The sequence below is a fragment of the Polypterus senegalus genome, chromosome 1 (assembly GCF_016835505.1).
Source record: "Polypterus senegalus isolate Bchr_013 chromosome 1, ASM1683550v1, whole genome shotgun sequence".
Classification (NCBI taxonomy): domain Eukaryota; kingdom Metazoa; phylum Chordata; class Cladistia; order Polypteriformes; family Polypteridae; genus Polypterus; species Polypterus senegalus.
Genome location: NC_053154.1, coordinates 22,083,186 through 22,155,274, shown reverse-complemented (window position 1 = coordinate 22,155,274; position 72,089 = coordinate 22,083,186). Strand labels below are relative to the sequence as shown.

Here is a 72,089-nt window from a genome sequence, read left to right as displayed (position 1 = left end):
AACCAGTGCTTATTTCTCCTCCATAAACTCAAACAATTTAGTAGACAAGGACCTCATGCTGTCCTTTATTCGCAGTCTGATCCAGTCTGTGATCACTTTCATTTTCATTGCCTGGTTTAACACTAGGGTTTACCAGAGCCTACGAAAAAACACGTAGATCCGTCCCACCTTAAATTGCTTCTCACCTCTCCATCAGTGTCTATTGTCCTGTAAATGTGTCGATAAGCTGCAAACAGCAAGCAGCCTGCTATCACATCCTCCACTGGCGCACAGTCTTCTCAACTCAAGTCTGTTTACCTGCGTATCAATTGCTTAGAGTTGTATAGAGTGAGAAGTCAAGCAAAATGACACCTTTTATAAATACTATATCGTTATTTGGAACACATGCAATTTATGTGTGTTCCGTGTCTACAGCGATCTATGTAAACACATCATTAAAACAGAAATGTTTTCATGTTTTAGTAATAATTGACAAAATGTAAACATGAAGTGTATAATGTGTGAAGCCTGAAGTCCAAATATCAAAGAAACACTTTCACAAAAGGTACACATATAACGGAACAAGTGTGCTTTTATTCAAAAATATAACTGCAGAAAAAGAACTCGCGTTAGGGTGTGACATTAGTAGGCATTTGCTACGACCGCTTCGGTGGCGCAACGGTATCAACTGTTGACTGGTAATCAACAACAACAACAACATTTATTTATATAGCACATTTTCATACAAATAATGTAGCTCAAAGTGCTTTACACAATGAACAACCGAGAAATAAAATACAAAGTAAGAATTAAAATAAGACAATAATAATTAACATAGTGTTTAGATCTGGACGGTGTATGTGCCCCAAAAAGAAGTCTAACTGCATTCTTTTACCATTGCTTGCGTACTAAAGTGTCAGCAGGCACTTTTCGTGGTATTACACGTATTTTTTGAGCATGCCCTCTGCACTCTACTTGTGACTTTACGCTGTAAGAAGTAAGTAAATAACTCAAGGTAAATAACATTCGATTTGGCTCTTATGTAAGTAACATATAAATGTTAATGTTTTGGGCAAATGCACCGTCCTTACGTACATTGTCCTTTGTATGTAAGAGCCAGATCGAATGTTATTTACCTGTTTACCTTTAGTTATTTACTCACTTCCTACAGTGTAAAGTCACAAGTAGAGTGCAGAGCTTCCCATGTACTGTACATATACAAAGTACAGCGATGACAAAAGTGTATGCTGCGATGTAGAACCGTCGTCATGATCTGAGTTTACCTCTGTTATAGTGCGTCTATGTGCAAACAGCAGTGTCAAATAGGGGGGGGTTGGTTGTAGGATCATGAACGCGACTGACAGAATAAAACTGAATTAAAAACTAAAACAAAGTACAGTATCATAATTTACATCAGCTGTTACAGACTGGAATCAAATGTATGTTTTTATTGTAAAATAGTAAGAATACAAGCAGCTCACTTCTCAAAACGGACTCATCAGGGTTCGAACCCGTGAAGCTTTGATTACCAGTCAACAGTTGATACCGTTGTGCCACCGAAGCAGTTGTAGCAAATGCGTGTCAATGTCACACCCTAACGCGGGGGTGTTTTTCTGCAGTTATATTTTTGAATAAAAGCGCACTTGTTCTGTTATATGTGTACCTTTTGTGAAAGTGTTTCTTTGATATTTGGACTTCAGGCTTCACACATTATACACTTCATGTCTACATTTTGTCAATTATTACTAAAACATGAAAAACGTTTCTGTTTTAACGATGTGTTTACATAGATCGCTGTAGACATGGAACACACATGAAATGCAAGTGTTCCAAATAACGATATAGTATTTATAAAAGGTGTCATTTTGCTTGACTTCTCACTCTATACAACTCTAAGCAACTGATACGCAGGTAAACAGACTTGAGCTGAGAAAACTGCAGAGGTGGGGGGATGTGATAGTAGGCTGCTTGCTGCTTATCGACATCTTTACAGGACAAAAGACGCTGACGGAGAGGTGAGAAGCAATTTAAGGTGGGTTGGATCTATGTGTTTTTTTGTAGGCTCTGGTAATTCTAGTGTTAATAGTCTGACAAACCAAAGCTCAAAAAAGCTCCAGCAGATTACGAAGTATGCAGCTAAAGTTATTGGGGCTGATGTAGAAGATTTGACTAGTGTGTGTGTGTGTCAGAGGGCAATGTTAAAGGAACTGGAAATCATCTCAACTGATGACAGTCATCCATTATATGTAGAACTAACGTTCAGTAAATCAGGAAGGATAGTCGCTTTGAAAACCCACACAAATCGCTCCAGAAACTTCTTTCTTCCTAGTGCTATACGACTTTTCAATAAGAAATATCAGAAATGATGATTAAGGTTTTGATACATATCCTGTAACCTTTTTTTTGTGTAAATATGTAATATCTAACTGCCTTACCTTAACCTTTCTTGTTTCTATTTGTCTGTTTTATTTAATTCTGTCTGTTATTAGATGCAACTGAAAAGGCAAATTTCATGTTTTCTTGTGTAATCATGACTAAATAAAGAAACCTCAAACCTTAAACCTTAAGTCAGGTGTTGAAACCCAAAAAATCAATCATAAAATCAGACCCCAACTTATATGTCCGTTCAAAAATACGACAGTTAATTTTTTTTTTCAACAGCTTCTTGCCTCCTCCAATCTCACATCAGTTTCTCAAACGCATTGAATTTTCTTGCAGCAGCGCAGTTACCAATTTATTTCGTCATTTCAACGACTTTTAATTTAAAACCAGCTTCATATCTTCTTCTGAATGAACGCTCCATTGTAGATAAGGGATGTTCTTACAATAAAGGTGTATGAGGGTGTGAGATACAAAAAACACAAAACAGTGCAAACGACGCTTCGGAATATTACTGTGTGGTAACGTAGACACATTACATAGAAAAAAAAAGATAGTGTGCTCCGTGGTAACTCACTCAGGTGGGCGTTAGCATATTGAAGCGGGACCACATAATAATCTGTATTTTTTTTGTGTCTGTGCTGAGTTGTGTTTTGTTTTCGTCATCCCGTTTACTATCATGTATGTGTGTGTAAGTAAATGTTGTCCCCTTAAGTCAAACGGGGAAAGACGATGATGGGAGACTGCAACCCCAAGACGGGAATTTCCTGTTTATTCAACCAATTACATCCGGGACATTCAGTTTTTAAACGAGAGGAGTAGAAAAAAAGAGGGAGGTGAGGAGAGAAAAAAGGAGATCGAGAGAAGAAAGGAGCCATTTTTACGCCATCATTTTCCCATTTCCATTCATTGTGCAATTCTACTGCTTGCTTTTTCAGTATCTGGATCATCATCACGACAACCAGTGCAGAGAAACCCCGGTTTTTGGATTCCTATCCGCCCATTGCCGAGGACTTACATGGTGAGGTCATTTTGTATTTTTGGGAAGAAGCAAAATGTCACTTCAGCCAATATTCAATTATCGCCTGACTTTATTAGCTTTGGACTCATTTATCACATACATTTCAAGTGCCATTTATCATTAGTCTGTGTTTGTGTTCCGTGTTTATTCATTTATTGTTTAGGGGCAAGGGAGGGTTTTTGTAAATATTATTATTGTATATTTGTGTGTTCATATAAATAATATATATATATGTATAATTATTCACTGGTGTCTTTGGGATAGCGGTGAATTGTGTGCACATATATTGTATTGAGTATTTGTCAGCCCTCATGTCTGTATATATAGATTTATCCACTGTCAATATATCTGCACTTGATTTTACATTTCTGACTTGGAGTCCCTGTTATTTTGTCGTTTGGGGGAAAAAGGACTGTTTGTAAGGAGTACGGCTTGATATTAGCTTGAAAATCCTCAGGTTAGCCGAGGCAATAGAATAGTCTTGGTAGTGTAGTTCTGGGTAAAGGGGTCGGCCAATACAATATCATAATCTCATGAACCAATAGCATGAGTTTTCCGCATTCAACTTATACAATCAACATTAGAAAATACTGGAAATTAAACAGTAAAATCAAGTCCTGACTTATGTGCAGGAGAACTTAAATGCGAGTATATATTGTAATTGGGCATTAAAAAGTTGATACGACGCTAGGAAAATTGCATCGCATACAAAGGTGACTATGTAGAAAATTGATGTAATTTGTTTTTGAAATTCTTAATAAATCTTCTTCTTCTTTCAGCTGCTCCCATTAGGGCTTGCCACAGCAGATCATCTTCTTCCATATCTTTCTGTCCTCTGCATCTTGTTCTGTCACACCCATAACCCGCATGTCCTCTCTCACCACATCCATAAACCTTCTAATAGGCATTCCTCTTTTCCTTTTCCCTGGCAGCTCTATACTTAGCATCCTTCTCCCAATATACCCAGCATCTCTCCTCTTCACATGTCCAAACCAACGCAATCTCACCATTCTGACTTTGCCTCCCAACAGTCCAACTTCAGCCGACCCTCTAATGTCCTCATTTGCTGTTTTGTCCATCCTCGTCATGCCCAGTGTAAATCTTAGTATCTTTAACTCTACCACCTCCAGCTCTGCCAGTACTGCCGTCTCCAACCCATACAACACAGCTGGTCTCACTACCATCCTGTAGACCTTTCCTTTCACTCTTGCTGATAACCGTTTGTCACAAATCACTCCTGACACTCTTCTCCACCCACTCCACCCTGCCTGCACTCTCTTCTTCACCTCTCTTCCACAATCCCCATTACTCTGTACTGTTGATCCCAAGTATATAAACTCATCCACCTTCACCAACTCTACTCCATGCATCATCTTCACCATTCCACTGACTTCCCTCTCATTTACACACCTGTATTCTGTCTTGTTCCTACTGACTATCATTCCTCTCCTCTCTAGGGCATATCTCCACCTCTCCAGGATCTCCTCAACCTGCGCCCTACTATCGCTACAGATCACAATGTCATCAGCAAACATCATAGTCCATTGGGACTCCTATCTAATCTCGTCTCGTCTCGTCAACCTGTCTATTCCTAAATTCTTAATAAATAGAGTTAAAAAAAGTGTGGAAACCTTTTGAATGCCCTTTTGTAATATGGCCATTGGCTAGACAATGAAGTCGCATTCATATAAGTGTATAGTGTTCCTTCCTCAACCACTGATTCTCCAACCACAGTTTCAATTAACTGTACTTTGAAAATAGTAAGTTAAAAAAAAATCCAAAAAATAAAAATTCATTATATTGAGTTAAACCACATGCCTGAACATTTTCAAACCGGATCTGGCATGAACGATTGTGTTGTTCGCTCCTTTATCCGTCATCCACTCCAGCCATCCAGCCAGCCTCCCTCTCACCATTAGTCACGCTATAGCAGCCACGGTGTAAACATTATCCATGCTTGTTGTACCACTAAAAATATAACTTTGTGTTAGCTTAACATGGCCCCAAAATTCAAAAGTAGTCTGTCAAGCATAAGAGAAAGTGTGAAGTCCAACAAGTGAGACAATCAAAATTCTTGATTTAGTTTTAACAAAATAGTCTATCCGGTTCCATGCTTGATCTCCTGGGCTCTTCCATATCCACAATCAACAAGGATGATGCATGAACCATGTATTCATTACCACCTGTTCATTTGCTTCACATCACTCTACTCATTGATCACCTCTTTCATTCCTCATGGTCCTACTATTTCTCCTTTTCTACCTTTTTGCAATTTTCCCATTCAAGTCTATCATGACTATGCATATTTATGAGATTTACATTGGTCTAAATCTGCGTAAAATGTCCTCTCGTTACAATCTGTAGTCGGTGCATACAACTTGGGTTGTTGCCACATTAATCGATCTACCTAATTTCATAGTGAGACACTGCCCAATATTGTTCTGATCATTTTGGCAATCTGTTATCCAATGAGATTCCCACTCCCTTTTCATACTTGTTGTCATCTAAATATATCAAAGTCATGTTGACTATGATTATATTTCCTGCTCTAGGCCATCTTGTTTCTCTTATACCCAGTATGTCAATGTTTAATCTTGCTACTCATTTCTTTACCTTTTTTAGTTTACCAGCTTTATGTAAGGTTTAAACATCCCATGTTGTTATTTGAATGGTATCAGTGTTGAGAACAATAACTTCATTCAAGTCATTCATGGCAATCCATACCAGGGGCCTCATGTATAAACGGTGCGTACGCACAGAAATGTTGCGTAAGAACTTTTCCACGTTCAAATCGCGATGTATAAAACCTACACTTGGCGTAAATCCACGCACTTTTCCACGGTACCTCATACCTTGTCGTACGCAAGTTCTCCTCTCGGTTTTGCAGACTGGCGGCACCCAGCGTCAAAGCAATGATACTGTTCTTGTGTGGTTACACCTTATTTTCCTGACGTGGCTTTATAAATACACCGAAACTAACCGCATATTGTTTATTAGTGTAATGCATCTGATTGTAATTAACTTGTAACAATATAATGGTAGAGGGAACAGCCATAGTATTCCAAATACCATAACTGCTTTAGCGTTGTTACTCTCACTTCTTCTTCTTCTTTCAGCTCCTCTTGTTAGGAGTTGCCACAGCGGATCATCTTTTTCAATATTTCTCTCACTGCACCACTCAGAATATTTATATCACTGTATCTGAGTGTGAGTCACAGCAGCAGCTGATCAGAAAGAGAATTATCGGTATACAGCTTCAAGCACACGCTGTCTCAGCCACTGCAAAATGTTTTAAAGCCTTTCCTGTACGGACCTCGCGGTTCAGAAACAGAAACGATATCATTTATAAGGTGAAATTCAGCAAAAAATGTTTATTAAATTATACAGATAAAACTTTAACTTCATTTAAATAATCTATATTCATCACTGGGAGTGTCGTTAAGGATAGAATAATTAAACATGTACTACGAAGATATTTCAATGTTCTTTAAACGTTTTGAAGAATCGGCGCTAAGCTTACAGATGGCTTAACGTCTGTTACAGAGCTGATTGTATGGCGATCGGTTACTTGGGTAAAGAAAAGCACTGACTGCAGTGACGGCTACGCCAATATATATTGAATATAAAACAGAAAGAGAAAATAACAACACAGCTAAAAACACAGCGACAAACTTCGGCAAAAGTTAAATGCTTGTGTCACGAGCACGAGGCGGCTATGCAGCCATCCACTGTGCATAAGCTACCTTACTGACGGGCGGGCGAAGGAGCCACCGATTGCCACCACAAGCCTAGAGCCCCCTGATTGTACTGCTGCAATAAATTATTTCATCGAAGTGAAACACATGTTTAATAACGTGCTTTAACTCCTATCATCATGAAAATGATATCACGTATACAACTCAGTATTTTAATTATTCAGAGAACTGTAATATTACGAATGTAATGGATTCTGTGTCCAGTTGGAGGAAGAGAGTGGGTTTAAAAAGCAAGTAGTGATTCATACACATAGAGCACATAGAAGATCAAATACAAAACAAAGCATTTAACGTGCTACTTTAATTACAATGTGATTTGAGAAACTGGTTAATTAAACGATTTTAAGATGAAGTTTATGATGTTCTACTTTAATGACAAAATACGTGATTAAAGTGGAAATGTCGAGATTGAAGTTGACATTTCATGCTTTTTCCTCACTGTGTGCCTTTTTTCTCTGTACCCTAATAAGCTTTCATATGACAGTGACATCAGACAGTGGGCTTACAACTTGGCTTTTCACGGCGACTTTGATATGTGACTTCTTTTTTATTTCCGGCACTGTGCGATTTGTGAATGTGAGCTTTCAAGTTTCTCCAACACGCTATGTCACTCGATCAACTTCCTTTTGTTGATTATACCACGGTTTATTTGAACAAATAGTATGTTTTTCCTTTGCCTCCACTTGGTATTCGCTGAAATTCTTATATTTTCCCCGTGCTTTTCCCATTGTCTTTTCACAGAAGGCTGCGCTTAAGGGCGATTTATATTGATTTGCATATTCAAATAGGCGTAATTCTGGGAGGATTTGGGGCGTTACATAATGCGCGTGCACGAGCGTTAGTTTTCACGCTGGTCGGGATTTATGTAGCGGAAGAACGTGGAAGTTGGAGTACGCACAGATTCCTGCATCTGGATTTTTCTGTGCGTAAGCACATTTCAGCTTTTGTGCTTACGCCATGTTATAGTGCGAGTTCTACGCACGGCGTTATACATGAGGCCCCAGGTGAGAGACCCATTGTGTATTGGTCCCCTTTATGCTGGTACTCTTAGATCTTTTGTACCTTCGATTCATGATTTTCTTGGCATAATTACATTGCTTTCTTCTGGTACTGCCTGTGTTTGCCACTCATTTTTCAGGATTCCTACTCAGCCTGCCAATCTTGAGTTGAGTCTTAGGTGAGTCTTTGGCCAAAGCCTTCACCACTAATTGTATATCCTCAGTAGAAGATCCCCTACTTAAGTGTTCACCCTCTCAACAGTATGATGTACCGGTCAGAATTTGAAACGGTTCTGCTTTTACCCTCCTTTTTATTCAGCATAGACTTTTTTGGGGGTATTGTTAATCACTTGGAAATCATTTTTCTTTTGTTTTGCATTAATTTTCAGAGGTGTCAATCAATGGGTGTAATACCGATGACTGGCAATGTCCTATGCATTTGGTTGGAAACTAGTTTGCCCCTTTTTTTAGTTTGCCTTTTTCACTGAGTCTTTGTGACACTCTCCCTGATCTTCACAGATATCAGTGACTTTTGATCCACTGGGGACCTTTTTACCAGGGTGTTTTGGGTGGAATGAGGGATGGAAGGTCATTTTACTAGTTATCTCAATTGTTAATTTTTAACTTATATCAATTTTCATGTTTGCTTTTTTCTTCCTTAACTTCAGTAAACATTTGATCACAAAAAAGACAAACACAAAATGTCACTGTGATGGTGATACTAAAGTAACAATGCACATAGCTGCATCTTTTCCAGGTTCCCAAAATCGAGCAGTTACTGAGTTGACAAGGTAGGATCCAGCATGAGTCTAACACGTAACAAAAAAAAGACCCTCAGTCCAATAAAGTTAATTTCAAACGTTTACTGAAAATTTTAAAAAGGAACAAATTACAAAAAAATCAGAAAGTTATTACACACATAGAGGAAAAGGCAAAAAAGAGGAAAAAGGTTTCTTCTACAATCCTAGCTTTTTCTTATCAAAGTTCAGTTACCTTCAAGAATGGGGGTGGAATGGTGGCTCTGGGGCTAAGGATCTGCACTGGTATCCCGAAGGTTGCCGGTTTGAATCCCGGTCACTGCCAAAAGAGATCTTACTCTGCTGGGCTCTTGAGCAAGGCCCTTAACCTTTCACTTAATACCTTCAGTACATTTGAAACTGTTTGCCCTCCATGCCTTACCAATTGCAAGGCACAGCACAAACTGGGTCTCATCTGTAGTTAGAGCGACAAGAAATAATTAGAATATTCAATTTATAGTTTAGCTTGTGGAGGTTATAACAGAACCTCCCATTGTCTTTGCTCTAATATATTTAGGCACTTTAACATAACTAAGAAAATCCCATCAATTTTATCATAACCTTACTAACTAACAAATGGCTCTTACAATGCAATTGTAAATAATTTCAATAATGAAAGAAATTAACCAGAATAAATGAGCAAGGGTGCAAATACTATATATTATACAAATGGGAAGAAAGGCTTATTACCAGAGAGGTAGATAACTTTAAAGCTAAAGAAAGATGGCAAGAAAGAGAAAGTAAAATGTGAGATGAGAAAAGGTCACCTGGAATGGTCATAATAGTTTAAATCCTCTTGTGGTGTCCATGTACGTTTTCCAGGTGCTCCAGTTAACTCACATGTTGCAAATTAAAGCAACTTACTACTGTACTCTGAAATTGTCTGTTGTCAGTTAAATTAAGAACATAAGTAGGTCTTATGACAGACTGAAATCCTGATCAGTGTTGATTTGAGGCTTACAACTGTAATGGATAAAGCTGATTCAGAAAATAAGAAGATGAATGGATGTTTTTTCCTGGTTACTTGAATTTAATAAAATGTTTTTTTTTGTTGTTGTTGTACAGGTGGCTGAGGGGTGGATGGTTGTGATGTGCATCAGTTTGGGATGAAGGCTCAGAGATATCTGGTTTGGCCTAACTTGCACTACTAATTCACACAAGTGGTTGACGAGCCAAGCTCAGTAAAGAAAGCAATTCTTGAAAAGCCAGAGCTAGTTTAGCTGATGTGGTGTGTCACCACAGAGCCTATAGAGTGTTACCTCCTAAAAGAAGGATAATGAAGGAGTGATTGACCAGGGGCCTCATATATAAATGGTGCGTACACACAAAAATGTAGTGTATGAATGTTTCCACGCTCAAATCATGATGTATAAAGCCTAAGTTTGGCGTAAAGCCACAAGTAGCTCCAACCCTGGTATACGCAAGTTCTCCGCTCGGTTTTGCAAACTGGCGGCACTCAGCGTCAAAGAAGTGCTTTTGTTCCAGTGTGGTTTCCCCTTCTTTTTTAGATCCACTTCCCTGATGCGGCTTTATCAAATACACCGAAATTAACCACATATTGTTTATTAGTTTAAGGCATCTGATTGTAATTAACCTGCAACAATATAATGGTCCACGGATTGGCCAAACTATTCTAAATACCATAACTGCTTTAGCGTTCTTACACTCACTGCACCTTCTTCTTCTTCTTTCAGCTGCTCCCGTTAGGGGTTGCCACAGCGGATCATCTTTTTCCATATTACTCTTACTACACCGCCTGGAGTATTTATATCACTGTATCTGAGTGTGAATCACAGCTCTACAGCAGCTGATTGAAAAGAGAATTATCGGTATACAGCATCAAGCACATGCTGTCTCAGCCATGCTGTCTATTGAACTGCTCTCATACGGCCAACGCTTCGGAGCCTTTCCTGTACTGACCTTGCAGTACAGAAACAGTTTCATCCCAAGAACTATAAACGCACTTAGTCAGTCCGTGAAGTGCTCCTTGTAGAACTGTTTGTACTTATTAGTACAATTACCTCACTGTAAACTTATGATACAGTTATAATATTGCACAACCTGAGCCACCACGTATTTACATATGATGATGATGTCATTCTTAAGATGAAATGCAGTAAAATATGTTTATTATATTATACAGATATAACTTTAACTTCATTTAAATAATCATATTGTTAATTATTTAACATGTGAGGACATTGTGTCACAGCACTAGCAAGGATATGGCGCTCCGTTCACGGATTGTTCCTGCCTCGTGCTGTATTCTTGCTGGAGCTGGCTTGACCCTGGATGGATAGATCTATAGAATAATTAAACATGTACCTGTACTATGAAGATATTTCAATGTTTAGAATCGGTGTTCTAAGCTTACAGATGTCTATTACAGAGCTGATTGTGTGGCGATTAGATATTTGGAGAAAAAAAAGGAAGGACGCAAATTGGAGGTTAGTAAGTTTGAAAGAGACAGTACTACTGCAATAAATTATTTCATCAAAGGCCGCGCACGGCACAGTAAGCATCTTGCGTAAGGCAGGGACAATCTCTGGACAGGGCGCCAGCTCATCACTATTACTGCGCCACCGTGTTCACAGGTTTAATACATGCTTTAACTCCTATCATCATGAAAATGATATTAAGTATACATCTCAGTATTTTAATTATTCAGAGAGCTGTAATATCATGAATGTAATGGATTCTGTGTCCTATTGGAGGAAGAGAAAGCCCATTTAAGAAGCACATAATGATTCACACACATAGAGCACATAAAAGATCAAATACAAAACAAAGCATTTAACGTGCTACTTTAGTTACGATGGGGGTTGAGAAACTAGTAAATTAAACAATTTTAAGATGAAGTTCGTGATGTTCTACTTTAATGATAAACTATGTGATTAAAGTGGAAATCTCAAGATTAAAGTTGACATTTCAATCTTTTTTCCGACTGTGACCCTATTTGTTTTTTCTTTTCTCTGCTCCCTAAGAAACTTTCATATGACACTCAGACGGTGTGCTTTGATATATGACAACTTCTTTTTTATTTCAGGTACTGTGCGACTTTGTGAACTTGAGCTTTCAAGTTTCTTCGACACTCGGTGTCACTCAATCAACTTCATTTTCTTGTTTATACCACTTTTAAAAGCAACAAATAGTATGTTTTTCCTTGCCTCCACTTGGTATTCGCTAAAATTATTCTATTTCCCCCCGTGCTTTTGCCATTGGCTTTTCACAGAACGCTGAGCTTAAGGGCTATTTATATTGATTTGCATATTCAAAGAGGCGTAATTCTGGGAGGAGTTTGGGGAGCGGCAGCAGGCACGGGCACATGCGTTACTTTTCATGCTGATCGGGATTTATGGAACGGAAGAACGTGGAAGTTGGCGTACGCACAGATTTATGCATCTGGATTTTTTTGTGTGTAAGAATATTTCTGCTTTTGTCTGTACGCCGTGTTTTAGTGTGAATTCTATGCACAGTGTTATGCATGAGGCCCCAGGTGTTGATGGAAGGGGTGATTGAGCATTTCTACTTTGCCATGGGCTAGTCCCATGGTGCTTGTATAAAAGTCTGATAGGTTCTACTGATTTTGCATCAATTATGGAGAGCTGAACAAATGGACTTATTACAACACCCACCCCATGCTACTCGTTCATGACATCCTAGAGTCTCTGCATGAAGCATTGTTGTTCAGTTGCCTGGATCTAAAGCCTGGGTATTGGAAGGTTGGAGGGACAATAGAAAGAAGTCGGCCATTATCATCCCAGAAGGACTTTTCAAATGTAAACGATGCCTTTTCACCTAAAAAAATGTCAGGGCATCATTTCAAAAGCTGATGGAGCAGATTTTCCAGGACCTACTTTCTGTACATAGATGAAATCCTTATGTTCTCACCATCTGTGTAACAACATCTGAAGAACCCAGGCAGTGTTTTCCAATGAATTTACAAAGTTCATCTCACTTTCAGTTTAATGATGTGTAGATTGTTCCAAGACAATCTGATGTGGCTTGTCAACAGATGGGGTCCACATGAACCCAAAGAAAATCAAAGCCATTTTGCCCTTTTGTTCTCCCAGAGGTAAAAACTCTCTAACACATCATGGGGCTGGAAGGGTAGGTCCACAAGTTCATTCAGAGGTTTGCTGACATCACAGCTTTGTTACTTCTGCTGCTGAGGTTCCCTTGAAAGTGGATGCAGGTGGCCTAAGACTTTTTTGACACTCTGAAGAAGACTTTATCATTGGCTCCAGTCAACCCACCCTATTCTATTCACACTGTATTTTAAGTATTGATGTTGTCAAGTTGTTCAATTCAACATTCTTAAGAAAGCAGTTTAGTGAAGTTCTGAACGCTGTTCATGACACCACTTCTTTCACGTTAAGCCTTGGCGAAGATATGCCTGTAATTATGCCTTTTAAATAATTATTTTGTAAATGTTTGTTAAGATGTTTATCTGCTATAGTTAATTTGTTTTTTTATAATGCATTTCTTTATTGATTGATTATTTGGCGTGAACTGTACTGAAAGTACCCTTTGTATTGTGTTTTGTAGTTATACAGTCAAGAATGAAAGATTTATCAGTAAAAGCCTTACTCTGAACAAGAAACAAGAATTGTTTGCTATTTGTCTAGCTTTGCACGAATACGCAATTGCAAGGGCAGAGTACACCCTTTACATAAGCAGCTGAAAACCACCCATAATATCATACAACAGGAGAATGAGAGGATGATGGCAGCCCATTCCAGAAAATCTCAGTCATGCGATCGGAGAAACAAGCCAGTTCAATTTATGAGAAAGTCAGGATCAGAATGCAACCCCTCACCAAAGTCTCAGGTAAATTTACTAATAAACTGGCTACTAACTGCTTTGGCCTAGCCACCATTTTGCAGAAGAAAAGTCTGGTGACCTATTTCTTTAAGTTGGGATTGCCAGGAATCACAAAAGTAGACATTGTCACCATGAAGCCTTGGTTTGGCTGTGTACAAAGGTCTGGGAACATGGAATGTAGCAGCATTACTTATATGGACTGCAAATCCCAGCAGTCCCAGGAGTACTACTACATTGGGTAGCTCCAGGTGTTGCTGCATGGTTTACTGGGAAAAAAAGGTATGGTGTAGAATTTAAAAGGGACCCATAAGAAGATGGTAGGATTGCAATTGTTGGAATTGTCTTTTTAATGCAATGCTTCACCCAACAAATGGATTACAAATACTATCATCCATTGTATTTTAGTTTTTCCTCTAGATTTATGTTCTTGTTCTTGTCTTCTTGTTCATGTGATTTCATTTTGGCTGGAAAATGTCTTCCTCTGGAGAGTGTTCCCAACTTCTACAAATCTCCATTTACATTGATATCATGGTAAGACAAAATTTACATAATATCAGGGAAGCTTTTCACTTCTCTTTCATTATTCACCGTCATCTACACTGTGAACATCTGCCATGAGAGTTCATTGTTGATTGTTTGGTGTTTAATGTACTGTAGAGTTTCTTTTCTGTCTTTGTTCTTACCGTTATATTGGAGTTATTAGGCTGGGATTTTGTGTATGCATTATTTTTGATTATTTTCATTATTTATTCAATACATTCTTAATCATTGATTTAATTGAGCTGCTTTTCACACACGCATGAATGAGAGGCAGTCTAAGGGCTTAAGTGGGGATAAGATGCAGAGTCAAGGGTTAATGAACTTTCTCTCTCTTCCACAGACCACCAGAAGGGAAGCCCAACTAGAGCTCCACCCACTTCCATTTCCCAACAACACTTCTGGCTAGAACCCACCTCTGCCTGCACAGCTCCTGTAAGACCGATCATTCCACCCTCCAGTTCAGTCACTGTTTGACTCAGACCATTGTGATTACTCAATATTACGTTCTGAATTTTGCTGCTTTGTCTACAACACATAAGGTGGAGCCCACAAACCTTTCTATTTTGTTTTGTCTCCTTAACTTGCTGTATTATGTATCTTTGTGTGAATGTGAGAGCTGAGTCGAGGTTGTGCGTGTGAATGGAACCCCCTAAATAAAAAAAATTTTAAAAAATCATCATTTTAAGATAGTAAGAATCTGAGTACCTCATGGCTACTACAAACATTTTAGAATGCGATTTTTGAGAAAAGCCAAAAGGCTGAGAAGGTAGAGCTTCAACTCCAATAAGAGAAACCTCAGCATCTACTTCAAAACAGAGATCTGATTTATGATGTATAAACATTTTGAAATCCTTTAGTCACTTTATGACCAAGCTTGAGAGAAAGGTGTTAATTAACTTTCAGTATTTATTGCTACCAAGCATTTAATATTTTGGGGTATAGTACTGGCAACAAGGATATTTTTTTTCTGTTAAACACGTGTTCTTTGTCAGTTGTAAATCTATAAATCTTTGAAGCTGTACTACAGAAGCAGGATGTACTTTAGCTTGTTCTTGTCATGTCTAAGCCAGGGTTCCTCCTTGAATTTGTTCCAAATGCACGTTTTATGTCTCTTTAGTTCGGTTTTTGATTCATCCATGTTGGTAACGTTGATTTTATATTTATTTTATGCATCTTTCTATAATCGGTGTTGTTTATAAATGTTTTTGTGCTTTCCTGAGAAGTTTCCAGGACTTTTTGGCGGCTGTTCTGGAGGTTTTGAAGTCGAGGGATGTATTCTAACAGTTATTTCATCCTATCTTGGCTCCCAATTAAGTTATTATTTTGTAGCATCATTTTGAATATTTAAAGGCGGCAGCATTGCTGTGATTTTCACATTGTCTGTTTCCAGAAGTCCCAGGAAATGTGCTTATGTGACGTTACTTGAAGAACACAATAAAAAGGTCATTTATGTGTCGTTTGGGTATCTGTGTTTGAGTAAATATAAAAAGACTTCACGTACACTGCTTGGTATTCTCATTGTAAATTTTCTGACTTTTTTTCTAGTTTATGAATCTGAATCTTGGTGAAAGATTTGTTAGTCTCTTTGGTTGTTATCCCGGTGCTTTGTCTGTTTTGTTTTTGCTTCCTCTTCTGATCCAGAAATAAAATTCATTCTGCTTCGGCAGAACACATTTTTTATTTTCAGTTTTGTGTATGTATATGAGGTGCCTTTGTTATGTTCCACGTGTTTTGTAGCGGGTTCACCAAAGATGCGGGGCTACCTGTCAGTCATCGCCAGGAACACAATATATATCGGGGGGTGTTCCATAGTTCCTGGCAGTTCACTGTGAATACTCTAGGGAGTTGATGATTGTACTTGTGTTCATTATGATTTCTGTGAGTTATTGGATCTGTAATTTCTTTGATTTTCTTCTTTGTATTTTGACCTTGAAATCTGTATCAGGACTTATTTGATTTGGATTACATTCGTGCCTTTCTGCTCCACAGAGATTCATTGTGATTGAAATACTTTTTTTTTGTGAAGAATAAGGCCCTGTCCACATGGAGGTCTGAATTGAGCATTTTCCTGCTGTTTGTAGTGTCAGGTGAGCGTGGATCAAGCATTTTTCTTCTCATTACAGCGAAACCAACCATCCACATGGGCTTTCACCACTTGTTTTCAGTTGGATGTGCATTCAGAAAACGTTGCATGCAGCTTTTTCTTGGCGTCATTTTCTGCCAAAATTCTGAAGAGCACAAAGAAAACGTCTGTAATGTGACTACATGTTGTTCATTTAACATTCTGGAGGACCAGATTTGTCCAATGATTACATGTATATATATATATATATATATATTGTGGCAGTAGGGGGCGCTAGTGCTCCCTTGAACCCTCAGGTACAACTCCAGACACCAGGTAAAAGTCCAAGACTCTTTATTTTCATCTAACAACAATGTGCACAAAGCACCCTCCACACTACTCCTACTAATCACTAAATAAACACAATCTCTCTAACAATACTCTCCTCCTTGCCCCAGACACTTTGCTCCTCTCCCACCCAGCACAGCACAGTGTCTGGACTGAGGCATTGTCCTTTTATAGCCCCTGACCCGGAGGTGTTCCTGTCCCAGCAGTCCACAGTTCCCTATTCCTTCTGGGTCAGGGCAATCAGTTCTTTACTTTAACCTGAGAGCACGACATTTCTTCCCGTCACGTGATCGTGACGTACTCCCGGGTCATACGGCATCACAGAGCCCATAAGCCCCCCCACAGCGACTCCTGGTGGTCCCCAAGGTATCTAGCAGGGCTGTGTATAAACACTACAAAGTCCATATGGCCCTGCTGGACCTCGGGGCACGATCCTGCTGTCGGGAGAGCTCCTCCTGGCGGCCTGGGGGTGAGGACCGGCTTCCCATGCCGGTCCTCCACAATATATATACGCACACACCCACACACACACATTATCAACAAAATAATGACAATAATGGAGAATTTAAAATAGTCTGTAGTTTTGTGCTAATGACGTAAATTTAACTACTATGGATTATTAATGCCAGTGGGTGAGTGCATATGTGAGTACTGTTCTTACATTGCTAATCTAAAGGAGACAAGTAGTCTCTCTTCAGGGATAACACTGACTCACATATGGGTTGACTGGCATATACAGTAATATGGTGCTGTACCAGCTGCTCTGGCAATCAAAACTCAAAACTGACATCCAACAATATTTGAAGACCTTATGTGGAAATTGTCACATTTCTTCATAGATGACACAAAAGCTTCCTTTCTTCACACGCAATATTTTCACTGCCCACATTGCCGTATCAGGAGGATTTTTAACATAAGGTTCATGTCTAATAAAGCCAACTGATCTGTTATTCGTGAATCTAATGAAGGATGATCCTTAAATCCTACAGGTTGAAAACACTATGGACTGCCTGACAACTGGTAAAAGTACAATCTGGGCTGCAGGCTGGCATTGACCAGAGGCAAATGAATGAGAATGTAACGTCATATTGAATTCAGGTAAGCGCCATTGCAACTTAAGCACCTAGGTCGCTCAGAGCGCATTCAAGATTCGAACGCCCATACGGACAGGGCCTTAATCTTTTATTTTATCAAGATTCCGGGGTTCCCCTTATTACAGCCAGGAGTGGGCTGGGCAGTCTCATGGTCTGGAACCCCTGCAGATTTTAGTTTTTCTCTCTCCAACCGTCTGGAGTGTTTTTTTTTTTTTGTTTTTTTCTGTCCTCCCTGGCCATTGGACCTCCTCTTATTCTATGGTAATTAGTGTTCTCTTATTTTAATTCTGACTTTGTCTTTTTCTTCTCTTTTCTTCATCATGTAAAGCACTTTGAGTTGCATTATTTGTATGAAAATGTGCTATATAAATAAATGTTGTAGTTACTAGCCAGGGTCGATGGTGAAATCCACCACTAGTGGGCATACATAATGTTAATTATGCATGTAGACATAATGTTAATGTTCACTCATATGCGGATGACAACCAGTTATACCATTCTTTTAGATCAAATAAAGTTTCTCCAATGTTGTCTTTAATTAGTTGTGTTACTGAATTAAAGGAGTGGATGGTTGAGAACTACTTGTCTTTAAAAACTGATAAAACAGAGATGTTAATTATTGGAGGGAATTATGCAAATTGCAACAATATTTAATTTACTTAGTTGGAATCACCATTAATTTTACTGAATCAGCCTGCAATCTAGGATTTATCTTTGATTCTGGCATGTCATTTAAAGCGTAGATTACAAAGTTGTTTCTAATCATGTTTCTTCCATCTTAAAAATGTTAGGAAATTAAGGTGCTTTCTAAATAAGTGGGATTCTGAGAAATCAATTCATGCATTTATTTCTAGTAGGGATGACTACTGCAATATGGTGTTCACTGGATGTTCAAGCTGTTCTTTATACAGCCTCCAGTTGATCCTACTGTAGGAATTATTAAAAGAACAAGAAAATACAAGCACATAACTCTAGTTCTTAAATCCTTACACTGGCTCCAAGTTACAGTCATATGAAAATGTTTGGGAACCCCTCACAGCCTGCATAATAATTTACTCTACTTTCAACAAAAAAGATAACAGTGGTATGTCTTTCATTTCCTAGGAACATCTGAGTTACTGGGCTGTTTTCTGAACAAAGAGTTTTAGTGAAGCAGTATTTAGTTGTATGAAATTAAATCAAATGTGAAAAACTGGCTGTGCACAAATGTGGGTCCTCTTGTACATTTTGCTGATTTGAATGCCTGTCCCTGCTCAATACTGATTACTTGCAACACCAAATTGGTTGGATTAATGCGTTAAGCCTTGAACTTCATAGGCTGGTGTGTCCAATCATGAGAAAAGGTATTTAAGGTGGTCAATTGCAAGTTGCTACGGTGAGCTGGCGCCCTGCTCGGGGTTTGTTTCCTGCGTTGGCTGGGATTGGCTCCAGCAGACCCCGTGACCCTGTAGTTAGGATTTAGCGGGTTGGATAATGGATGAATGGAACTGCAAGTTGTGCTTCCCTTTGACTCTCCTCTGAAGAGTGACAGACAGCATGGGATCCTCAAAACAACTCTCAAAAGATCTGAAAAAAAAAATTGTTTAGTCTCATGGTTTAGGGGAAGGCTGCAAAAAGCTACCTCAGAGGTTTAAACTGTCAGTTTCAACTCTAAGGAATGGAATCAGGAAATGGAAGGCCACAGGCACAGTTGTTGTTAAACCAACTCAGGTCTGGCAGGTCAAGAAAAATAAAGGAGCGGCATATGAGCAGGATAGTGAGAATGGTTACAGACAACCCACAGATCACCTCCAAAGACCTGCAAGAACATCTCGCTGCAGATGGTGTATCTGTACATCATTCTACAATTCAGCGCAATTTGCACAAAGAACATCTGTGTGGCAGGGTGATGAGAAAGAAGCCCTTTCTGCACTCACTTCACAAACAGAGTCGCTTGTTGTATGCAAATGCTCATTTAGACAAGCCAGATTTATTTTGGAGCTAAGTGCTTGGACTGATGACACAAAAATGGAGTTATTTGGTCATAACAAAAAGTGCTTTGCATGGTGGAAGAAGAACACCGCATCCCAAGATAAACACCTGCTACCTACTGTCAAATTTGGTGGAGGTTCCATCATGCTGTGGGACTGTGTGGCTAGTTCAGGGACTGGGGCCCTTGTTAAAGTTGAGAGTCAGATGAATTTAACCCAATATCAACAAATTCTTCATGATAATGTTCAAGCATCAGTCACAAAGTTGAAGTTATGCAGGGGTTGGATATTCCAACAAGACAATAACCCAAAACACAGTTCAAAATCTACAAAAGCATTCATGCAGAGGGAGAAGTACAATGTTATGGAATGGCTGTCAAAGTCCCCTGACTTGAATATCATGGGATAATTTGAAGCAGGCTGTCCATACTCGGCAGTAATCAAATTGAACTGAACTGGAGAGATTTTGTATGGGAGAATGGTCAACAATACCTCCATCCAGAATCCAGACACTCATCAAAGGCTATAGGAGGCGTCTAGAGGCTTATATTTGCAAAAGGAGGCTCAACTAAGTATTGATGTCATATCTCTGTTGGGGTGCCCAAATTTATGCACCTGTCTAATTTTGTTATGATGCATATTGCATATTTTCTGTTAATCCAATAAACTTAATGTCACTGCTGAAATACTACTGTTTCCATAAAGCATGTCAGATATTTAAAGGAAGTTGCTACTTTGAAAGCTCAGCCAATGATAAACAAAAATCCAAAGAATTAAGAGGGGTTTCCAAACTTTTTCATATGACTGCAAGTTTAGGGCAGATTTCAAAATCCTCCTTTTAACATATAAAGCCTTAAATGACTTACTTATCTGAACTTATTGTTACTTACAAACCAGAGTGCACATTAAGATCTCAAGATGCTAATCTGCTTATGATTCCAAACATTAATAAAATAACAGTAGGAGATTTTAGTTACAGGCCCCTTAAACTGTGGAATGGTCTGCCTGATACTATAAGAGATGCTCCTTAGGTCTCAGCTGTATAATCCCGGCTGAAAACTCACAACTTCAGTTTCGTACACCCTGACTAGAGCTGCTGATTAACTGTACAGACGCATCGCTGTTGTTAGTCATTATCACTTAAACATAAGTAATAATAATTATATAACAATAATTTGTTACTAACCCTTCACCTGTTCCAGTGGTTCTCAACCTGTGGGGCGGCCCCCACTAGGGGGTGCGAAGTAACAAAAAAGGGGGCCCGAAGATGTGAAAAAAAGAAAACAAGAATCAAAAATATGAATAAAACATCTGTTCAAACCAAAACAAATTAACTTAAACTATATTCTGATACTAGAACGATAAATATAGAGTTAGATAACTGTCGATAAAAGTTAAGTAGGTATAATAAAATATGCATCTACATTTCAAAAAAATGTTATGGGGGGCACGATTAAAACTGTTATGAAAACTCAGGTCACAAATACTTAAAGGTTGAGAAACGCTGACCTATTCTATTTCTCCTCGCGGTACTCAAATGTGGCACTTGGTGCCACGGCCCACCTGCCAAGTTGTTTTGCCTGCCTAATGTAAAGTCATCTCTGATGGAAGATCACAGGAATCGTCGGATAGAGGGGTCCTTTCATCGGATTGGCTGGCCCAGCACTGACTCAGCTGTGGAATGGCCAATTTGGGGAAGAAGCTTGAAGGCCGAGGTCTCCAGGACTCTTAACAAATCCATATCATATTCTGTGATATCATCTACTGTTGAATTCTGCTCCGTACTTGTAATATTTCCATTGCACTATTGTATTGTATTGAGGATTACTTCTGTTCTGTGCTGAGTATTGTATTGTATTGACCCCCTACTGCACGCCAAACCTACCTGGAAAGGGGCCTCTCTTTGAACTGCCTTTACCCAGGTTTCTTCCATTTTATTTTAATTTTTTGGGAGCTTTTCCTTGTCTTCTTAGAGAGTCAATGCTGGGGAGCTGACTAAAGGCAGGACCTGTTAAACCCCATTGCGGCACTTCTTGTTTGATTCTGGGCTATAGAAAAATAAATGGTATTGTACTGTATTGTATTATTGGAAGTGCTTTGGAAATCTTTAGTGCTTGGGACTCCTAGTCATTACAGTTCCATTACTAAATCTTCTTTTACTAATAGTAGAAGTGAGAGTTAATGGAATTTACATTTCTCCAGTATAGCATGTACTTTATTTGCCCTTACTTTTCATGCTCCTCATTGTTTTTATAAACTAGAGCAAAAATATCATATTCTTTATTAAATATGTTAATTAAATCCATTCTTGATTTTCTGTGTCATATGTTCGGTTAAGGTCCCAAAGTTACTATTGTCTCTGACTCGGGATCCCTCAAAAGAGGTTCAGCAAGTCACATGCTATTAATGCAACAAAACACAGTCAGACACAACTTGAGCTCATCTGACCCGACTTTTTAACACAAAGAAGCACATTGAGCTCAATGAAAATACACAGATCTGTGATTTCTTTTATGTGATCTTTATTTGTTTTAAGCATGGAAGCTTTAAAAATAAGAAATACTTGAACTTAGGAATTCTAATGTAAGACAAAATGAAAAAATAAGGATGAAGCATTTTCCTGTAACTAAATAAACATGAGGCAGATGCCAACATGGACTTTATTCTTAAAATATGAGTTATGCTAAAATCTTTTATTTTCATATTCCTCTATTCAGACATTTTCCAAGCAGGGTGCGGAGCTTTTAGTTCCAGCTTACAGGCTTACAGGGTCTGTTCCTTTTGTATTATTTATTTTTAAGTGAACTCTACTTTTGATTAACGTTGCCAGTTATATGGTGTGCCGATTAAATAAACAGCATGAACAAACACGACTAATGTTTGTTTTTCTTTTTTTGTTGCTAACTTTGAATATTTCACAATGTTTAAAAAAAAGTCAAAAAGTCTGCAGCAGACAGACTTTAAACCTTGCTCCGTCTTTGATACATTTATTTATTTAATTCGTGCTTGTAAAAAATGATGAATTCACACATACTTTGTCTCTCTGCTTGTTCATCTTGTTATCTGTCAAACTAATCACAAAGCTCAAACATTTAAGGATATTTCTTGTCTTCATTCAAGGAATTCAAGTATTCAGACCCTTTCACTTTTTTCAGAATCAGTTAGCCTTATGCTAAAACCATCTAAATGAGTTTTTCCCCACATCAAGCAGCACTCAATACTCCGGTAATGAGGAAGTGAAAACAGGATTTTCGACATTTCTGGAAATTTATTAAAAATACAAAACTGAGATTATCACACTGACACAGGTGATCAGACACTTTCCTGAGTATTTCATTGATTCCAGCTCGGAGTCTTCTTGGGTATGATGTGACAAGGCTGGATTTGGAGATGTTCTGCCATTCTTCTCTGCAGATCTTCTCAAGCTCTGTCCAATTTAATGGAGGCCATTGGTGGAAAGCTATTTCAGGGATGTTCGATTGGGTTCAAATCATGGCTTTGGCCGGGCCTACCCTGTCTTTGCTTTGTGCTTAGGTTTCTTGTTCTGTTTGGAAAAAAAACCTTCTGCCAAGTCAGAGGTCCTGAGCACACTGGAGCAGCTTTTCATTAAGGATATCTCTGTTCTTTGCTCTGTTTAGCTTTCCCTCAACCTTGTCTGTTCTCCCAGCCCCACAGCATGATGCTGCCGCTACCTCCATGCTTCACTGGTGGAATGCAACTGCACAGGTGATGATCAGTGCCTAGAGTTCTGCAAACATGGTCGGTTTCATCAAACCAGAGAATCTTGTTTACCACGTCCTTCTGGAGATGTTAGAGATGCTACCTTGAGACAGCTTTGAGGGAAGGGAGATATCAGTGGTGGCATAATCAGATTTTCAAAGCCATAATGGTCAGATGACCAGGAGGACAGAAAAAAGAAAACAAAAAAAAAAAACTCCAGAGGGCTGGAAAAACAAAATCTATAGGGGTTCTGAGGCCACAAGACCACCCAGCTCCCACTGGTCATTCTACCTAACATCAATGATCTCAATCAGTCTTCATGGTTTTTAGGCTTTGCGTGGACAAATTTAATAATGATGGTCATATGGACCTCTGGCCTTCAACCCATCAATATAGGGACTACATGGTGTTGTGATCAGGTGGTGATAGCGTTTATTACCACCACAGAAAACCGGAAAAAGAACAGCAGAGAAAGTAGGAGTTAGTATGGATTGTGGAGAAATGAAAAAAAATGATAATTAAATGCATGTATAGAATATCAGGGTTACACTAAAATGAAGCTATGAAAAAGCTATGTTAAAATAATGGGTTTATAGAAGTTTTTTAAAATGCTCCACCATATTACCCTGGTGAATTTCGAGATTAGATTAGATTATTTATTTATAAAAGCACATTTAAAACAACAGAAGTTGCATCAAAGAGCTGTACAAAAAAAGCATTAAAATAAACACAATACAAACAATCATGCAAAACCAGATTAATAAAACAAGCAATTATAACATCCACCACAATCCCATCATACATAGTGAAAGACAGAAGATAACAAGTAGGTCCTAAGCGGACTTAGAGGATGAAGGCCTGATGTGCAGAGGCAAGTCATTCCAAAGCTTAGGAGCAACAACTAAAAAACTCGGTCTCCCCTCGACTTCAACCAAGATCTTGGCACTACAAGGAGCAGTCGTCCAGTCAACCATTCTATCGGTCACCTATTCCAGATTTTAGGAGCATAACAGCAGAAGGCCACCTCACCACTTCTTTTAAGTTTAGCTCTTGGAATTCTAAGCAGACCCTCATTTGAAGATTTAAGGTTACGATTTGGAGTGTAAGGTGAATAACATTCTGAGATAATAGGATGGAGCTGATTATTTAAGGCTTTGTAAACCATAAGCAGTATTTTAAAGTCAAAGTCAACGAGAATAATTGCCACCAGCCAATATCAGAGAAGTCTGTCACCATAATTGGGGTAGGGGAGAAGCCACTAACTGCAACTGGGTCCCGAAACTTAGCCTCTGCAGTGCCTGGCCACAGCACTTGACTGAAAACTGACAGTTGACCTAGACAGACCATTTAAGTTCCCAGTAGAGGTCACGGTCACAGCAGCATCATTGAGACCAGACATTGTCCTGCTCTGTAAATCCTCCAACCGGGTTATACTTATGGACCTTACTATTCCATGGGAGGATCGGATCCAAGAGGCCAACAAAAGCAGGATATGAAGAGCAGGAGAATCAGTGCAGGAATAATGGGTGATGGTTGAGGTGCGAGACCATGCAGCCGGCTTGCTGGCCAGTCCTTCTGCAAGATACTTGCCATCCTTAGTACTTCTGGTGCCAACAAGAGAATGGCCAGAAAGATAGCCACTGAGGTTGCCTCTAGGTGGCTGTGGATTAGGAGAGGAGAACCATAGTGGGGAGCACCACTTGGAAACAAGTCAGGTCTTAATAACCTGAGTGAGGGAAGACCTGAAAACTCTAAATGACCCAACAAATATCACATCACTAAAGATGTGTCCAGGTTTGCATCGCAGGATGTGTCAAGGAAAGTGTTCTTAAAGGAATGCGCCACCCATAAATGATTCTTTTTGGTTGCTAGGATGGCTGAGATAAAATTTTATTCAATGTTTTAATGAATGTGCCTCTTATTGATTGGTCAGGAGTCCTGTCTTCCATTTAAAAGCTTAATCCCATTTGACCACACTGTTTATGCACTTTATTAAACAATATTTTAGCAGAAAATGAATCCTCTTTGTATGTTTTGAACATGTGACTGAGTAATGGACATGTTGATTACGCGACATGAGTAGATTGAGATTTTTTTTATAAATGTTTTAATCGTGCTTGCTGTTGTTCAGTTTTGGCCCATTAATATCTATTGTATCATAGACTTTGTAATCTCTGGTTTAAGAAATTAGGCAATACTATGTAACAAAGAATAAAGTAAGGTCAGATGACCAGGAGGACAGAAAAATCAAACAAAAAAAAAAAACTCCAGAGGGCTGGAAAAACAAAATCTACGGCGGTTCTGAGGCCATGAGACCACCCAGCTTCCACTGGTCATTCTACCTAACATCAATGATCTCAATCAGTCCTCATGGTTTTCAGGCTTCGCGTGGACGAATTTAATAATAATGGTTATATGGACCTCTGGCCTTCAACCCATCAATATAGGGACTACATGGTATTCTGATCAGGTGGTGGTAGCGCAGATTACCACCACAGAAAACCTGCTGGTTTCCAGCCAGCATTACAAGTAACATGGGGTGAGTAAAAATGGATGGAGTAGTCTGAAGATAAGAAATTTGACAAATTAGAGGAGACCATTCAGTCCATTAAACCCATTTGTTCAGCTAATAGCTAAGCTGCCGCAAGTACTTCTGAGAGAGCATACATAAATAGGATAGCACTCGTTGTCCAGAATTTTGTCTAGTGTGGCTTAAAACAATATTTCAGTGACTAGAACAAATACATTTTAATAAAGTTCAAAGACAGGAATTCTGGCCTCTTAAATGTAAGGTATGTATATTCTTTATAGGTATTGGGCTGAATGTGAAAACAGTTAAAAAGCATTCACTACAAAAGTAATTATATCATTAGATGTCTGTTTGCCCACTACCAGTTGCTTTAGAACTTTAAAGAGCAGGATATAATACCTGAGGTCAACAGCACAGACCATTCGTTACGTACATCATGAGCATTTATATTTGGGTTGTACGACGGGGGACAGGCAATAGGCCAGTGAGCAGTTAAGATGTGACATACTCACCTCATTCATTCTTTAGACATTGTGTTCAAAACATAAGGAGCACACTCCAAAAATATTGTAATTTTAGTTAAATAGTATGAATGGAGAGACTTTGTTAGAACATTAGAAAAATATTGATGAGAACAGGCCATTCAGCCCATCAAAGCTCATAAATCATACCCACGTAATTTCTGCAAAATAACATCAAACCTGAGTTCACATAGATTTCATATTAATCACAACAGTATTGACCTTTCCGGTGGCAGCACACTTTAACAGTAATGGCCACAGTATAAAAGATCTGAGGGTCACTGTGCTTATGGGTAATTTCAAGACCCAACAGGAGCGGAGAGAATTGGAATACAAACGTATGCTTAAATTCAACACTCTACAAAATGGTCTTAATATAGACAAGAGTTTTATGACCAGATATGTGGACTAACAGACTGATTGACCATCTTACTACATCAGAGGCCTATCTTACAGACAATGCACTTCAAAAAACACCTTACAGGACTTTCTCTAGTGATGGTTATCTTATTTCTACATTTTATTAGTTCATTGGTCTCTTCTTTCAGGGCTAATTCATCTAAGGTTTTTTAATTTTGCTAACATTTGAACAAAAAGGTTGTTAAGATGAAAGAAAAAAAATCACTTTGCTGTCCCAATATAAGCGAGAGTATTTTTCTTTGTTACACCTTGCCTGATGAAGGGCCTTAGCGGCCCCGAAAGCTTGCATTTATAATCTATTTAGTTAGCCAATAAAAGCTGTCATTTCACCCTACTTTCTCCTGTATTAATGTTTGTGTGAAATTGACCAAAATTCCCAACTGTGCCCCTGTGTTCTTATAGAGCTCTTTTTAAAGTATTAGATTGAATCCACTTTCCTAAATCCTTTCATAATTTTACAAACTTTAATCATGTCACCTCTTAACACCCAAAGTTTCAACTGCTTTAATCTTTCCTTATAGCTCATACGTGGCAGTCTTGGAATCAGCCTAGTTGCTCTTCTCTGGACTTTTTCTAGTGCTGCTATGTCCTTTTTGAGGAGACTAAAACTCCAGACAAGGCCTCACCAGTGAGTTATAAAGATTTGAGCAGAACCTCCTGTGACTTGTACTCCACACATTAAGGCGCTATATAACCTGACATTCTGTTAACCTTCTTAATGGCTTCTGAACACTGTCTGGCAGTTGATTGTCTTGAGTCCACTACGTCACCCAACTCCTTCTCATAAGGTATACTTTCGATTTCTAGGCCTCCATTTGTTTATTTAAACCTCAGGTTTTTCTTCGTATATGGAATACTTTACATTAACTTAATTAAACATCATCTTCCCCAAATCTGTCCAAGCTGTCCAAGTCCCTCTGTGATGATTCAATGGATTCCAAATTATCTGCCAATCCACCATGTTTGGTATCATCTGCAAACTCAACTAGCTTGTTATTTATGTTCCTATCCAAATCATTTATATATATTAAAAATAACAGGAGCCCTAACGCTGACCACTGTGTGACACCACTCTTGACTTCACCTTCTGATAGGGTTGCACAACGCTCTCCTTTTTGTATTTGAGCCAGTTTTGAACCCATCTACAAATAACATGCTGAACTACAAATTCTTCTTGTTTGATGCCCAGCCTCTCACGTGGCACCTTATCAGATGCTTTATAAAAATGAAGATTAAGACACAATTCACGTTAACGCAATGCATTAAATGTAACTCTTTTCTTACAGGCAACCTTAGTATAAGAACATTCATAGACAGTCCAAACGATCCTACATTTTACTATAGTCACTAACAGCAACATCAAGAACCAAAGAATTATTACTTTTTATTTATAAAATGTTGTTCACAGTTTCAGAGTAACACAAGAGATCAGGCTGGGTCAGGATGTAAGTATAAAAGTTGTGAAGTTACAAAGGGCAGCACTAGCAGATTAACCCGCCTCCCGAAAAAAACAACTTTTGGAAAGTCTGGGTGAAAAGGACGTGCCGCCCCCAGGCAAAGTCAACTGTAAATAGAGGGCTGATGATTTGAAAAGCCTTTAAATATAACACGGGGTGGTTAGTGCAAAACACACCAGAGACTTGCAGCAATAACAAGAGGAACCTGCTGCTTCTATTCTTTCAAAGGGTAATAACTAATCAAGTTCCTTTTAAATCCTGTTTAACATTATTACAATGTTAAGTAATGCTATAATGCTAAAATGACAACAACATAGCTTTTCTCTTGCATAACGTTTAGTTTATTAAATTGTCTCATTAAGATTAAATGTAATTTTTCATCCTAGACTTGGAAAGGTGGAAAACAAAGTCAATATGTGATAATTATGAAAATCTAAAATGTTATTGTACAGAATTCCAATTTCAGTTAAACATATACAATTAAATTCTTACAAGTAATGACAACACTTTTTTTTTCTTAGACAAATGTTACTGAGGTTTGTTATGTGTTACAAACCCTGCCAGACATTGATTATTAATATTTGTTAATCCGTTTATGGAGATGGCACACAACTTTTCCAGAATTTACTACCAGATGTTTCAAGCAAGGTGGAATCTTGTAAACGTAAAGAACAGGTGTAATGTGTCTAATTTGTTCATCTTTGCAGCTCTAATCATATTCTAACATATGTGGCTGTCGACGACTGGTGCAGGCTGAATAAAACTTCCCTCGTAAATCTCCCTGCACCAGTGGGTGTTTGGACATAGCAGGTCGATATAAATACCTAAATAGTCTTCAGAGCAGTGGTCCTCAAGTTCAGTCCTTAAACAGAGTTTTGTTTCAACTGGAGTTACTTATTTAGAAGGTCTGTAAAGAAAAAAGAATCAGCTCCTGTCAAATATTTTACTTTATATACTTTTATTTTACTTTATGTAGGTGCTAAAACCAGATCTGGTAACAGCATTACTCAGTCTCATTCAGTTTATGATATATGAAGGTTTAGGGTTAGGGTTAGGGTTAGGGTTATTTTTAGAATTAAGATTTTAGTTTCCTCCCATAGTCCAAAGCCATGCATGATAGGTGCATTGACAATTCTAAATTGCCCCTAGTGTGTGCTTGGTATGTGGGTGGGTGTGTGTGTGTGTCCTGTGGTGGGTTTGCGCACTGCACGGGGGTTTGTTCCTGCCTTGCGCCCTGTACCTGCTGGGATTGGCTCCAGCAGACCCCCATAATCCTTTGTTAGGATATAGCGGGTCGGACAATGACTGACTGATTTTAAAAATACTGATAAATTACACATATACTGTAATTGTTTGTGTTAGTAGGTTGTTGTACCGTGTTAGCCATTATGGATGCAATGAGAAGTCCGAAGAAGGGGCCTGAGTTGTCTCAAAAGCTTGCATATTGTGATCTGTCCAGTTAGCCAATAAAAGGTGTCACATTGCTTGATTTCTCATTGCACATATAATTGTTAAAAATATAATTATCAGCTACATAAGGTAGTCACTTGGTAGTTTTTTTTTTCTTTTTAATTCCACTTAGGTGTTTCTTGTTGGAATGACCGTCAGACGTCTGCTAACATAGACTCACTCCACTTTCCATTATAATGTTTCCCAATTTGAATGATGTCCGAGGGAAAAATCCAGATGATTAGGATTTGTAAAGACATATTAATTAATGTTACTGATATTTATTATTACTAACTATATTGTGTTTTTGGAAGAATTAAGTGGATGTCAAAGTTTGTTGGGCTGAATGGCCTGTTCTCATCTAGATTGTTCTGTTGTTCTAATTTTGTGCTCAGCTGGGGCGGCACGGTGACACAGTGGTAGCGCTGCTGCCTTGCACTAAAGAGACCAGATGAGTTAACTTTCCCTTTGTGGAGTTTGCACGTTCTCCTCAGGTCTGCATGGGTTTCCTCCCGCTGTCCAAACACATGCAGGTCTGCTGTATTGGCAGTGATAAGTTGGCCCCAGTGTGTGTTTGGTCTGTGATGAACTGGCACTCCATCCAGGATCTGTTTCTGCCTTTTGTCCTATGTTGCCTGTGACCCTGGTCTGGATTAAGAGGATTAAAAAATGACATTCAAGTGCTAGGTAGGAAGAGAGAAGCTCCTCCACTAGTTCCTCAAAACCCATAAAAACATCCTAAATGCCATCTGTTCTAAGACATAATGATCATCACTACTACTGGTTAAGATGGCCAGGTGAAGTAGGTTTAGGGAGATAAACTTGACATCCAGGGCACCTAAAAGGGGTTTTGCTATCAGGCTACAGATTTGAGTCAGCATTTGAAGACATCATAAGGATTAAGACTGAAAAAAGAATTATACGTTGGGAATGTCATTTACTAACTTGCCTTATCCAGGCCAGGGTCACACCTGCATCAAGCCTATCCCAGCAAGGCAAATGTTAGGAAAAGTCCCTGAACAAAGCAGCAGTGGGGCGACCACCCACATACACACCAGGGCCAATCTACTGTTTATAATTCAACTAACTTTTATGTCTTTGGACAGAGGGAGGAAACTGGAGCACTCAAAGAAATCCCACAGGGACACAAGGAAACCATGTAAAATATGAACCCTGGGATCCTTACTGCAAGGCACCAGCGTGTCCACTGCACCACCTTTCTTCTACAAAATATTTTGTATATTACATTTTTTTCTTCCTTTTAACAAATTCCATTCAGAACATGAGTAAGTTAGCCTAAATCAGGGGTAGCGAACTCCAGGCCAGGAGTGCCGCAGTGGCTACAGGTTTTCATTCTAACCCTTTTCCTAATCAGTGACCTGTTTTCACCGCTAATTAACTTTTTCCCCATCACTTTAATAGCCCTGTTAGAAGAGTTCAACCCTCTGAATTGATTCCTTTCTTCATTAAATGACAGCCAAGCAGAAATGAGCTAACAGATGACCAGCTAAACTGGGGCTTCAAACTCCAACCAATTTCACTCCAATCACTTTCTTAATGAGAAGCCAGTTCTTGCTGTTAATTAAACCTGTTATTTAATTCCATGACTTATTGCTGCTCTCATTCTGCCACAGCACACATTCAAAAATTGTTGTTTTTCTGATCTTTCCGTCAAGAGCACCAATGTCAAAATGTTTTGGTGACCTGAGAGATCAACCTTACCAAGACCTCTCTTTAATTTCAGATATTGTGTGATGGGCACAGGGGAGCTGGTCATGTGGTGGCTTGTTTTGTGTCTCATTATTGTTTGGCTGCTAATTAAAGAAAAAGAAACAACTAAGGGGCCTGAGTCAAGTTAATTAAAAAAATAATCAGCAGCAAAAACTGGTCACTAATTAAGAAGATGGTAAGAATGAAAACCTGCAGCCACTGCGGCACTTGAGGCCTGGAGTTCGCCACCCCTGGCCTAGATGTATACAGTAGGACACTAGGCAGGTAGAGTGAAACCAGAAGTATGAGTTGTATAATCCATTTTTATTTCCTTTATTTTACTATTGTACATTAAAGATTCCAAGCTGTCTTTTAGACACAAATTCAGAGTGAAAATAGAATATTACACTCCTATGAGGACTCAGCACCTCTGCAATCTCCTTTATGCTCCTTGACGTGCCTGCTACATACAGAAAACAGGGCATGACAGGTATAAAATGATGGCATTTCATCAAAATCACAGTGATTTATTTTGTTTAAAATACAACCCCATTTCCATAAAGTTTGGCATGCTGTGTAAAAGGTAAATAAAAACAGAATGCACTGAATTGCAAACCTCATTAACCCATATTTTATTCTTAACAGAACATAGAAAACACATCAAATGTTTAAACTGAGAAAATGTACCATTTTAAGAAAAGAGTAAAGTTATTTTGAATTTGGTTGCAGCAACACGTTTCATAAAAGTTGGGACAGCAGGGTAACATCCCCTCGTCTTTTAACAACAGTCCATAAACGTCTGGGAACTGAGGAGACCAGTTCTTGGACGTTCGGGAGAGGAATGATGTCCCATTCTTGTCTGACATAGGATTCTAGATGCTCAACAGACCTGGGTGTTCTTTGTCTTATTTTGCACTTCATAAGGCGTCAAATCTTTTCAATTGATGAAATGTGTGGACTGCAGGCCGGCCAGTTCAGCTCACGGACTCTTCTACTATGAAGCCAGGCAGTTGTAACACTGTAGATGCAGTATGCGGTTTAGCATTGTCTTGCTGAGATCTTACCTGAAAAAGACGTCATCTGGATGGGAGCATCTGTTGCTCTAAAACCTGAGTGTGTACCTTTCAGCATTGATGGGGCCTTTCGAGATGTCCAAGCTGTCCATTCCATAAGCTCTAATGCACCCCCATACCATCAGAGATGCAGGCTTTTGAACTGAACACTGATAACAAGCCGGGTGGTCCCGCTCCTATTTAGTCCGGAGGACGCAGCGTCCATGTTTTCCAAAAAGAATGTCGAATTTTGATTTGTGTGACCACAGAACAGTTTTCCACTTTGCCTCTGACCACATTAAATGATGCTTTGGCCCAGAGAAAATGGCGGCGTTTCTGGATATTGTTCATGTATGCCTTCTTCTTTGCATGATAAAGCTTTAACCTGTGTTTGTGAATGGCACGGTGAACTGCATTCACAGACAGTGATTTCTGGATCTGTTCCTGAGTCCATACAGTGATGTTCATGACAGAATCAGGTTTGTTTTTAATGCAGTGCTGCTTGAGGGCCTGAAGATCACGGACATCCAATACTGATTTTCGGCCTTGTGCCTTGTACACAGAGATATCTCCAGATTCTCAGAATCTTTTGATGATATTACGTAATGTAGATGATGAGATATTCGAAGTCTTCACAATTTTACATTGAGGAACATTATTATGAAATTGTTCCATGATTTGTAGATTCAGTAGTAGACTCTACAAATCTAAGACGCTCTTTTTATACCCAGTCATGTTGCTAACCTCTTGACAATTAACCTATTTAGGTGAAAAATGGTCCTCCAAATGATTCTTTTTAGTTCCACTTACTTTTCCAGCTTTTTGTTGCCCTCATCCCAACTTTTTTGAGACATGTTGCTGTCGTCAACTTCAAAATGAGCCAATAGTGTCCATGAAATACTAAAACTTCTCACTTTCAACATCTGTTCTATTGTGAATAAAATATGGACTGCAGAGATTTGCAAATCATTGCATTCTGTTTTTGTTTACATCTTACACAGCATCCCAACTTTTTCATTTATATAAAAATACATATTTTAGCATGATTTGAAGAATAAAGTGAGGAAACTTTTATTGTGACAATAGTGCTCCAAAAAAATGAACATTCTTAGTATGGTAACAGGCAAACAAGTCTATAGTCTTCCTTAGACAGTTTCCACAATGCTTTACCGTTCTTAGCTGTGTATGGTGTCTTACTCTACACAAGGTCCATGTCTCTCTATTTGTCATCTCCTAGTTCCCCCTGGCTGTCATTAGGTTGTAGCTGTCTTCCTGTAGTCAAGTGCTTGGTCGCACTATGCCAATAAAGCTGTTTTAGGGGTTACTTCCTGTTCAATCAGAAACGCCTTCCAGGTTTAGAGAAGCACCATATTTATAAACGGCATAGCAGACTGGTATACCTTGTTGTGGCCCATGGTGGGATAAACAAACAAAACCAAGGGTCTTTGGCAACTGAGGATCAGGTAAGTTGCAATGATTAGTTTCCCGTGTGTGATATTGAGGTAACGACTGTTCCTGATTCACCTACCAGGTCTCTTTTTAGCACACTAGACAACAAAAATATTGCTTCTTGAACACTTTTGGGTGTATCTTATAGATTTTGGCCTGCAAATCACCTTTAACTTTTGGTATCATGTACCACTTATTGCAGTTCCTTGATTTCTGTGATTTTCTCTGTGAACCTTAGGGGACATTGCAGCACCCCAAACCCCAGACACAATGTCACATACACAAGTCCCTGTATAAATAAATGGTTTATTCACAAGAATACCTTAAAGAAATGCACCAAATGTGACGTAAACCACATAATTCTTCTCTCTTTCTTTCTCTGTCTTCTCCTCCACACCTCCTAGGCGAGCTTTGTTTGTCCTCCATACCTGACTCCAACTCAACTGGGATGAGGTAGAATGGTCTCTTTTATTTTGGACTTGGGTGTACTTTCAGTGCTATGGTATAGCCCAACAAAAGTATCTTTCGGGTCACCTGGAATTTCTACAAAAGTACAATACAATCTTGTAACACCCGGAGAAACAGGACTATTGACCTACTGTATGCAAATGTTAAAGACGCATACAGTGCCACCCTGCTGTAACCTGGTTCTGCTTCAGCCTCACTACAAACCAAGAGTGAGGGAGCTACCTACAACCACACGCTCATTCAGGAAGTGGTCCCCTGAAGGCAGAGCAGGCTCTGAGAGACTGCTTTGGAACTACAGACTGGAATATCCTTCGGGGATCTTATAGTGAGAACAATACACACAAGAAGTGCTGGAATGGGCTTTAACAGGCCCTGCCTCTTGACAGCCCGCCAGCCTTGACTCTCTAAGAAGACAAGGAAAAACTCCCCAAAAAAACCCTTGCAGGGAAAAAATGGAAGAAACCTTGGGAAAGGCAGTACAAAGAGAGACCCCTTTACAGGTAGGCTGGGTGTGCAGTGGGTGTCAAAGAGAAGGGGGTCAATACAACACAATACACAGAACAGAACACAAGTAATCCTCAATACAGTCAGTCATTATCCAACCCACTATATCCTAACACAGGGTCACGGGGGTCTGCTGGAGCCAATCCCTGCCAACACAGGGCGCAAGGCAGGAAACAAACCCTGGGCAGGGTGCCATCCCACTGCAGGACACACACACACACACACAGTGCACCTAACCTAAATATCTTTGGACTGTAGGAGGAAACCGTAGCACCCGGAGGAAACCCACACAGACATAATATATTACAAGTACGGAGCAGAATTTAACAGTAGAAGATATCACATAATATGATTTGGATTTGGAAAAGTAGGGATGATGAATCACATCACTTCCCTCCTGCAGCTCCCAAGAGACCCAACAGGGCTGCCTCACAGGACTACAGGTCCCAGCATGAACTGTGTTGAATCCTAAACTAAGGCAGTTGTCACCTTGCATACTGGGGGAGAAAATATTTATCAGTGCTCATCTCCCTTAGTCCTTCCTTTTAATTGGCCTCCCAGCCGATTCATGATCTTTGTTTAATCCCAGTCAGGATAGGTGGGTGAAGGAATTTGATATTTGAGGAAAATGTTTCCATGAATAAGCGACGCCAAGATTAAGGAGGACATTTTTGTTGGTCCACATTTTCAATGACAAGATTTTTGAAGATCTGTGAGCCAGGCTGGAGGAAAGCACACGAAAGATACTCAGGAATAATAACAACATTTATTCATATAGCACATTTTCATACAAATAATGTTGCTCAAAGTGCTTTGATGATGAAGAAAAGAGAAATAAAAGACAAAGTAAGAATTCGAATAAGACAACACTAATTAACATAGAATAAGAGTAAGGTCCGATGGCCAGGGAGGACAGAAAAAACAAAAAACTCCAGACAGCTGGAGAGAAAAAATAAAATTTGCAGGGGGTCCAGGCCACGAGACCACCCAGCCCCCTCTGGGCATTCTACCTCACATAAATGAAACAGTCCTCTTTGTATTTAGGGTTTTAATGGAAGGGCTTGATGATGATGACCATGTAGACTTCTGGCTTTTAATCCATCAATGTAGGAACATCACGGTGCTTTGATTAGGTGGTGATGGCACAGATCACCACCACAGTAAACCGGGAAAAGAAACAAAAGAGAGAGTAGGAGTCAGTACGGCTATTAAAGCCACCATGAATAGTTATTATAATGAATTAAATATATAGAGTATCCGGATTAAATTAAGGTGAAGTTATGAGAAAGCCAAGTTAAAGTAATGTGTTTTCAGCAGTTTTTTTAAAGTGCTCTACTGTATCAGCCTGGCAAATTCCTATTGGCAGGCTATTCCAGATTTTAGGTGCATAGCAGCAGAAGGCCGCCTCACCACTTCATGTTGAGAGTTTTCTTGGCATCTGCTGAACACCCAACTATGTTCAAGTGGCTGACATCATGCTTCAAGCATACAAAGCCATGAAGTAGATCATATTACTAAAGATACATTTTTAGCTCAATTGAACCAATGCAATGTCACCATCATTAAGTGATTAAACACTTTAAATTCAATAAATGTTTATGTCATGTTTCCCCTAAATTCCTACATGATACAGCCAATCAGAAACTTTTTTTAAGATTCTGTGCTAAATAATCAAGCCTTAACACACACAAGAGGTTTGGGGCAGCCTCAAGTATACTTGACAATTGGCTGCAAATTCGGAGAAAAATGTTTTTTTACAGACAAGTGTCCAAAACAGAACTGTCCTGGCTAGTAAACATGGTGGCTATATAGTGGAATGGCAGGAAGAGGAAGGATCTTGACCTGAACTGGAAATTACGTCATCGGGTAACGACTTCTTGGAAGGTAGAACCAGAAGTGACGTCTTCTGGGGCGGAGCAGGTGGAATTTCCCGCATTTGGTCTGTGGGGAGATAAGAGAAAGGATCAATGCACTCTGCCATCCCCGGTCTGATCAGGAATTACCTTCTTTTGAGCCTTTAAGCTGCCTCCCATGCGCATGTGCGCGACATTGCAAAACGTTTGAAAAAGTTGGTCATCCATTGACTGCAGCAGCAGCATCTGTTTATGCATGCATTAGCCTTTTTACTTTTGTAAACCCTGCCATGATTTCAGAAATTTAAAGTACAAAGGAAAGAGATCTCTGTTTAAAAATCATCTGTATTTAATCTTTTATTTTTTTTATTTTTCTGAAATTCAGACACAACAGTTCTTTACAGATATGACAAAGTTCCTGACAAAGAAGATGATTGCAATGGCTGATATCACTGTTGAACCTCATTGGTATTATTTTTCCTTTTTATTTTGCAGAGCTTTCTAAAACCTTCAGCCAGCATGGTCCTGTACTACAGAGTCTCCTGCCTGCTGGCATTTCTTCTTCTCTTAACCTTTCCAGTGGTCCATTCTGCTCCTGTCGAACACCTTTGTGGGGGTGACCTCGTTGATGCCATAAATTTTCTTTGTGGATTTGATATGTATAAAATCGATCCACGAAAGAATCCCAATCGTAAGAACAAATATTAAATGTTTCTGTGTTAATTTGTAGCTTAAAACTAGAATTACCAGAGCCTAGGAGAAAGCTCGTAAATCCAGCCTACCTTAAATCCATTCTCACCTCTCCATCAGAATCTTTTGTCCTATAAATGTGTCGATAAGCAACAAGCAGCCTGGTATCCCCACCGCTGCAGTTCATTTCACAAAGAAGTTTGTCAGTGCTCAGTGTTTATCTTCGAGTGAAGTGCTGGAGCTTTATAGGGTAAAAAAGTACATCATCATTTGGAATACATACATTTCATGTGTGTTCTGTGTCAACAACAATCTATGTAAAACGTAGTTAACACAGAAATGTTTTTCATGTTTTAGTAATAATTGAAAAAATGTAGACATGAAATGTATAAGGTATGAAGCCTGCAATACAAATATGAAATAAACACTTTCAGAAAAGGTACAAGTATAACAAAACAAGTGCACTTTTATTGAAGAATTTAACCGAAGAAAAAAGAAAGCAGGTTATGGTAGGCAATTGATACGACAGTTTGCGTGGTGCAATGCTAAAAACTGCTGCCTTTCACTCAAGAGGTTGCGGTTTCGATATCAGCTGCTTCCCAAATTTACCATTTTCAGTAGTGAGCTGCTCTTATTGTTAATATCACACAATAAAAGCATACATTTGATTTGTGTCTGTAAATTTATAGTTAAAGTTATCATTTTTGTCCAGTTTTATTCTCTCACTCACGTTCAAGCTCCCACACACCCCCTGGATCTGACGCCGTTTTCAGATAAAGACGTGATATAACAAACAAACTTATTTTGTTACACCCCCTCTTTATCTGAAAACCGTGTCAGATCTTGTACGCGAATGAGACTGGGAAAACTGTGGATGTGAGTGTTGTGCGTGACTGAGAATGACTGTGGATGGGAATTTTTTTTATTCAGTTTTATTCTTGAGTGCTCCTGCTCATGCTGAATTAGTATGCACCTTCTGATCCATGATGTCAAAGCCACACTGACAAAACAGAGACTTCGGTATATATGACATTTGGAATAATTCGTTCTATGACCTGTATTGTACATTTCGGAAAACGTTGTTGTACTAATGCCACATTATAATAATTTGCATAGCTTCATGCGGTTGTAGTTAGTGACCGCATTTGGTTTTTTTGTTCTGATCTTGTTGCTGCATGTTGGTATTTCTTTTGAACTCCAGGAGATGCAGAGGACAGCATAGTGCAGAGAGGTACAGTTCTGCGCTATACACAATCATCAGATTCAAATGTGAACATTTCCTACGCACACACTCAAGGACCGTCTTTACAACACGTGTATAAGGTGTGAAGTCCAAATTTTAAATAAACACTTTCACAAAAAGTACAAGTATAACAAAACAAGTGTGCTTATATTCAAGAATATAACCAAAGAAAAAAAGAAAGCAGGTTACAGTAGGAGGTTGATGTGACAGCTTGCGTATTGAAATACTAAGAACTGCTGACTCCCAATCAAGAGGTTCTGGGTTCGATGCTGGCAGCTTCTCAAGTTTACTGTTTTGAATAGAGAGCTGCTATTATTGTTAATATTATATAATAAAAACATACATTTTATTTGCGTCTGTAACAGGTGCTGTAAATTTATAGTGCTTGTCAAAGTCAGCGTTTTTTTATTCAGTTTTATTCTCTCAGTTGCGTTCACGTTCGCCCCGATCTGACACTGCTCTTTTCAAATAAAGACGCGCTATAACAGAGGTGAACTCAGATCGGAGAAAGAGAACAAGAAGCCCTCCCCACAAGAAACGTTCACTCACGTATAAGAACAACGAAGCTGCACCAGGCATAAAGGAGAAAGATGGCACCATAGTTTGGATACAGGACGAAGTCCGGCATCATCCAGCCAATCACCTGTCCTTGAAAGAAACAGCACGGCTTACAATGCTCGCCAACGTATCGTGCAAACTAATGGTATGAGATAGTATAGCAGGCTGTTTGCTGTTTGGGATTATCGACACATTTACAAGACAAAAGACGCTGAATGGAGACGTGAGAGTGGATTTAAGGTGGGCTGGATTTATCAGTGTTCTCGTAAGCTTTGTTAATTCTAGTGTTAATGTACAGTTAGGCTTCTGAAAAATTTACTAAAGCATTTTAAATTTGGGTTATTGGGTCAAAAACATCGCACCTACATTTCATTTCAGTTCTGCACTTTAAATTGGAATAAATAATTAAGAAGGGTTGCGCAGTAGTGGTGCTCCTGCCTCACAGTATGAAAACCAGGGTTGGCATTTCAGGACCTCCCTGCATGGAGTTTGCATATTCTCCCCATATCTAGGTGGGTTTCCACCCACAGTCCAAAGTTATGCAGGTTTGGTGAAATTGGCCGTAGTGTGTGCTTAGGGTGAGTGTGTATCTGTGTTCGCCCTGTGATGAACTATCACGCTGTCCACGGCTTGTTCCTGCCTAGGCCCTATACTATCCAGGATAGGCTCCAGCAACCCCCACAACCTTGTTGGGGACTAATAAAGTCTCTTAAGGCACAAAAGAAAAATCATGTAAAATTAGTAAATAAAATCAGTACGAAATGTAAGTATAAGTAAATTTAAAATAAGAAAAAATATATTGATAGCTTCAGGTAGATGTAAACAGAAGCTGCATTTAAACTTTACAACTGAAGACTTACAGGTGCTTAGTGCTATAGATTGTTAAAAAAAAGGTTGTCCAGGTTTTCCTAATCTCTTAGTGTCTTGTAGACTACCATATGTTAAATTTTTCAGTTTTTTCTACATATTAGGAAGTTTTTCAAAGCACAAAGAATCAACTTCGTATACAAAGAACCCATCCCAGAATAAAATAGTGCTTTGACAAGCAATACTTTTACTAGGAAACACAAATCTCAGTAAAAAACCATAAAGTGCCATTAAAGATCAGGATTTTTAGATTGTAGGTGCATGGAATATGAACACCACTTCTTGGCATGATATGATTTTCCCAATACTGCTAAAAGAAATAGATGATATTTGAAAGTACAATAACACTGAGGACTTTCAGCCAATGAATTGTTCTGCAGAAGTGTGTCAAGAAACACTGAGGGCTCCTTTATACCAACAGTCATACATCTGTATAATACTTCACAGTGGCTGGATCAGACAAGCCAGAAGTTTTCTTTGTTTTTAATTTTCTTGCTATATAGTTATTCTGGTGTGTGTTCAGAACAATGTGCATGTGTGTGTGTTTCTATCTATCTATCTATCTATCTATCTATCTATCTATCTATCTATCTATCTATCTATCTATCTATCTATCTATCTATCTATCTATCTATCTATCTTGCCATGAACGACTGAAATTCCACAGTCCCAACAACAGTTGAAGTGCCAACCAGGCCACCCTACTGAATATTTTTTCCTAAATCAAAAACTGCAATTAAATAAACAGACCACAGGGGCACTAGAATTCAAAATCTTCTTCTACTTTCATCTAACTGGGAGCACCACCCTGCTGGGAGTCTGGGGACAGGTTCTTTTTACATGTCTCAGACCAGAAGGCTTGAGGTAGTGATGAGAGTGTGGTCAGCCAGCTTCTTGGGCCAAGACAGATAGCTACAGTGCCTCCTCTGGTACTGCATACTTGATCAGAATCGACAAGGTGATCTTAAGACTCACATTCATGACTATACATATGGTTATATATATAAAAGCATATGTTACCATCAATGTGTGAAATTAGGCATGGTTTAGGATGCCTAGGAAATCTATACTTTGCCTAAATAGTATTTATCATTCTGTATAATGCCTAAGTATTTTATACTAGCAAAATACCCGCGCTTCGCAGCGGAGAATTAGTGTGTTAAAGAAGCAATGAAAAGAAAAGGAAACATTTTGAAAATAACGTAACCTGATTGTCAATGTAATTGTTTTGTCACTGTTGTGAGTGATGAGTGTTGTTGTCATATATATATATATATATATATATATATATATATATATATATATATATATTTACACACACACACATAAACATATATATATATATACATATCTATACATATACACATATATACATACATATATATCTACATATATACACACATATACATACATACACACATATATACACTCAAATACATATATATATATATATACATACATACACACACACATATATAAACATATATATACATATACATACATATCTACATATATACACACACAGCTATTTCAGATCAGTGCAATACGCTGTTTGTTAAAACGTTGACTCCGCTCTTACGTGCAATAAAAATCAAATCATTCAGTTGTCTTTGCTCATATGTCATTTTAGAGCTGGACGCCTGGCATCTTTTTGGCCACAAGTTCGTTTCTGTTTGGTGTGAGGTTCTGTGTTGTGGAGATTCTCAGGATGGATTGCAGGTGCTCATCAGTGAGGCGACTCCTGTGTGCTGTTTTGTTATTCTTTATCACTGAGAAGAGCTTCTCACACAGATATGTGCTACCAAACATGCACAAGGTTCGAGCCGCATGTAGACGGACTTTTTTTGTTCTTCAAAGTCACCAAAGCGCCGTGCAAACTCAGTGCGCAATAACTCTAGTAAGCGGTAAGTGTTAGCAAGGCAGCTGAAGCGCTGCATTATGGGATCTGTAGTTTATTGTGTTACCAGCGCTTCATATACCGGGCTTTAATAACAATAATACAGTATATAAAATGATCTCGGGCTATAATTACACGCCGCCGGATGTGGCCCGCGCCCTTGAGTTTGACACATATGGACTAAATAGAACTTGAAAAGATATGTTTTTCAAATGTGATCGCACAATTCAGATAGAGTTGACGCACTACAGCCTGCATGCCTCAATAAGTCATCCTCCCCTCGCTCTTACTTTTTACCGTTCATCTAATGAATACACTGAGTATGGCTTTACCAAAACAATCATTGATGGCGAATAAAGTATCCATTATTCGAGTATGTAGAGCGGGATATATTTATATACATATATATATACCAGCGTATCGCAGCGAGAAGTAGTGTGTTAAAAAGGTAGAAAAGAAAAGGGAACATTTTAAAAATAACGTAACATGACTGTCAATATACAGTATTTGTTTTGTGAGTGTTACTGAGTGTTGCTGTCATCAAGGATTTGATTATCATTATTTCTTTCAATCAGGTTCGTATTTGTAGGATGTGTTGTGTTCAAGTTACATTCCGTGTTTGTCAATCGTTGTAAAGATGACAGGTTTCATTCATCGATTCGTTTCTTACTGCATCAATAAACAGCTCGTCTTCTTCTTTATCTGAGACCTGACACACTGCATGCACGGGTTTTTTTTACACTGTCTTCCTTTAGCGGGACATTGACTTTTTCCACCGTGTGCTTTGTTTCCACAGTAGCTGCATTTATGAATATGCTTATCAGGCGCTTCATATTTTTGCTGCCTTTTCAATTGTGTAATTCGGTTTTGTTCAGCGCTATTTGGAACTGTTGCTTTTATCTGTGCACTGCGTCTAGTTCACGTGAGCCACTCGGTGTACTTGCATCGAAGGTTCCCAGCTGTGCTGGTGCCATCTCGTGCTATGTCCATAGCTTTATTTAATGTTACCTTAGTCCTGGCACTTAAAACTTTCTCTCGCAGTTTCGCTGAGTTTGTGTCAAACACCACCCTGACCATCTCATCTTCCTCTCCATAAGCACAGTCCTTCACCCGTGAATATTTACCCGTGGCAGTTTGCTATTGGATTGCCGCTGATGGACGGCCTTATATGGGCAGGCACTAAATTACAAACGCCAGCGGCAGGCTGTCTATGAACTTAATTTAAAGTGTAGGTTTACATCGTGCTTTGTTTCCGAAGTAGCAGAACTCATGAATATGGTTGTATATGTCACTCGCTCGCTTCTTATTGTTTCGCTGCCTTCTCAATTATATAATGCATGTTTTCTTGAGCGCTTTTTTGAGGACTTCCTGGTTTTCTATGTACTGCGTGATTACGTGGGGGGCGTGATGATGTCACACGAAACTCCGCCCCCACGGCGTTGAAGCTCATCTCCATTACAGTAAATGGAGAAAAACTGCTTCCAGTTATGACCATTACGCGTAGAATTTCGATATAAAAGCTGTCCAACTTTTGTAAGGAAGCTGTAAGGAATGAACCTGCCAAATTTCAGCCTTCCACCCACACGGGAAGTTGGAGAATTAGTGATGAGTCAGTGAGTGAGTCAGTGAGTGAGTGAGGGCTTTGCCTTTTATTAGTATAGATATATATTCATCTCTCTATACATAAAATTTAACGTTTGTCTGTCTGCTTTTCAGGAGAGACCGGATCTAAATCTGTTAAGTAGTTCTCTCCGATTTTTAGGAGAGAACTACTTAATGGATTTAGATTGGGTATTTTTCTATAATTTGTATCATTTTTTGCGACTTCTCTCGTTGCACTAAGAATCATAGTTCACTTGCAGGAGCGATATATTCACGCTAATCTGAGACAGAAGCTGTGGGCTGAGGGAAGCATGTCGTCAGGAGTAGGGAGCCAGACAGGTTCATCTTTACTGTCCTGTTTCACTATATCCATCAATTTTGCAACCTGCTGAATCTGAACACAGGGTCACAGGGATCTGCTGGAGCCAATCCCAGCCAACACAGGACAGAAGGCAGGAACCAATCCCAGGCAGGGTGCCAACCCACCACAGGACACACACAAACACACACTAGGGCCAATTTAGAATCGCCAATCCACCTAACCTGCATGTCTGTGGACTGTGGGTGGAAACCGGAGTGCCAGGAGGAAACCCTCGCAGACACGGGGAGAACATGCAAACTCCACGCAGGGAGGACCCGGGAAGTGAACCCGGGTCTCCTAACTGCGAGGCAACAGCGCTACCACTGTGCCACCGTGCCGCCCTGTTTCACTATATATATACAGGTAAAATTCCGTTAAAACGAATATCTTTACAATGAAATTTTCATTACAACGAAGTATTTTTATGGTCCCGACAGTTTCTCTATATGACGTGAGTCTATAGAAATCTCATTACTACGAAGTACATTCAGCAGAGACTTTCATTATAACGAAGTGCCCAAAGACCTTGAAATGCCTGAATGAGTCATCCGCAGAGCAGCTAGTTCTGTGGCCACAGCTCAGTTGTGCACAACGATCCCCAAACAGATATATTGTCATTTTTTTTTCTTTCTTCGAACTTTCTTCGTACTGTTTTTTTTTTTTTTTGCCCTTTTTGTTTCCTGCGGTTTTCAGTGATACCTTTTGCTTATTGTTCGTAAACATTTAAAAAATCATCCACTGGAATTTAACTCATTGTCACCCTCCTATAGAAACGGCAGACACGAAAAAACAATAATAGTTCATATTAGAAAAAAACTTTACGTTTTTGCAGCTCTCGATTGTGAGAAAAAAAAAAGACATTGCCAGCAAATTCAGAATTTCGCCATTGACGCTGTCAACTTTCTTGAAAGACCAAGCAAAAAAAGAAAAAAAATCTCGGGTTGCAAACGTATGTGAACTGCTGCATTTGAAGACATCGAAAAAGCAGTTTTTATGTGGTTCAGAGATGCTCGTTCAGTTTTTATGTGGTTCAGAGATGCTCGTTCAAGAAACATTTCTATTAATGCAGCACTCATTCAAGAAAATGTGAGGTTTGTAAACTCTCTTGCACTGATTTGTGTTTTTTGTACCTCACACCCTCATATACCTTTATCATAAGAGCATCCCTTATCTACGATGGAGCATTCAATCAGAGGGAAATATGGAGCTGGTTTTAAATTAAACGTCATTGAAGTAGCGAAAGAAATTGGTGACTGTGCTGCTGTCACAAAATTGGATGTGTCTGAGAAACTGGTGAGAGATTGGAGGGGGCAAGAAGATGTAAAAAAAAAATTAAATGTCGCATTTTTGAACGGGTATATAATTCGGGGTCTGATTTTATGATTGATTTTCCGGGTTTCAAGACCCGACTTATACATGAGCATATACAGTATATGTTTTCGTTAACCTCCTTAGAAACTCTGGTCCTGGGGCCTCATGCATAACGCTGTGCATAGAATTAACACTAAAACATGGCGTATGGACAAAAGCGGAAATGTCTGTACGCACAAAAAAATCCAGATACATGAATCTATGCACACGCCAACTTAGACGTTTTTCCGTTACATAAATCCCGGTCAGCATAAAAAGTAACGCACAAGTACGCACCTGATGCCACTCCCCAACTCCTCCGAGAATTACGACTCTTTGAATATGCATATCATTATAAATAGCCCTTAAGCTCAGCGTTCTGTGAAAAGACAATGGCAAAAGCACAGGGGAAAATAGAAGATGTTCAGCAAATACCAAGTGGAGGCAAGGAAAAACGTACTATTTGTTGGTTTAAACAGTGGTATAAACAACAACAGAAAATTGATCGAGTGACATAGAGTGCCGGAGAAACTCAAAAGTTTAAAGTTCACAAGTCGCACAGTGCCCAAAAAAAAAAGAAGTTGTCAGATATCAAAGTCATCGTGAAAAAGCGAGTTGTAGCCCACCATCTATTAGGGTACAGAGAAAAGACAAAAAATAGGCATACAGTGGCAAAAAAAGCTTGAAATGTCAACTTTAATCTCAAAATTTCCACTTTAATCTTGTAGTTTATTTTGTCATTAAAGTAAAAAATTTTAAACTTTTATCTTAAAATCGTTTAATTTATTAGTTTCTCAAATCCCATCGTAACTAAAGTAGCATGTTAAATTTTTTGCATTGTATGTGTTCTTCTATGTGCTCTATGTGTGTGAATCATTACATGCTTCTTAAACGGGCTTTGTCTTCCTGAAGCATTTGTCATATGGGACCAGTTCAATAGACAGTGTGCATAGCTGAGGCAGTGTGTGCTTGATGCTGTATAGCGATAATTCTCTTTCGGATCAGCTGCTGTAGAGCTGTGATTCCACACTCAGATACAGTGGGATAAATACTTGAGAGTAACAATGCTAAAGCAGTTATGGTATTTGGAATAGTTTGGCTATTCCATGGACCATTATATTGTTACAGGTTAATTACAATCGGATGACTTAAACTAATAAACGATATGCAGTTAATTTCAGTGTATTTGATAATGCCGTGTCAGGGATGTGGATTTAAAAAAGAAAGGGAAACAACACTGGAACAGTAGCGCTGCGTATGCCAAGGAGTTTAGTTTTTTTACATTGCGATGTGAGCGTGGAAACGTGCATACGCAACATTTTTCTGCATACGCACCATTTATACATGAAATGTTTGATTTCAGCCTATTTAATCTCAGCTGCACTTCTCCCTCTACAATTTCCAAATCAATCCTCATTTTAATGCTGGGATGCTATCTACTTCCTTGCATATAAAGACATCACAAGTGAGATGAAACATGAACAGAAACTGTTCATGTTTCAAAACTCAAACAAGAAGAATTAATGTTAAGAAAGATATAACAGAAAATTGATAAAAAATTCAGTACTACTTAACCACGTTCGGTATACATATATACAGAAAAAGTCCAATATATCGTGTTCTTTTAAGTTGGCTTGCTGTATATCAAATGACTGAAATAAAAAATTCACAAACATATACACAGTGGCACATGAAAAAGTTAGTCTTAATGTTTATGTCACTAAGAATTCAGTTATTATTAAACAAATAAAAAATGTTATATTACACTCAAAAGTGTGTTTTTAAATTATACTAGAAAATGTTATTAAGGAATGTTACTGATCAAGTTAAAGACTGCTAAAAATGGTTTCCATCAAAAGTTATGCAAACTGCTCTGTGCTATAATGTGTTCGGGAGAACTTCTTTCCATACAATGCAACGAGTGAACTTGTGAGGTACAGGAGGAAGGGTATCTTGTTTTCAGTGCTTTGCTCTCAACACCAGTAGCATTACAATTGTTCACCAATAACTCAGTTGCGAGCACTTGTTTCAGGAATGTGTTCCATTAAACCCTCACTTCTCGACTTGATTAAGTCTGTCTGAGCATACAGCTCCATAAATGAAATACACTGTTATGAGTATGGCATGTCTCCGTCTCTCTCTCACTATTAACTGCATAGATGCCGTAACAGAGCTTACTAAGTGAAACAGTATCAGGAAGACCCACCAGCTGTTCCTGACCGTGTGTTCTAGTGCTAACAGAAAGGAGGGGCACCTTAATGTGTGTTGGGCGATTCTTTCATGTGCTACCCTGTACACAGTGACAGAAAGAGTCCGTACTGCAGTTCAATTCAGGTCAACTGACTGTTTCTCATAATCACATAAATTTTACTTCTTAGATATGTTATTTTGTTTTTAAAACATGATACATAGATAATGTAGATGTCTAGATACGCAGATGGTCTAGAAGCAGTTGAATCATTACAGAGGGACTTGGACAGCATACTGGCTTAGGGCACCTTTGTGGGAGATTAAATTTAATGTAAGCAAATGTAAAGTATTACGCATAGGAAGTAAAAATGTTAAGTTTAAACACACACAATGGGAGGTCTGATAATTAAAAGCACACCTTATGAGAAGAACCAGGGAGTCACAGAGGACAGTTATTATAAAGAAGAGTATGCAGAGTGCAAGTCAAAGGAGGTTACGCTTGGATTTTATAACACATGTGTGACAATCTCATCTTGAGTACCATGTTCAGTTTTGGTCTCCATGCTACAAAACAGTACATGGCAGTGCAAGAGAAAATCCAGAGGAGAGCAACTAGGACTGTAGGCCATGAGTTATGAGGAAAGACGGATAGTGGATCTAGGCTGTTACTTTACAATGAGTTCAACAATAACATGACAAAACTACCTAATGTGAAGGATTGTGTTGTTTATAATTTTTTCAAGGCAAGGAATCAGATTTTGAGGTCAGGTTATTGAATCATGGCTATTGTGTTTTATATATATAACATATATATATAATATATATATAACATGAACATCTCACAATATATATATATATATATTGTGAGATGTTCAGCCCGGACACAACCAGACAGACACCAGCAGGTCTTAAAACACATGCTTTTTATTAAACTAGTGTCCCCAAACACAAGTCCCGCACACACACAGTGCTCCAGCACCACAACACCCTTACTCACGCCTTCAACTGTCCGAGGGCTACCTTTATTCCTCTCGTCACTGGAGCTTCGTCCACCTCCAGCTCCCGACTCTAGTTCCTCAACTGTAGAAAGGTGGCACCTTTTATATTCACCCGTATGTCCTCCAGGTGTTTGCTGATGCCCTTCCGGTGGCACTTCCTCGTGTGGCGGAAATGCCGCACTAGCACCTGGAGGCACTCCGGGTGTCCCTAGAAGGTTCTTCCTCCACCCACCCAGGTGTGGCGGAAGTGCAGGTTTCTCGGGCTCCACAACGCTTGGCTCCGTCCCAATGGTCCCGTCCTTATCCAGGGTGGGTGCCCCCTCATGGCCCGGGGGATGAATAACCTGCCTCCCAGTCCTTCCAGGCATCCTGGCTGGGTCTGCCACACTATATATATATATTTTTTACAGATGCCTTCATTTGTTTCTCCTGTCATTAGGTCAGAGACCTGTGTGCTCCTGAAGGTTATGACCACTAGATTACAATGTAACTGATTTTTGTCAAACGAATTTGTTCTCAAACCAAATTACTCAACAGTCTTTTGTTAGTGCAGATCTGTTGCTTGATTTTTACTTTCTCTGTTTGGAAAGTATTGCAATTGTCCAAAGATTCAGTGTTGAGATTTTGATGAATCTCAATGTTTTAGACCACCCCGTCTTTCTTGTATACGGAAAATATTTGTAATCCTCCAAAAATTCCATTTTGAGATTTTGATAAATTTCGATGTTTTAGAACTCCCTGAGTCCAAAAATGTAATTTTTGGAATTATGTCTCTGTGTCTGTCTGTGTGTGTGTGTGTGTGTGTATATAAACACAATAAATTCAGTATGCTTTCAGTTAGGTCAACCAAATTTTGCATACAAGTACTAGGTTAAAAACGCAGATTTCTATCAACTTTTGGGCTATTTCCACTAACCGGAAGTGATACTTTACCTTTTATATATGCAGCAATTTTACTTTTATAATAATTGCTCAATACATTATAAATTTGATTTGATTTGTTGTTGATGGTTCTTTAATGTGAATAATATAATTATTGTCTTGCGATTTACTCCTCAAATAACCATCCCATATCTTAGTAAATTATAAAGTCTAAGGGAGTCCACTCTTTTGTTTTTTTTGACTTTCATCCCCATGCACGATTTTTTGATCTCTCAGTTTCAACCCCATTTTTGCCTTCTGCCTATGTCTAATCAACCTGTCCCACTCAAAACATACTTTTACAAGTTCTCACTTGCCTAACAGTTAATGTTAATTGCACTGAAATTTTACAAAGTTTTGTTTACACAGAACCATAGACAAAAGCAATACTTTAACAGGAACTGTGGTATTTAGTAGGACTTTAGGGATCTTAAGAACTGTTGGTGTTGTTTTGGAAAAATTATGTGAATAGGACTCAGGAGCATTGCTGAAATGAATGGTCTATTCTTGCCAAAATTTCTCTTTTGTTCAGCTTTTGTTAATGGTGATAGGAAGGAGTTCCACCTTACTTTTTCCTTTCCCCAATAACCCTCCTGGGATACATCTTTAAGTTAGCGCTACGGAACCATTGGTTTTTCAAATATGTGAAACTCGTTTTTGATAGATACAGAAAACAAATGCATGGGGCTCAGATTATTGAACAAGCACCTCCTTAGGTTTTCTAGCCCATTTTGGGTTGTGTTGATTGCGGCACGGAGAAAAGTTACAATATAATCCTTGAGATGCCATGAGGTGGCCCAGTGCTCTATATGTGCTACCTCATTCATCCATATTACCTGTACATTACATTACATTACATTACAGTTTATTTTTGTATAGCCCAAAATCACACAGGAAGTGCCACAATGGGCTTTAACAGGCCCTGCCTCTTGACAGCCCCCCAGCCTTGACTCTCTGAGAAGACAAGGAAAACTCCCAATAAAAACCTTGTAGGGAAAAATGGAAGAAACCTCGGAAAGGCAGTTCAAAGAGAGACCCCTTTCCAGGTAGGTTGGGCGTGCAGTGGGTGTCAAAAGTAGGGGGTCAATACAATACAATATACACAACAGAACAATTCCTTAAGACAGCATAATAATAAAAATTTTAGAAGTACGGTTTAACAGTAGATGATATGACATAATTAGGTTTGGATATTTTTAGAGTCCTGGAGACCTCATCCATCTAGCTGCCTCCCCATTTGGCCATGCCACAGCTGAAACGTTGCTCCGATGAAAGGACCCCTCTTTCCCATGATTCCTGTGATCCTCCATCAGGGATGACTTTACCATAGGCAGGCAAACAACTTGGCAGGTGGGCCGTGGCACCAATTGCCACATTTGGGTACCGAGAAAAGAAACAGAATAGGTGAGGGTTAGTATTCAAATATAATTATCATGTTACTTATGTTATAGTGCTAATGACTAACAACAGAGATGAAATCTGTACAGTTAATCAGCAGCTCTAGTCAGGATATGCTAAACTGAAGTTGTGAGTCTTCAGCCGGGATTTAAAGGCTGAGACCGAAGGGGCATCTCTTATGGAAGCAGGAAGACCATTCCACAGTTTAGGGGCCCTGTAACTAAAAGCTCGACCTCCCACTGTTATTTTATTAATCCTTGGAATCCTAAGCAGACCGGCATCTTGAGATCTTAATGTGCGCTCAGGTTTGTAAGTCATGATAAGTTCAGACAAGTAAGCGGACCTTGGCCATTTAATGCTTTATATGTTAAAAGGAGGATTTTGAAATCTGCCCTGAACTTAACTGGGAGCCAGTGTAAGGATTTAAGAACTGGGTTTTGTGTTCATATTTTCTTGTTCTTGTAATAATTCTTGCAGCGCATTTTGGATTAACTGGAGGCTGTATAGAGAACAGTTTGAACAGCCAGTGAACACCGCATTGCAGTAGTCAATCCTACTAGAGATAAATGCATGAATTAATTTCTCACAATCCTGTTTATTTAGAAAGCGCCTTAATTTCCTAACATTTTTAAGATGGAAAAACATGTTTTGGACGACTTTGTAATATGCGCTTTAAATGACATGCTAGAGTCAAAGATAACACCTAGATTGCGGGCTGATTCAGTAAAATTAATTGGGATTCCAACTGAGTTAAATGACGACAAAATATTGCTGTGATCAGCGTCATTCCCTCCAACAATTAACATCTCTGTTTTATCTGTATTTAAAGACAAGTAGTTCTCATTCATCCATTCCTTTAATTCACTAACACAACTAATTAAAGACAACATCGGAGAAACTTCATTTGATTTAAATGAAAGGTATAACTGGGTGTCATCTGCATACGAGTGAAAATTAACATTATGTTTCCTAATGAGAGATCCCAGTGGAAGCATGTAAAGTGAAAACAGTAAAGGTCCCAGTACTGAGCCCTGCGGGACACCATATTGAACTTCTGTGTATAATGATGGAGTACTGTCAGCACATTTCTGTACATACTGGAATCGATTTGATAAATAAGAACTGAACCAAGCGAGCACGGGGGCAGTAAGCCCAACATCGTTTTCTAGCCTGTGCAGTAAAATCGAATGGTCAATGGTGTCAAATGCTGCACTTAAGTCCAACAACATAATTACAGTGGAATTTCCTTCATCAGAGGATATCAGAATGTCATTTACCACCCGTGTTAGTGCCGTTTCTGTACAAGGTTGTATTCTGCCCGCTAATGCTTACATGCTTTGGCAGCTTAGCAGAGACTGGTTAAGTAACTGAGGGTTCACAAAATTAGCGAGTGAGGGGTCAGAACTGGCATTGCAGTGCTTCAGCTTAAAAAAAGAGGGGTCAATAAATCCTTGATTACCAGCTAAGAGAGTGTGAGAAGCTTGTCACTTATCCTATATGTTGCTATATACTGTGTACGATGATCCTTGCATACTAATTATGGTATTTTCTAATTTGTTTCTAGGTAGACGTTTCAAAAAGTTCAACATCCACAATGACTGTTGCATTAATTCTTGTTCTCTGACTTATTTGGAAGAGTACTGCAAAGAATCCAAGTGATTATGTTAAACTATAATGTTAAAACATAAATAATACTATTCAAAAACACAGTCTCTGGTGTTTGCTTCATGGTGACTATGCCATATCTCTCTATATAATCTTCATTTGGATCTTGATCTTTGTTTGTCCGCGAATGAATTAGAAGAAGAAGCACTAGATGGCAGTAGAGAGACAGCTAAAACATAGGCATTGCATTAAGAATCTCCTCCAGGCTTATACTACTGAGGACTGTATTACTCCAGTCACACCTCAAAACACAGACATTCAAACTAAACAAATTGTTGTGCTTTAAATTAACTAAAGAGATCTTCATTTAGATCTTGATCTTTGTTTGTCCTCAAATTCCACGCATGCGTAGACCACCTTTCAGTTTAGTACGTTGTTGTTACTCACGGATGTCAACAATGTGCCTGAATAACGAAAGGGGTGGTGGACAGTGTTACGCTGATTAGCTCCTGAGGCTTGGTTAGAGAATGAGATTGCCGAAGATAAAAGGTACGTGCCTACGTAACATATGAATGAAAGAAAGACAGTGGGTAGAATAAATGACACGTTCCAGAAATTATTATTGTTACATTGTAGCCAGCGAGTGCTGCACATCTCACAGTTGTACCGTGGTTTGCTCACATGTCAGTGAAGTGATCCCTATTTATGCTTTAAAGAGCCTGGATACCTATGTGTCCCCCTTTTATAACCATTGCTCCATGTATATTGCCTTACTCTTTGGATTGCCACAAAGCAACCTGCAAGATTGGAGAAAGGTTGAGAAGACATCGTGAGAGGAAACGATAGCGTCGTGAAAACGAGACGGACTGTGAAAGGACAGAAGCAGAAATGCTCCTACACCACCACATAATTACTATTCGGACAGTGATTCCGAGTAGGCCGTTCCTATCAATGTCCAAGGGTTTTCTTTTGTAATTTTGTTTCCCTTATAAAAAATCAAAATGCTGTATGACGAAGGGCCCAGTTCACGACTGGTAGCCGCATTTAAACAGGGAGACCTTCACAGACAACTTTAATACGCGCAACGTAGTTGGGCGCACATGGCTAGTGTAATATAATTTGCAACTCATTGCACTTGTAGATTTTATACCTTAAGGCATTTATACACCTAGTTCATCAGGTGTGAGTTCCCCAAAAGTCCAGTTTAATTAGCACAGTGGTTCCCAAACTTTGTCCTGGGGACCCCTTGTGGCTGCAGATTTTTGTTCCAACCAGATTCACATATTAATCGATAACAACTCGTCTCATTTAATTAGCTGGTCTTTTTTAGTCTTCTCTTATTCTGCATTCAGAAAAACACAACTGCATGTTTTTTACATTTATAACATATTTAGAAATATTTCTGTTTTTTTGTAAAGTGATAAATGCTTAACTTTCTTTTATTGCTTTCCTATTATTTTCCCCTTTTCCTGTGTAGTTTTCTCTCTTCATTTAATCCATCCATCCATCCATTTTCCAACTCACTATATCCTAACACAGGGTCACGAGGATCTGCTGGAGCCAATCCCAGCCAGCACAAGGCAGGAACAAATCCCGGGCAGGGCGCCGACCCACCGCAGGGCACACACACACACACCAAGCACAATTTAGGATCGCTAATGCACCTAACCTCAATGTCTTTGGACTGTGGGGGGAAACCCACGCAGTCACGGGGAGAACATGCAAACTCCACGCAGGGTGGACGCGGGAAGCAAACCCGGCTCTCCTTACTGCGAAGCAGCAGCGCTACCACTGTGCGCCACCGTGCCACCCCTCATTTAACCCAAATAGTGAAAATTAACAACCTACAGGCGCCCAGGATGATGAAAGCAGCAACGACTTCAGTGTCAGACCCGCCGATTAGGAAATAATAAATTTAAATAACCAGAACACCTGGAAAAGCAGAAAGAAAATTAGGTTGCAAATACTGTTAATGACTTAAAAAAAAACACATATTCCCCATATATCTGCTTATTACATTTTAATAAAAATCTACCAAACTTAGTTTGTAATTTCTACATTGACTCCAAAATAAGGACTCACTTAATTAGGCTAAGAACAGTCCAATGAAAAACAGAAGTTGGTTGGAACAAAAACCTGCAGCCACAGGGGGTCCCCAGGAATGAGTTTGAGAAACACTGATTTGGCACATTGACTGCTGGACCATTCATCACCAGAACGCTGCCGTATTGGTCTATGCATGTATGATAATAATGTATGATAACAATTAAAACGCGTAAAAAATGTAAAGAAATGAACTAGAAAGAAATGGTTTTCTTATCTATAGATCAGGGGTCCTCAATCACAGTCCTGGAGGGCCGCAGTGGCTGCAGGTTTTTGCTTCAACCCAGTTGCTTAATGATAAGCACTTTTTGCTCAAGTAACACTTAATCATTTAATTATTAATCATTTAATCATGGGGCTCAGATTATTGAACAAGCACCTCCTTAGGTTTTCTAGCCCATTTTGGGTTGTGTTGATTGCGGCACGGAGAAAAGTTACAATATAATCCTTGAGATGCCATGAGGTGGCCCAGTGCTCTATATGTGCTACCTCATTCATCCATATTACCTGTACAAGGTTGTATTCTGCCCGCTAATGCTTACATGCTTTGGCAGCTTAGCAGAGACTGGTTAAGTAACTGAGGGTTCACAAAATTAGCGAGTGAGGGGTCAGAACTGGCATTGCAGTGCTTCAGCTTAAAAAAAGAGGGGTCAATAAATCCTTGATTACCAGCTAAGAGAGTGTGAGAAGCTTGTCACTTATCCTATATGTTGCTATATACTGTGTACGATGATCCTTGCATACTAATTATGGTATTTTCTAATTTCTTTCTAGGTATACCTTTCAAAAAGCTCAACATCCACAATGACTGTTGCATTAATTCTTGTTCTCTGACTTATTTGGAAGAGTACTGCGAAGAATACAAGTGATTGTTTGTCATTTATGTTAAACTATAATGTTAAAACATAAATAATACTATTCAAAAACACAGTCTCTGGTGTTTACTTCATGGTGGCTATGCCATATCTCTCTATATAATCTTCATTTGGATCTTGATCTTTGTTTGTCCGCGAATGAATTAGAAGAAGAAGCACTAGATGGCAGTAGAGAGACAGCTAAAACATAGGCATTGCATTAAGAATCTCTTCCAGGCTTATACTACTGAGGACTGTATTACTCCAGTCACACCTCAAAACACAGACATTCAAACTAAACAAATTGTTGTGCTTTAAATTAACTAAAGAGATCTTCATTTAGATCTTGATCTTTGTTTGTCCTCAAATTCCACGCATGCGTAGACCACCTTCCAGTTTAGTACGTTGTTGTTACTCACGGATGTCAACAATGTGCCTGAATAACGAAAGGGGTGGTGGACAGTGTTACGCTGGTTAGCTCCTGAGGCCTGGTTAGAGAATGAGATTGCCGAAGATAAAAGGTACGTGCCTACGTAACATATGAATGAAAGAAAGACAGTGGGTAGAATAAATGACACGTTCCAGAAATTATTATTGTTACATTGTATCCAGCGAGTGCTGCACGTCTCACAGTTGTACCGTGGTTTGCTCACATGTCAGTGAAGTGATCTCTATTTATGCTTTAAAGAGCCTGGATACCTATGTGTCCCCCTTTTATAACCATTGCTCCGTGTATATTGCCTTAATCTTTGGATTGCCACAAAGCAACCTGCAAGATTGGAGAAAGGTTGAGAAGACATCGTGAGAGGAAACAATAGCGTCGTGAAAACGAGACGGACTGTGAAAGGACAGAAGCAGAAATGCTCCTACACCACCACATAATTACTATTCGGACAGTGATTCCGAGTAGACCGTTCCTATCAATGTCCAAGGGTTTTCTTTTGTAATTTTGTTTCCCTTATAAAAAATCAAAATGCTGTGTGACGAAGGGCCCAGTTCACGACTGGTAGCCGCATTTAAACAGGGAGACCTTCACAGACAACTTTAATACGCAACGTAGTTGGGCGCACATGGCTAGTGTAATATAATTTGTAACTCATTCAACTTGTAGATTTTATACCTTAAGGCATTTATACACCTAGTTCATCAGGTGTGAGTTCCCCAAAAGTCCAGTTTAATTAGCACAGTGGTTCCCAAACTTGGTCCTGGGGACCCCTTGTGGCTGCAGATTTTTGTTCCAACCAGATTCACATATTAATCGATAACAACTCGTCTCATTTAATTAGCTGGTCTTTTTTAGTCTTCTCTTATTCTGCATTCAGAAAAACACAACTGCATGTTTTTTACATTTATAACATATTTAGAAATATTTCTGTTTTTTTCTAAAGTGATAAATGCTTAACTTTCTTTTGTTGCTTTCCTATTATTTTCCCCTTTTCCTGTGTAGTTTTCTCTCTTCATTTAATCCATCCATCCATCCATTTTCCAACCCACTATATCCTAACACAGGGTCACGGGGATCTGCTGGAGCCAATCCCAGCCAGCACAAGGCAGGAACAAATCCCGGGCAGGGCGCCGACCCACCACAGGGCACACACACACACACACCAAGCACAATTTAGGATCGCTAATGCACCTAACCTCAATGTCTTTGGACTGTGGGGGGAAACCCACGCAGTCACGGGGAGAACATGCAAACTCCACGCAGGGTGGACGCGGGAAGCAAACCCGGCTCTCCTTACTGTGAAGCAGCAGCGCTACCACTGTGCGCCACCGTGCCACCCCTCATTTAACCCAAATAGTGAAAATTAACAACCTACAGGCGCCCAGGATGATGAAAGCAGCAACGACTTCAGTGTCAGACCCGCCGATTAGGAAATAATAAATTAAATAACCAGAACACCTGGAAAAGCAGAAAGAAAATTAGGTTGCAAATACTGTTAATGACTTAAAAAAAACACATATTCCCCATATATCTGCTTATTACATTTTAATAAAAATCTACCAAACTTAGTTTGTAATTTCTACATTGACTCCAAAATAAGGACTCACTTAATTAGGCTAAGAACAGTCCAATGAAAAACAGTTGGTTGGAACAAAAACCTGCAGCCACAGGGAATCCCCAGGACTGAATTTGAGAAACACTGATTTGGCACATTGACTGCTGGACCATTCATCACCAGAACGCTGCCGTATTGGTCTATGCATGTATGATAATAATGTATGGTAACAATTAAAACACGTAAAAAATGTAAAGAAATGAACTAGAAAGAAATGGTTTTCTTATCTATAGATCAGGGGTCCTCAATCACAGTCCTGGAGGGCCGCAGTGGCTGCAGGTTTTTGCTTCAACCCAGTTGCTTAATGATAAGCACTTATTGCTCAAGTACAATACAATACAATACAGTTTATTTTTGTATAGCCCAAAATCACACAGGAAGTGCTTTAACAGGCCCTGCCTTTTGACAGCCCCCCAGCCTTGACTCTCTGAGAAGACAAGGAAAAACTCCCAATAAAACCTTTTAGGGAAAAATGGAAGAAACCTCGGGAAAGGCAGTTCAAAGAGAGACCCTTTCCAGGTAGGTTGGGCGTGCAGTGGGTGTCAAAAGTAGGGGGTCAATACAATACAATACACAGAACAGAACAATTCCTTAAGACAGCATAATAATAAAAATTTTAGAAGTACGGTTTAACAGTAGATGATATGACATAATTAGGTTTGGATATTTTTAGAGTCCTGGAGACCTCATCCATCTAGCTGCCTCCCCATTTGGCCATGCCACGGCTGAAACGTTGCTCCGATGAAAGGACCCCTCTTTCCCATGATTCCTGTGATCCTCCATCAGGGATGACTTTACCATAGGCAGGCAAACAACTTGGCAGGTGGGCGTGGCACCAATGGCCACATTTGGGTACCGAGAAAAGAAACAGAATAGGTGAGGGTTAGTATTCAAATATAATTATCATGTTACTTATGTTATAGTGCTAATGACTAACAACAGAGATGCAGTCTGTACAGTTAATCAGCAGCTCTAGTCAGGATATGCTAAACTGAAGTAGTGAGTCTTCAGCCGGGATTTAAAGGCTGAGACCGAAGGGGCATCTCTTATGGAAGCAGGAAGACCATTCCACAGTTTAGGGGCCCTGTAACTAAAAGCTCGACCTCCCACTGTTATTTTATTAATCCTTGGAATCCTAAGCAGACCGGCATCTTGAGATCTTAATGTGCTCAGGTTTGTAAGTCATGATAAGTTCAGACAAGTAAGCGGACCTTGGCCATTTAATGCTTTATATGTTAAAAGGAGGATTTTGAAATCTGCCCTGAACTTAACTGGGAGCCAGTGTAAGATTTAAGAACTGGGTTATGTGTTCATATTTTCTTGTTCTTGTAATAATTCTTGCAGCGCATTTTGGATTAACTGGAGGCTGTATAGAGAACAGTTTGAACAGCCAGTGAACACCGCATTGCAGTAGTCAATCCTACTAGAGATAAATGCATGAATTAATTTCTCACAATCCTGTTTATTTAGAAAGCGCCTTAATTTCCTAACATTTTTAAGATGGAAAAAACATGTTTTGGACGACTTTGTAATATGCGCTTTAAATGACATGCTAGAGTCAAAGATAACTCCTAGATTGTGGGCTGATTCAGTAAAATTAATTGGGATTCCAACTGAGTTAAATGACGAAAAATATTGCTGTGATCAGCGTCATTCCCTCCAACAATTAACATCTCTGTTTTATCTGTATTTAAAGACAAGTAGTTCTCATTCATCCATTCCTTTAATTCACTAACACAACTAATTAAAGACAACATCGGAGAAACTTCATTTGATTTAAATGAAAGGTATAACTGGGTGTCATCTGCATACGAGTGAAAATTAACATTATGTTTCCTAATGAGAGATCCCAGTGGAAGCATGTAAAGTGAAAACAGTAAAGGTCCCAGTACTGAGCCCTGCGGACACCATATTGAACTTCTGTGTATAATGATGGAGTACTGTCTGCACATTTCTGTACATACTGGAATCGATTTGATAAATAAGAACTGAACCAAGCGAGCACGGGGCCTGTAAGCCCAACATCGTTTTCTAGCCTGTGCAGTAAAATAGAATGGTCAATGGTGTCAAATGCTGCACTTAAGTCCAACAACATAATTACAGTGGAATTTCCTTCATCAGAGGATATCAGAATGTCATTTACAACCCGTGTTAGTGCCGTTTCTGTACTATGACCAGTGACGAAAGCCAGACTGGAATTTCTCAAATAGATTGTAACGCGTAAGGTGTGACTGAAGCTGACTGGCGACTACTTTCTCTAGTATTTTAGAGAGAAATGGTAAATTTGAAATAGGCCTATAGTTATTTAGTATGTGTGGGTCTAGGTCTGACTTTTTAAGTAAAGGTTTAATGACTGACACTTTTAGTGCATCAGGTACGGTGCCATGCAGTAATGAACTATTGATAACGGTTAGAATAGGCGCTGCAAGAACATCCATTGCACTTTTTATGCATTAGTAACACTTAATCATTTAATTATTAATCATTTAATCAAGTAACAAGTAATCATTTCGGCGCCGCATCCGAGTGGCAGCTTTTCCAGCAGCTCCGTATATGACTTTATCTTTTTACCTTTTTATCTCTATTTTTCTCTATTTCACTGATCACTTCTACCACTTTCTTTTATGTGGAATTGCTCCCTGGACACTTTTTACTATTTTACTACTTGACATGGATTTTTACACTCCGAGACTCGCCTATTCAAGTAGTCAGCTTAAAGCACTGAGAAGAAATGCTCATGCCGGTGTGGTTCCTTATTTACCTGACGAGGTAAGAAGACGATATCCGGGGAGCCGAGCCGGTGCAAAGATTAAAGATAAGATTAAATCGAGACAACTTGAGAGAAAATGGCGTTATAAACCATCGGTGCCTTCTGTGATCCTGGGAAATGTAAACTCACTACCAAATAAGATCGACGAACTGGCTGTGCAGGTGAAAAATGTCAGAACCTACAGAGAATGCAGCTTGCTGTGTTTTAGTGAAACGTGGCTAACGTCTATCATCCCAGATGCTAACGTGGAGCTACCCGGGTTTAGCACAGTTAGAGCGGACAGAGACGCAAGTACCTGCAGAAAGAAGAAAGGAGGAGGACTCGCTCTCTATGTCAATACAAAGTGGTGCAACTCAGGACATGTAAACGTTAAAATCTCCCATTGCTGCAGGGACATCGAACTGTTGGCTGTAAGTCTGCGCCCCTATTACTTGCCCAGAGAGTTTGGACACGTGATTGTTGTTATTGTTTACATCCCCCCTCAAGCGAACGCGGAGATGGCGAGTGACATCATCCATTCCGTAGTTGCTAAGTTACAAACGCAGCACCCTGAGGCACTTGTGCTAATCTCTGGAGACTTTAACCATGTGACGCTGCACAAAACATTACCTGCCTTCTCCCAGTATGTGGATTGTAACACTCGGGGAAAAAGGACTATCGACCTACTGTATGCAAACGTTAAAGACGCATACAGCCCCACCCCGCTGCCTGCGCTTGGGAAAGCAGATCATAACCTGGTTCTGCTTCAGCCTCAATACAAACCAAGAGTGAGGGCACAACCTACAACTACACGCTCATTCAGGAAGTGGTCCCCTGAGGCAGAGCAGGCTCTGAGAGACTGCTTTGGAACTACAGGCTGTTGAATGCACAACTGATTACATCAACTTCTGTATGGACATTGTAGTTCCAGTAAGAACAGCACACTGCTATGCTAACAACAAGCCATGGATTACATGAAAGGCCTTTTGAACCAGAAGAAAAGGGCTTTTAAAGGTGGTGATTAGCATGAGCTCAAGCGCGTGCAGAAGGAACTCCGAGTCCAGCTCAGGGCGAAAGAGCAGTACAGGAGAAAGCTGGAGCAGAAGTTGCAGAACAACAGCATGAAGGAAGTGTGGGATGGGATGAAGATTATCACTGGCTGCAGCTTGAAGCGGGGTGCCGCCATCGAGACAGACGTGGAGAGAGCAAACCAAATGAACAACTTCTTTAATAGGTTTGATCACCCTAACCCACTCTCACCTCAGAGTACTGCATCCTCCAACCATCCTTCTGCTGATACCAGCATAGGTGAGACATCCCCACCCACAATTACAGCAGCCCATGTGAGCAGAGAGCTGAAAAGACTTCGTGCCAGCAAAGCAGTGGGTCCAGTTGGTGTATCGCCACGACTGTTGAAGGCCTGTGCGTTGGAACTGGGGAGTCCTCTACAGCGCATCTTCAACCTGAGCCTGGAACAGGGGAGAGTCCCGAGGCTTTGGAAAACATCTTGCATCACCCCAGTCCCAAAGATATCACGTCCTAGTGAGCTGAATGACTTCCGGCCTGTTGCTCTGACGTCACATCTGATGAAGACCATGGAGCGGCTGCTGCTTCACCACCTGAGGCCACAGGTCCGCCAGGCCCTCGACCCTCTGTAGTTCGCATACCTGGAGAAGGTGGGAGCGGAGGATGCCATCATCTATATGCTACACCGATCCCTGTCCCACCTGGACAGAGGCAGTGGTGCTGTAAGAATTATGTTTCTGGACTTCTCTAGTGCCTTCAACACCATCCAACCTCTGCTCCTTAGAGTCAAGCTGACTGAGATGGGAATAGACTCACACCTGGTGGCATGGATTGTGGACTATCTTACAGACAGACCTCAATATGTGCGTCTTGGGAACTGCAGGTCTGACATTGTGTTCAGCAATACAGGGCGCCGCAGGGGACTGTACTTTCTCCGGTCCTGTTCAATCTATACACATCAGGCTTCCAATATGACTCGGAGTCCTGCCACGTGCAAAAGTTCGCTGATGACACTGCTATTGTGGCCTGCATCAGGAGTGGGCAGGAGGAGTACAGGAAGCTAATCAAAGACTTCGTTAAAAGGTGTTACTCAAACCATTTACATCTTAACACTAGCAAAACCAAGGAGCTGATGGTGGATTTTAGGAGGCCTAGGCCCCTCATGGACCCTGTGATCATCAGAGGTGACTGTGTGCAGAGGGTGCAGACCTTTAAATATCTGGGAGTGCATCTGGATGACAAATTGGACTGGACTGCCAATACTGATGCTGTATGTAAGAAAAGTCAGAGCAGACTATACTTTCTGAGAAGGTTGGCATCCTTCAACATCTGCAATAAGATGCTGCAGATGTTCTACCAGACAGTTGTGGCGAGTGCCCTCTTCTACGCAGTGGTGTGCTGGGGTGGCAGCATAAAGATGAAAGACGCCTCATGCCTGGACAAACTTGTTAAGAAGGAAGGCTCTATTGTAGGAGTAAAGTTGGACAGTTTAACATCTGTGGCAGAGCAACGGGCATTAAGCAAACTCCTGTCAATCATGAATAATCCACTACATCCACTTCAGTGGCTTCAGTGACAGACTGAGGAGATCGTTCCTCCCCCACACTATGCGACGCTTCAATTCCACCCGGGGGAGTAAATGCGAACATTAATTAAAGTTATTGTCTGCTTTTGTTTTTTGTTTTTTTTTCAATTTAATATTGTTTCTTTGTATCAGTATACTGCTGCTGGATTATGTGAATTTCCCCTTGGGATTAATAAAGTATCTATCTATCTATCTATCTATCTATCTATCTATCTATCTATCTATCTATCTATCTATCTATCTATCTATCTATCTATCTATCTATGCTTCACCTTACCTGACTCTCTCATTAAGATTTTGAACCCTTATTGCTTATTTTAGCCTTAAACAGCTATACTCTTGGTTTTTAAAAGCTCCTAATTAGCAATAAAATGCAAATGACAAAAAAGACCAACATTTCTCCATTTAGCTTGTTACCATTTACACCAGTGTGTATTTATCATGCACTATTGGGTTTAATTAAATACTTGGATGGAAAGTGAAGGACTGAGAATTACTCGTCCATTTTAGCCTTCATATCATTTGGATGATATCCTTAGAAAGGGAAAGAAAATCTAGGATATGAGAATTACCTGACAATAAGATGCTGCAGATGTTCTACCAGACGGTTGTGGCGAGTGCCCTCTTCTACACGGAGGTGTGCTAGGGAGGCAGCATATGAAGATGAAGAACGCCTCACGCCTGGACAAACTTGTTAAGAAGGCAGGCTCTATTGTAGGAGTAAAGTTGGATCGTTTAACATCTGTGGCAGAGTGATGGGCGCTAAGCAAACTCCTGTCAATCATGAAGAATCCACTGCAACCACTGAACAGTGTCATCTCCAGGCAGAGGAGCAGCTTCAGTGACAGACTTTTGTCACCGTCCTGTTCCACTGACAGACTGAGGAGTTTGTTCCTCCCCAACACTATGTGACTCTTCAATTCCACCTGGGGGAGTAAATGCTAACATTACTCAAAGTTATTGTCTGCTTTTACATGCATTTTTATTAGTATTTAATTTAATTTTTTTTTTTTTGTATCAGTTTACTGCTGCTGGATTATGTGAATTTCCCTTTGGGATTAATAAAATATCTATCTATCTATCTATCTATCTATCTATCTATCTATCTATCTATCTATCTATCTATCTATCTATCTATCTATCTATCTATCTATCTATCTATCTATCTATCTATCTAGCAGAGGTAAAGCACTAACAAGCCGTGAAATGAAATTATTGGCAAGAATTGCTTTCTAATTAAGCAACCAGGTTTGAACAAAAACCTGCAACCACTGTGGCCCTCCAGGACTGTGATTGAGGGCTCCTGATCTATAAAAATCTGTCAAAAATGTAAACTGTTAATTACTTTATTTTGACCAGCAACACAAATCAAAGTCTTCATTTGAGTGAAATTCCTAGAATTATGGCAGTATACATATAGTCCGAGCTAAGAAGCACACGTCCCACACTCATATAACTCGTTTTTTTGCTCTGTCCACATTTGGTAGTTGGTGACTGTTTGTGGGTGTCAGAATATCCATCTGGGACACCTAATGAAGAAAGGCCTTCAGGACAGCTATCCACATTACTCTCAAAGCCGACAGGTTCCCCATCATCCTGTTGATCGTCACTATCCTGATCACTGTCATTATCATCAAAACATTCACGTCAGGTTAGGGAGCATGTACCGGTAAAGCGTGTTGCTGCACCAACCACATGATGAAACAGCTTGGGATCCCGGTTGGCAACCCCTTAGGCAAAAACGTGGTCCTGTCCCACCTATCTGTCTGTCACAGTCAGGTGTTACGTGGGTATCCCCTTGGCCTGGCCCAGCCGTTCAGGTCCTCTTCAATGAGGATCCTGTGAGCCAGATCACAAAAATCACTTCATGTGTGCGTAGTGCCATAACTGACGCTCCTTCACAATGCAGGTAATGTGTCACATTTGGGACTTCATGAGCAACACAAAGTCAAACCAGCGATACACAGTACCAAAGGAGTCCACTCTTCATCCAGTCTTTTGAGTCCTGTTTTATTATATGGTTACGAGACATCAAAATATTTATCTTTGAATAAATCTAGTTGTTTCAAAACATCACCATTTTTATACCTTTTTCGCAATGACATACCTATGAACAACCTATTTATAGTATTAATTTCCACAAATTGTTAGTGAGAAGTCAAGCAAAATGACACTTTTTATTGGATATCTAAAAAGATTACAATATGCAAGCTTTCAATATGATTTCATTTTTTTGTTTTTTCTCCATTGAATTCATTGCAAAGTAAATAGTTGTAACTATTGAAAGAAAACAAGTAAATACAGGAAGAGGTTTGGGGGCATGTCCATAACCCCATATAATGGAAATTAAGAAGAGCAAAATGGTCCTTTAATAACAAAGGTGAAAAATGACATCTTTTTAGATGGGAGTCCAATACAGAAGTGACTTACAATGGCTAAACTTCTGGTCATATGGATTCCAGACAGGAGGGGGCAGACAATGGAAGTGACGTCAGTGGTGAAATGGCCGTCAATCTTCCATTCTGCAGAAGGAAGAAGAGAGAAAGCATCAGAATACAGTACCACCCCCTGATTTGATGGGCAACTACCATCATCAGAACCCTTAAGCTACCACCCTAGCATGTGCCTGTAAGAGTTAATTATTATTTTTCTGATCAAGCAGCATGACATTGTTATGTTCTTTTTTTTGGCTGCTCCTATTAGCGGTTGCCATAGCGTTTGATCATTTTTTTCCATATCTTTCTGTAATCTGCATCTTGTTCTGTCACACCCATCAACTGCATGTCCTCGATAACTACATCCATAAACCTTCTCTTAGGCCTTCCTCTGTTCCTCTTACCTGGCAGCTCTATCCTTAACATTCTTCTCCCAATATTCTCATCATCTCTCCTCTGCACAAGTCCAAACCAACACAATCTCACCTCTCTGACTTTGTCTCCCAACCGTCCAACTTGAGCTGACCCTCTAATGTCCTCGTTCCTAATCCTGTCCGTCCTCATCACAAATGCAAATGCAAATCTTAACATCTTTAACTCTGCCACCTCCAGCTCTGTGTCCTGCTTTCTGGTCAGTGCTACCGTCTCCAACCCATATAACATAGCTGGTCTCACTACCGTCCTGTAGACTTTCCCTTTCACTCTTGCTGATACCCGTCTGTCACTAATTACTCCTGACATTCTTCTCCACCCATTACACATTTTTTTCACCTCACTTCCACATTCCCTGTTAAGAAAAAAAATTAAAATACCATGCAGATATGGAGGTACACTAAATTTGAACGTTATTGACAAGTCTTTATAATAGTTAGTTAGTAAGATAGCCAAGTAGGCCACAGAACTTGTGTTTAGGTGGATGTGGGTTTTGAGACAAGAGCCAAGGGGGAGAGCACAACCACTACAAAAGTCAGGTCTTAATCACTTGGGTAAAACCTTAAATGACCTGACGAACATCACATTACTGACTGGAACTATTTGCCTGTGGTGGAACCTTACTGTAAGAACAGTAATGGATACCACAAATTGGGTATTGGAGCTATTTTTAGGAAATGTAACATTTCTTTTAAATGCTATGCTGATGATACTCAGGTTTATATTCCCGTCTGCAACTCTGCAATGAATCAACTGCACAACTGTCTTTTTGAACTAAGATCCTGGATGGATAATAATTTTCTTGATTTGAATCAAAATAAAATGGAGGTGCTTATAGTGGGTCCATCAGCTAAAGCCCAAATTGGTCTTGGACTTCTCGGCTGTTTCTCTGTCTTTTGCAAAAATCAAGTCCGCAATATTGGTGTTATCTTTGAAAGTAACCTCTCTTTTGAGAAACAGATTAATTCTGTAGTCAAGAGTTGCTTTTTCCTGCTTTGACTATTAAGTAAGATCAAGCCAAGATGGTGGACTTCGACATGCTGTACATATTAGCAAGATCGGTCACGAACGCCACTCTCATATTTCTGCACAATTTCCTTCTTCGTTTTGATTGTGATCACTGTTTCTCAAGTTAATAATGACAGTAGTCGAGCACTCAGTTCAAAGCTGGTCGTGTTGTTAACTGCTGTAATAATACACTCCAAAGCAAGCCGGTGCTGACTCAGCCTGATGACATCATCATGTGCCGCGTCAGCTAACTAATATCCCTTAACAGTCGCTTTCTTTACCTTTGTTACCTTCTCTTCCTTCCTTAGCAATTATGCGTCTTACTTGCCATGGTCTTAGTGAATTATATATATAGATAAATCACTGCACTGACCTAAATTACGTCCACAAACACATGTATCTGGGCTCCTACTGACGCTTATGAACGCTCTCGGCTGTTTGTTTACAATCGCACAAGCGGATACACGTGACCGCATTCGGGTCGTAACACAAGATGTTGGTCGTAAATCAAAACAAAAATTTTGGTCGTAAATCAAGTTGTTCGTATGTCAGGCCAGTCGTATGTCAAGGGTCGACTGTATTTTTTATCTTCTAGGGATCTTGAGAAAGCCACTCGTGCTTTTATTTTTTCTCGCCTTGATTACTGCAACTTTCTGTATTCGGGGATTAGTAAATCTGATACGCAGGTTACAGTTGGTCCAGAATGCTGCCTCTTGCTTTCTGGTTGGGGCAAGAAAGTCTGATTCTGTTTCTCCAATATTAGCTTCTTTACACTGGCTGCCTGTCAGTTTTCGAATTGATTTTAAAATCTTGTTGCCTAGTTTTTAAATCTTTTCGTGGGCTTGCTCTTACCTATTTATCTGAATTGTGTGTTTTACACCAGCCATCTAGAGTGCTTAGATCTTCTGGTCAGTTGTCTCTTGTTGTCCCTCATACCAAGTGTAAAACTAAGAGGGACAGACAGGACTTTTACAGCTGCTGCTCCTCGCCTGTGGAACTCTTTACATCGTCACATAAAGGAGTCGTCGACAATTGAACAAAGGTTCAAAACAAGATTAAAGACTCATTTCTATTCACTTGCATTCCGTGACCTTCAGTAATACTGATGGTTTCCTCATTGTGATTATGTAACATTACTTCTATTTATTATTTATTTTATTTATGTTCATTTATTTTATTTCTATGTATGTTATTTATGTTAATTGTATGGTTTTTTTTCTTATTTTATTGTATAGCACTTTGGCCACAGTATTCCTATGTTGTTTCAAATGTGCTATATAAATAAATTGACATTGACAAATAATATTAATATATTAATATTACTATAATCACTAACAACATCAAGGACCAAAGAATTATTAATTTTTATTTATAAATTACTGTTAACAAGTATGCAAGTGTTAACAGGATGCAAGTGGTTACGTCACAAAGTGCAGTAGTAGTTGATGAACCCACCTCTCGGGAGAAAACAACAACTATTGGAACATCTGTGTGTGAAGATAACGTGCCTTCTGCAGGCAAAGTGAATGGTAAACACGGGGCTGATGACCTGAAAAGCCTTTTAATATAACAAGGGGTGGTCAGTGCAAAATAGCAGAGACATACTGAAATAACGAGAGGAACCTGCTGCTTGGATTCTTTCAGAGGGTAATAATTAATCAGCTTTATTTTAAATCATATTTAACATTATTATGATGTTAAGAAATGTTGTAGTGCTAAAATGGTAACACTACAGCTGTTCTCTTGCTTAAACTTTATTTTATTAATTTTGTCTCATTAAGATAAATAGTAATTCTTCAGCCTAGACTTGGAAGGTTGGAAAACAAAGTCAATATGCAACAAAGGGAATATTAATGTATGTAATACATAATTATGAAAATCTAAAATGTTATTTTGCAGAAAGAAAATTCCAATTTTAGTTAGGGTCAGGGTTAGGGTTAATGAAAGAAAGTTTTCCCAAGCAATGACAGCTCTTTACCCTTCTTACACAATGTTACTGAGTTTGTGATATGTTAACATGTTACAAACCCTGCCAGTCTGGGATTATTAATATTTGTAAATTTATTTATGGAGATGAGCTACAACTTTTCAAAAGATTTACTACCAGATGTCTTGAGCAAAGTAGAATCTTGTAAACTTAAACAATAGGTGTAATGTGAATCTCTCATTCTTTCCGACTCTAATCATATTCTGACATATGGTGGTTGTTGATGAGTGGTGCCGGCTGACTAAAACTTCCCTCGTAAATCCCCCTGCACCAGTGGGTGTTTGAACATAGCAGGTCAATATAAATACCTAAAAAGTCTTCAGAGCAGTGGTCTTCAAGTTCAGTCCTGAGGGCCTCATAGGCGGCAGGGTTTTGGTTCAGCTGAAGTTTCTTATTTAGAAAGTCTTTAAAGACAAGAAACTCAGCTCCTATCAATATTTTTTTATTTTATAGCTGTGAGGGTGCTAAATCCAGATCTGGCAATACAAAAAAATATATATATTTAGAAATAATTTTTAAACATGGAAAAAAATGATAAATTACACATTTAATTGTTTTTATTAGTAGGTTGTTATACCGTGGTAGCCATTATGGATGTAATGAGAAGTCAAGCAAAATGACCTGCCTGAAGAAGGAGCCTGTGTTGCCTCAAAAGTTTGTATTTTGTAATCACTTCAGTTAGCCAATAAAAGGTGTAAATTTGCTTGATTTAGATGGGGTTAGACGGATTTAGATGGGGTTTTTTTCTATAATTTACTTGAACATTCTGGTAGATTTTGTGACTTCCCTCATCGCGCTAAGTATCATAGTTCGCTTGTGGTACCAATTTAATTGCGCAAACTCAAGAGAGACGTAGTGGGGTGAAGGGAAGGGGGCTGGATCCTCCTCACTCACGCGCCAGCCTCGGGGCATATCTTACCTCTGCTTAGCTAGAGAATGAGAGAACTACTTAAGGGATTTAGATTGGGCTTTTTTTTAGAATTTGCTTGAACATTCCGGTTGATTTTGCGATTTCTCCGTTTTGGTTGATTTTGCAACTTCTCTCATTGCGCAAAGGATCATAGTTCGCTTGCGGGAGCGATGTACAGTGGACCCTTGACTTACAAACTCAATTTGTTTGTGAGGGCTGGTTGACTATTTTTCCCATAAGAAATAATGGAAATACCCATAATGCGTTCCGAACCTCCCACTACAACACTTACTTAACCTGTTCATAATAAAAAAAGGGTTGTATAATGTGCATAATTTACCAAAACACCAATAATGTTTCTAATGTACTAACCAAAAAGTATAGGCGGCACGGTGGCGCAGTGGTAGTGCTGCTGCCTCACAGTTAGGAGACCTGGGTTCGCTTCCCGGGTCCTCCCTGCGTGGAGTTTGCATGTTCTCCCTGTGTCTGCGTGGGTTTCCTCCCACAAATCCAAAAGACATGAAGGTTAGGTGGATTGGCGATTCTAAATTGGCCCTAGTGTGTGCTTGGTGTTGTGGGTGTGTTTGTGTGTGTCCTGTGGTGGGTTGGCACCCTGCCCAGGATTGGTTCCTGCCTTGTGCCCTGTGTTGGCTGGGATTGGCTCCAGCCAATCGGATTCGGATTCAGCGAACCAAAAAGTTATAAAAAGTGCCTAGCCTACCAGAAGTAGGCTAGATTAAGCTAGGAGCAAGGTGACGCGCATGGTCACAGCGGCTCAGAGCTCTCCTTTTCAGTGCACTTTTTTGTTGTTTTTGTACTTTTTTTTGCTTGTTTGTGCACGATCGGTTTGGCAAACATCCGCTACACCCGTCAGAACCTTATAGACATCGGTGTCCAGAGGCAGACATCTCTTTTGAGTGTTTTTCATCACAAACACAACATCCCAGACAACATAGCGAGACCAGCGGGCTCTCCGTGGATTGTTGTCGGGTCTAGGAGACGACGCAGACGGAGGAGGGAAAGAAAGCAGAAGCGGGGCCGCAGATCCGCCATTATGCTAAGGCTAAATAAACAACCATACAAGCCCTATACAGAACTTTTTTTTTGCAACTTCTTTGCATCTTTTCGCACCATTTGTTTATTTACTTGTTGGGTTCTACACATATGTCTGCACTAAAGGAGCTGCTTTTAATCTCATTGTACATGTGTATAGTGACAATAAAAGGCATTCTATTCTATTCTAGAAACAACAATTTCATACTGTACTCACCATTTAATTTGACATCTTTGGGCTGCAGGAAGGGAGGAGGAGGAGAATGAAACGGAAGGTGATTATTGTTTAGAAGGAGCCTCCTTATGCAAATCTTTTCTTTGTAAAAATGTCGAGATGGTGGATTTCGACATGCTGTACATATTAGCGAGATCGGTCACACGAACACCACTCTCATATTTCCGCACAATTTCCTTCTTCGTTTCAACTGTGATCGCTGTTTCTCAAGTTAATAATGACAGTAGTCGAGCACTCAGTTCAAAGCTGGTCGTGTTGTTAACTGCTGTAATACACTCCAAAGCAAGCCGGTGCTGACTCAGCCTGATAACATCATCATGTGCCACGTCAGCTAACTAATATCCATTAACAGTTGCTTTCTTTACCTTCGTTACCTTCTCTTCCTTCCTTAGCAATTATGCATCTTGCTTGCCATGGTCTTAGTGAATTATATATATAGATAAATCACTGCACTGACCGAAACTATGTCCACAAACACATGTATCTGGGCTCCGACTGATGCTTACGAATGCTCTTGGCTGGTTTGTTTACAATCGCACAAGCGGATACACGTGACCGCATTCGGGTCGTAACACAAGATGTTGGTCATAAATCAAAACAAAAATTTTGGTCGTAAATCAAGTTGTTCGTATGTCAGGCCAGTCGTATGTCAAGGGTCGACTGTATTCGCACTAATCCCAGACAGAGGCTGCAGGCCGAAAGGAGGGGGAAGCATGACGTCTGGAGTGTGGATCCAGACAGGGCCCTCCTCGCTGTACTCTTTCACTTCTATGTGGGCAAAGCCGCTAGTTACAAATATAATTGTTTGAAATATAATTGGCATTTACATAAGGTAATCAATTGGTAGTTTTTTTTTTCTCTCTTTCAATCCACTAAGGTGTTTCTTGCTGGAATGACCATCAGACGTCTGCTAACGTAGATTCACTCCACTTCCCTTTACAACATCTCCCAATTTAAATGATGTCCTGGTTGAATCTCTTCCTTGGGTGGCACAGTGACACAGTGGTAGCACGAGTCAAGAGGAGTTCACTCTCCCTGTATTGAGTTTTCATGTTCTTCTCAGGCCTGCATG

The 72,089-nt window shown here is 39.5% G+C and overlaps 1 long non-coding RNA gene across 2 annotated transcripts; it reads left to right on the top strand.

Moving 5' to 3' along the window:
- The first annotated feature begins 28,513 nt into the window (after positions 1–28,513).
- LOC120523335 lies at positions 28,514–55,613 on the top strand. 2 transcript variants are annotated; one of them, XR_005632595.1, is made up of 3 exons: positions 28,514–28,644; positions 37,396–37,591; positions 55,458–55,613. It is a non-coding gene; the product is annotated as an uncharacterized LOC120523335 (long non-coding RNA). The 2 variants fall into 2 exon arrangements; XR_005632594.1 differs by lacking the exon at positions 55,458–55,613 and adding an exon at positions 52,540–52,682.
- Positions 55,614–72,089: the final 16,476 nt, after the last annotated feature.